General features: G+C 40.6%; 3 protein-coding genes and 1 long non-coding RNA gene across 9 annotated transcripts in view; 1 reads left to right on the plus strand and 3 right to left on the minus strand.

Moving 5' to 3' along the window:
- The window catches only part of LOC148098820 (uncharacterized), a 956-nt gene extending 638 nt beyond the window's left edge, over window positions 1–318 (plus strand). The window contains exon 2 of the long non-coding RNA XR_015720033.1: window positions 86–318. This is a non-coding gene — a long non-coding RNA (uncharacterized LOC148098820). The remainder of the gene's footprint in view (window positions 1–85) is intronic.
- Window positions 319–10,133: 9,815 nt separating this feature from the next.
- On the minus strand, window positions 10,134–32,318 carry LOC102785926 (von Willebrand factor A domain-containing protein 5A-like). Of its 6 annotated transcripts, XM_087850831.1 has the most exons (23): window positions 32,208–32,312; window positions 31,391–31,438; window positions 31,025–31,227; window positions 30,713–30,935; window positions 30,224–30,390; window positions 30,026–30,140; window positions 26,045–26,220; window positions 25,876–25,964; window positions 24,787–24,931; window positions 23,642–23,721; window positions 23,452–23,566; window positions 21,594–21,752; window positions 21,405–21,508; window positions 20,456–20,676; window positions 20,058–20,099; window positions 17,910–17,954; window positions 17,208–17,240; window positions 16,400–16,429; window positions 15,415–15,435; window positions 13,886–13,930; window positions 11,015–11,169; window positions 10,512–10,635; window positions 10,134–10,430 (listed from the first exon to the last, which is right to left on the minus strand). In XM_087850831.1, the coding sequence occupies exons 2-23, from the start codon at window positions 31,431–31,433 to the stop codon at window positions 10,351–10,353; spliced, it is 2,415 nt and encodes an 804-aa protein (XP_087706957.1). In that variant the 5' UTR covers window positions 31,434–31,438; window positions 32,208–32,312; the 3' UTR covers window positions 10,134–10,350. The 6 variants fall into 6 exon arrangements, with proteins under 6 accessions (XP_087706957.1, XP_087706958.1, XP_087706956.1 ...); XM_087850832.1 differs by lacking the exons at window positions 17,910–17,954; window positions 32,208–32,312 and adding an exon at window positions 31,602–31,726 and having other exon boundaries at window positions 16,400–16,438; XM_087850827.1 differs by lacking the exons at window positions 10,134–10,430; window positions 10,512–10,635; window positions 11,015–11,169; window positions 13,886–13,930; window positions 17,910–17,954 and adding an exon at window positions 31,602–31,788 and having other exon boundaries at window positions 15,312–15,435; window positions 32,208–32,318.
- A 4,122-nt stretch (window positions 32,319–36,440) lies between these two features.
- On the minus strand, window positions 36,441–39,852 carry LOC102786105 (uncharacterized). Its single transcript, XM_087850838.1, has 7 exons — window positions 39,650–39,852; window positions 38,247–38,901; window positions 38,075–38,135; window positions 37,901–37,981; window positions 36,752–37,817; window positions 36,584–36,640; window positions 36,441–36,473 (listed from the first exon to the last, which is right to left on the minus strand). The coding sequence occupies exons 1-2, from the start codon at window positions 39,723–39,725 to the stop codon at window positions 38,291–38,293; spliced, it is 687 nt and encodes a 228-aa protein (XP_087706964.1). The 5' UTR covers window positions 39,726–39,852; the 3' UTR covers window positions 36,441–36,473; window positions 36,584–36,640; window positions 36,752–37,817; window positions 37,901–37,981; window positions 38,075–38,135; window positions 38,247–38,290.
- Window positions 39,853–48,116: 8,264 nt separating this feature from the next.
- On the minus strand, window positions 48,117–59,301 carry LOC102793509 (von Willebrand factor A domain-containing protein 5A-like). The gene is made up of 21 exons (XM_087850843.1): window positions 59,128–59,301; window positions 58,485–58,532; window positions 58,159–58,361; window positions 57,847–58,069; window positions 56,466–56,632; window positions 56,268–56,382; window positions 55,960–56,135; window positions 55,767–55,855; window positions 54,957–55,101; window positions 54,496–54,575; window positions 54,306–54,420; window positions 54,038–54,196; window positions 53,836–53,939; window positions 53,494–53,702; window positions 53,320–53,388; window positions 51,830–51,874; window positions 51,534–51,590; window positions 51,116–51,178; window positions 48,838–49,001; window positions 48,544–48,667; window positions 48,117–48,430 (listed from the first exon to the last, which is right to left on the minus strand). Exons 2-21 carry the CDS (start codon window positions 58,522–58,524, stop codon window positions 48,351–48,353), a joined length of 2,427 nt encoding a protein of 808 aa, XP_087706969.1. The 5' UTR covers window positions 58,525–58,532; window positions 59,128–59,301; the 3' UTR covers window positions 48,117–48,350.
- Window positions 59,302–71,175: the final 11,874 nt, after the last annotated feature.

The following is a 71,175-nucleotide window of genomic DNA, read 5'->3' on the forward strand; positions in this document are numbered from 1 at the left end:
TTTTGCAATTTGTAATTTTGGAATTTCAATAATGTATTTTGTAACTGCAGTACACATAATACTCATTTTAAACAATTTTGTCCAGGTTCCTTGCCAGCAAACAACTCCTCCAGAGAGGCTGTCCTGGTGAGGGAGAAATTCATGGCTCACTTCTCGGTGGAGGGAGCTGTGTCTTGGCAACCAAAGGAGTAGCCTGTTTGAAGTCCGAGTGACTTCCCCACAACGGCTCTTTTAAGAGCCACCCACAAACCTCTAAAGAGTGTTCCTGTCTTTTTAAATTTTTCTTAATAAATGGAGCTCTACTCCAAAATAAACTAACCTCTTTTTACTCTCTTAAGTAACTTGTCTTCACTATGTTCCTATATACAGTGTGGTGCAAAAGTTTGGGCAACCTTATTAATAGTCATTATTTTCCTGTATGAATCACTGTTACAATGAAAAATGTCACTTACATATATCATATAGGAGACACACACATTGATATACACTAAATATTTATTTCATTTCTCTTTTTTTGTGTTGCCAATTTATGCACCTGCTTGATTTAAACAGTTATTGCACACTTTCTGTAAACTGCATTTCACTTCTCAAATATCACTGTGTGTGTCTCCTATATGATATATTTGACTATTTTTATTGTGACAACCAATGATTTGTACAAGAAAATAATTACTTTTCACAATGTTGCCCAAACTTTTGCATCCCACTGTATTAGTATGTTTTGTCATTAGTATAATATGAAATAAATTCTACTTGTGTCAAGTCGGGTGCCAATATTTGCTGTGTAGTAGAACAGAGACATTTTGTCATTATAAATGTTTATTTGAAAAAATATAAATTCATTAACAAAAACATTTATCATAAATATATGAAATTTAACTATTTACAGAGAGACAGGAATAAAAAGGACCCAGCTTGGAGTGGAAGAGCCTCAGGGAGAAGGAGGAGAAAAATACAGTGGGGCAAAAAAGTATTTAGTCAGCCACCGATTGTGCAAGTTCCCCCACTTAAAATGATGACAGAGGTCAGTAATTTGCACCAGAGGTACACTTCAACTGTGAGAGACAGAATGTGAAAAAAAAATCCATGAATTCACATGGTAGGATTTGTAAAGAATTTATTCATAAATCAGGGTGGAAAATAAGTATTTGGTCACCTCAAACAAGGAAAATCCCTGGCTCTCACAGACATGTAACGTCTTCTGTAAGAAGCTTTTCTGTCCCCCACTCGTTACCTGTATGAATGGCACCTGTTTGACCTCATCATCTGTATAAAAGACACCTGTCCACAGCCTCAACCAGTCAGACTCCAAACTCCGCCATGGCCAAGACCAAAGAGCTTTCGAAGGACACCAGGAAAAGAATTGTAGACCTGCACCAGACTGGGAAGAGTGAATCTACAATAGGCAAGCAGCTTGGTGTGAAAAAATCAACTGTGGGAGCAATCATCAGAAAATGGAAGACATACAAGACCACTGATAATCTCCCTCGATCTGGGGCTCCACGCAAGATCTCATCCCGTGGGGTCAAAATGATCATGAGAACGGTGAGCAAAGATCCCAGAACCACACGGGGGGACCTGGTGAATGACCTGCAGAGAGCTGGGACCAAAGTAACAAAGGTCACCATCAGTAACACACTACAACGGCAGGGAATCAAATCCCGCAGTGCCAGACGTGTTCCGCTGCTGAAGCCAGTGCATGTCCAGGCCCGTCTGAAGTTTGCCAGAGAGCACATGGATGATACAGCAGAGGATTGGGAGAATGTCATGTGGTCAGATGAAACCAAAGTAGATCTTTTTGGTATAAACTCAACTCGTCGTGTTTGGAGGAAGAAGAATACTGAGTTGCATCCCAAGAACACCATACCTACTGTGAAGCATGGGGGTGGAAACATCATGCTATGGGGCTGTTTTTCTGCCAAGGGGACAGGACGACTGATCCGTGTTAAGGACAGAATGAATGGGGCCAAGTATCGTGAGATTTTGAGCCAAAACCTCCTTCCATCAGTGAGAACTTTGAAGATGAAACGAGGCTGGGTCTTCCAACATGACAATGATCCAAAACACACCGCCCGGGCAACAAAGGAGTGGCTCCGTAAGAAGCATTTGAAAGTCCTGGAGTGGCCTAGCCAGTCTCCAGACCTCAACCCCATAGAAAATCTGTGGCGGGAGTTGAAAGTCCGTGTTGCTCGGCGACAGCCCCAAAACATCACTGCTCTTGAGAAGATCTGCATGGAGGAATGGGCCAAAATACCAGCTACTGTGTGTGCAAACCTGGTAAAGACCTATAGTAAACGTTTGACCTCTGTTATTGCCAACAAAGGTTATGTTACAAAGTATTGAGTTGTATTTTTGTTATTGACCAAATACTTATTTTCCACCCTGATTTACGAATAAATTCTTTACAAATCCTACCATGTGAATTCATGGATTTTTTTTTTCACATTCTGTCTCTCACAGTTGAAGTATACCTCTGGTGCAAATTACTGACCTCTGTCATCATTTTAAGTGGGGGAACTTGCACAATCGGTGGCTGACTAAATACTTTTTTGCCCCACTGTAAGAACATTGTTTCTGCCCTGGAGAGCTGCTGCCTCATCAGAAAACTACTGATCATTAGGGTCCAATGTTTCCAAATTTAACACAGCTGTGCTGTTTTCAAAAGCTAATTTATAAATTTGAAATTTCACGAATTCTCGTGTCTGAGGCGGCATGCTCTCCAGAACAGGAACAAGGCCGAGGAGGAAATGTTCAGTTGGAGACGGGCGTGGCCTCTTTAGGGACTCCAGGATGGCCAGCTCCACCGCCGATGGACCGTCCTGGGACCCGTCCCTCGCCCGCCTTCGAGCTGTCCTCCTCTGTGGGCCTGTAAAACACAGCACAAAACAACACAAAGTAATGAGAAGGCTGCTACTAGATTTTCATTTTCAAAATTGAAAAAAACAGGATATAAACAGATTGGTTGTAGATATTTAGTAAAGGTGATCACAAGGGAATCCAAGCAAGTAAAAAGCTGTCAGTGCTTGATGTTCATACCTGTGGGTGCAGCAGCAGGAGCTGTGGGACCAGGGACTGGGGAGCCAGGAGAAGAGACAGGGGAGGACTCTGCTGCATGATTACTTGACTCTATGAAGACAATATTAAATGTTAACAGGTTGAAGACAATAGTCATAGAGAATATTATATTATTATATACTTATATATACTTATATACTTATTATTATATACAGTGGTCTCTCATTTATTGCAGCACATGAACAGTAGTCACAGTTCTCACAAGTTGATTCTCAAAGTGAAAACCTTTGTCGATTTTAAAACGTAAAAGTATTATGCCGCGCTTTTTCTCCGTCTGCGGCGCCACTTTTGTGCGCCTTTTTTGCTCCCGGTGCAGGTGTGTATTTCCGAATGAGGGTCATAGTTATGAGTGTTTTTGTGCTGTTTTTTTCTATTGGACGTGATGGTTATCAAAACCAAACATGATAAGTTTGGCAAGCGCAGGAGACACGACACGGAGGAGATTTGTCATTTGGGCTGCAGAATGCAATGCGCATTGTTGAAAGCTGTACGGTGCAATAAAAAAAATCAGCGAAAAGGCGAGGCAGTGACGGATGAACAGCGGGACTACTGTATACTGTTTATTAATAAACAAAATATGTTCCTGTATGACAACACGCATAAATTAACTGCCTACATTAACTCAATGTAAACATACCTTCTGACTGACACTCCCCTGCTGCCTCTTCGGGCTGTCCCTGGTCCTCGGGGGAGAAGTTCTCCACGGTCCGCACCATATTACCGCTAGTCTCCCGCGGGGTGAGGAAGGGGTCCAGAAACCCCATGACCGCGAAGAACTTCCATTTTCTCCCCGATCCTGCTGCAGACCCACTCCCCTTCTCTGTCTTCTTCTCCTTATTATAAGTGTCCCTGAGGCTCTTCCACTTTCTCCTGCAGATGTCCTCTGAATAAACGCATTATCTTGTTAGCGGAAAGGTATTTGTACATCAGTGGGAAAATAGCGGGACAGTAGGCGGGCTTGCTAGCTTTTGCGCGGGTTCATCGGGTCAGTCTGAAAATTAAAAAGAAGAAGGAATGAACTTACCAGGTTGCCCGATCTCCTCACTTATGTGTCTCCAAGCTAGGTCCTTTTTATTCCTGTCTCGGTAGAAGTAGTAGCTAGCATCATATAGCTCCGGGTGATTAGCCACGGCTCTGATGAGCTTTTCCTCCATTCTGAATGAAGAATGAAGGGCTTTGGCTGGATCTGCCCCTTTGACCTAGGTCAGAGCCACGTCACCAGGCTCCTGATTGGTTGTCACGGCGCGATTTGACGCTGGAGTTCAGATTTTTCCAACTCGAGCGGTAGACGCGAAACGCGCGTATGCACAAAATGCAACACAAAAACTCACGCGCGTGGTTTTATTCGCGAGTCAAACGCGCCAGACGCGCTACACTGACGCGCGTTTTGGCGTTTTCGCGACGCAAATCTGCTTCCGAATTTTCGCGGGACCCACAATCGCGCGTCATCGCGCTTTTCCATTGACTTTACATGTAAACCTGACGCTCTATTCGCGTCCATCGCGTTCGGTGTGAACACACCGTTAGGGTTGAAAAGGGGATGCCGGAGAACCTCAGAGGGTGTTATGCGCTGGTTTGCATCCAAGGCCAACATTTGTTTAATTAAGCTTACAAACAAACATTGGCCATTTTCTGGTCCTCGTCTAAACATCATTACTTGTTCGAGGTCATCCAGACGCGTAAGTTTAATATATCTTGTCTCCAGGGACTCATATCCTGTCTCGTACTGAAATTGTTGGTCAGTCTTGAATGTCCAGCGCTGTTGGTTGTCGTTGTCTTCAATGAAATAGTCTTCAGTGTACACGCCAGAGTCTAGAACATGATCTGGTGGCTGACCCGGAGTCTCTATGATGAATTTCAAAACATCATAGTCTTCATTTCCAGGGTAGAGTGGCACCCCTGTAGCAAGCTCCACAGCTACCAGCCCCAGAGACCACATGTCAATTGCTTCGTTATAAGGAAGGCCAAGCATAACCTCAGGTGCACTATAACCAACCGTCCCCACACGGTCACCAGGCATCACTGCAGATGCAGGACATGCGAGGCCAAAGTCTATAAGTTTGACTGTGATGGGAGACTCATGGCGGTTTACAACCATGATGTTTCCAGGTTTGAGGTCAGCGTGCACTATTCCCACAGAACCCAGGTGGGACAGAGCATTTGTGAGTTGACCTAAAATTGGCCTGACTTCGCTTATGGGGAGACCCTGGTTTTTACGGTCCCGTATGTAGTCCCACAGGCATTGATCGAGGAGTTCGAACTTTAGGCAAACCTGCTCTCCGTCGTGGAAAAAGCCGTTCCATTGAACAATGTTTGCGGCATCTGGATCCAACCTTCTCAGCTGCTCCAGGATGAAAATTTCCAGTTTCGCCTGTTGCAGAATATCAGGGCGGCTCTTGTTTACTTTAATAGCCACAGCTCGGTTGGTCATGGTATCACGACATTTGGCTACAATACCAAAGCCCCCTTCTCCGAGGAAAGCCTCTACCTTGTAGTGGTTTCCCAAAATGCTCCCTTTAACTATTCCAAGCTCATTTGAGCGGAAGGATGGGTTAGCTGACATGGTGAAATGTGTCGGCTTGGTCAGTGAATTGCTAAGTAACGCAAAATTCTCTCAAAACTCTCCAAAAGGGTTTGCTTACTGTCAGGTCAAGGTCCATTGAGCAGCAAAGTTTAACAGAGCAAAGCTCCTACTTAAGGGTTTTTTCTCTCAGCAAGATGATGACATTACAAGGGATCAAAAGCATTCTATTTTTTCAGTTGAAACACTGAAAGAAAATAGTGTTTCAACAGGCCAGGCTGCATTTTCTGCTGCAACATCTCAACAGGAGATAATAAGATAAAGACAAGGAAGACTGGTGATCTATCCATATCAGTAACATCGGCAGGTTTCTAGTGCAGGAAGTAATAAATTCAGCCCTCGTGTTTGCACTACAGGTTGCTTTCATGAGTATTTCTGTTTTTGTGGTGGGGGAATTTTTCCTCGTTCCAACGATGTAAACATTGTGCTTTCCGCAATGACTAGTAATCTTTTTGTCCTACTGTTCATTTACAGAACAGGAAAGGTTTTGTTTGGTTATGATTGTTTTGCAAGAAATACTACAATCACAGTGGGGTAGTCTTGATTAAAATGTTATATTAGAACTGTGGCGCCATGTGTGACCTGATGTTGGCATGTAGTCGTCGCCAGACTGTCATCAAACGTGTGAAGTTTGGGACAGACTGGACAAAATACATTTTTAGAGATGAAAATCTTATGTCCAGTGGTCAAAATTCCACCACAAACATGGCTTTGACGAAGATGTCCCTTTCTGAAGTAACCCCAAAAAGTTCCTGAAGTAACCAAATGGAATTTCACCAGTGACCTCTCACTTTGCAGCGAATGTGTAAACCAGCAATGCCTGGAAAACACTAAAACTGTGCCAAAATGTCATTTTACATTCAAAATGACAGACTTCCAGACTTCCTCTTTGGATTGGGTTCACTGAATCTGTGTGTAATAAATGTCATACATGTATTTCAAGCTGTAAATAAGTTGTTAGAAGTTCATTAAAATTTCTTAAGTGGTGCTATAGATCCATTTCCGCAGTGCTAGTGACTTTTAAAAAAAAAAAAAGTACATTTTGACCTGCTGTGAAGAATGCAAAAAATTTCATTAGTTTGGAAGCATGTTTGGTATATGATATACTTGCCTGACTAATAATAATTTTTTTATTATTATTATTGTTGTTGTTGTTGTTGTTGTACAATGGGGCCTTTCCCCTGTGAATGTCCAGCTCCCAGCTAAAATGTGTATTTTGTGCCATTTATAAGGTCAGTGCTTTATCATACCTTAAACCAGTGGTTCCCAAACTTTTTTTGCTGGGCCCCCCTTGTTTTACAAGAAAAATGTTCGCGCCCCCCTCGCGCGCACGCACGCACGCACGAACACATCCTCCAACCACACACACCCATATTTTGCTCCATTGCGGTTTATTTCACACCTCAAACATTTAGTAAACAATTAAGCAAATACAAGTAATCTGCAATAAATTATAGGCAGTAAGAAAATAAACTACTAAGTCTTTTACGCTACGTCTGCACCTACACGGGTATTTTTGAAAACGCAGCTGTTTCGTCCACAACGGCGTTTCAAATCACCGAGAACGGAGATTTTTTTTAAAACTCCTTTTTTGCGTTTATGTGTGGACGAGGAATATAGAGTTCTTCACGCAACGTCAAAGGTATGTGCCTTTTTTCACGTCACGCTGTGTGCACGTTATTGTTTACATGAGATGAATTGCAGAATGGCAGATAGAGACGAAATACTGTTAATCTGACTATGCAGGTTTTACACGCAGTTACTGTCCCTCCATTTAGAAAGGCAGAGGCATCACGGTGTAATTATTTTACATGTAGTTGTTTTTTTTCCTGTGTAATAATATTCAACATTGCTATCAATACATTTTTCAAAAAATCCGTCTGCAAAATGGGTTCAAAAACATAAACAACTGTTGGATGCTGTTTGTCCGTGATTTGAACCGGGGGAACAAATCATGGCAGGATCAGCCTGATGTTATTTGTATCCCACTGTAACTTTACTGTATAAAGAGCTAACATCTCCAAAATGTCAGGACTAGTTAGTCATTACAACAAGTGTTTGTGAACTAAAAATCAAGAATGTGGGATACTGTTTGTCCGTGATTTAAACAGCCCAGCGCTGCTCCCAACAAGGGAAAACCAGTTCTGCAGGGAGACCTACCTCGGCACTTGTGCAGGTGAAACCAAAGGGAAGATTTGCTTCACCATATTTTCTAGTCTTTGGCTTAGAATGAAGTTGGTTTGGAAACATATTCAGCTATGCTTCATCTCCTGCTTTGCGTTTGTGTGGGCGCCCGTGCTAGCAGTGTCCAAGCGTTGGTTTTTTGTTTTTTTTTTCCCTTTTCATGGCCCCCCCCTTAGGGGGCGGGCCCCACACTTTGGGAACGTCTGCCTTAAACTGTGCAGAGTAAAGGCCTCAGTTGCTGGGAAAAGCACAGGTGTATTACAGTTTTTCTGAACTGTTAAAACACTAAACCCCATTGTAAAAACGAAACTGTCAACTATGAAAACTCTTTCATCAAATCAATCCTACAGTTGCCAAAATCTTAAACACTATTCATCTGGTTAGGACACCATTTGCAAAGCTCAGTCTCCCATTTACCAAAACTCTAAACACAAAACACACTTAGCAGTGTGGTGCACCAGTTGTTGTGTGAAGGCTGTGTGCAGTAGTGATGTCTCCTGTGTGTCGAAGCTTTGAAGCGTGTGTCGGTAATCTCGGGGTAGTTTTGTGAAGCGCGTATCGAGGCTTGCTTTGATTACGTATGCAGTGACGTTCGAGGCCTCGCGGGCAGTCCGTACCACGTGACTGATTCAGGAACTGGCTCGCCCTTTGCACCAGATTCTAAATAATTGGGCAGCAAAACACAGCTGATTCCCATCACATTGTGTTGTGGAACTGGATTATGTCCCAGTTACATCCTTACTTGGACATTTCTCCTTCGATGTAACCAGCAAGGAAGAGAAGATTTTCCCCTGTCTGGCAACATTTAGATCTCATCTCTCCTAATAAAGTATGCACACAGTAATAAATATCACAAATGATAAGTACCATGATATAAATCAACAACACCACAGATCTTATAATCTGATTTCTGTCTTTTAGTTTATTAAAAAGTGAAGCACCACACACTAGTTTGTGTCATTGTCCAGATGTACATAAGCATGATTACACAGTTACACAATCATACCAAAACTCTGTCCTGATAGTTTCCACTTTCTCTTTTATATCAGACATACTGAGACAATATTTGGTATAAGTAACCATGAAAACAATTTATTTATTAAGTTTACACATCACATCATTATAATCATTGAGCCTATTTGACTTTAATCGTCCACTTGATGGCGCAGTAGAGCCAATGAATCATCACAATGCTTCGAACCATGAGTCGACCAGTTGGATGGAAAGCTTCAGTTCATCACAAGGCTTCATCTCACCATCACTAATGAAAGCTCTTATAATTTGGCTGCTATTAGAGACCATCGATTTAGGCTCTCTTTGGTTACTACATGGATCTTTTTTCAGACAAATTAATGAAAAAAATATAATTAATGGAAAAACAGTACAAATGTGGACAGTTAACTGGATATTACAGCACGATTTCAGTGCATAAATACATAAATACAGGTCTGAGACGTAAGTGGTGCAATATTGATAGAGCTCACATGACTCCCTCCTGTTTGTATCCCAGAAATAAACCAGGATTTTAGTGCCTCATATACTGCACAGGTCATCGGCACACCTGTGAGATTCAGGACGACATGCTAAGCAGTGCTGTGTCACCGTCAATAATACACCATATTAATGCAAGGTACAATTACAGCTGGGCTCCGCCACGCTTTATTTTAACAGAGGAAATAAAATATGCAGAGCTAGCTGAGTTGGTTGAAATTCAGTTGTTACTTTAAGAGAATTTCTTAGAATAATTGAAGATGAAATAGGTTATTAAAGCTGTCATCATTGCTTCAGTGCCATATTCTAATGCTGTAACTCAGATTTGAAGAGGGGTTGTTTAGGTGGAGGCTAATCCACCACTTGGTTAGGACTCACAATGATAACATGATTGAAGATAGCGGTCTACAGAGGATTAAAATCAAAATCAAATGTGAAAACTTGCATCAGAGTTCAAATATGCCATTAACTCTGTTATCAAAGTTAGAGCTTTAACAATATAAATGATGCAGGTATAATAAACCTTAATTGATATTACTGACACACACCTGAACTAGATCATCCTCTCTTCAGCTGCACTCAGTTAATTCAACTCAAAAATTTCAAATTCCAGCCATTTCCACTTCCTACTCGTGTCCTCAGGGACCTCTACCATTTCTTATCTGGCTTCTTCCAATTGGTCATCTCTCCTACACATTTAATATCAATTTTCTCTGTTATGTTGATGACACCAAATTCTACTCGTCTTTAATGTGAAATGTTTATGTGGGAAATAAACAAGTCAGCGGAGGTTTATGATGGTTTTACCATTGTTGTTTTTAATGAACAGACACATGAAAACAGATAACTCTGCAGACACGTGTTTCAGTGTTTAATCCAATGTTAAATACCAATTTGGATTCAAGGAAAATAATGATTTTGATAACAAAGGGTCAGACTAAAGAAAGCAACACAGTATAGTGTAAGTCAGTATCATTCTGCTTAACAGTGCTGAAGGTGAGGTCACTTTAAGAAAACCCTCAGAGTCCCAGAGCTTCTTTCTTCACGCTGCAACCCAGCAGGACATTTCCAGCATCCACACACTCTGACACAAACGGTGCTAAAAACACAAAACACACAATGATTATAGAAATTGATATGGGGGACTATATCATTTTATTTTCATTGTGATGATTACTACCTTTGTGAGCTTGGAGCCATGAGGCAGCCTTCACAGCCAGAAGCTCCCACTCATCCTTTGCATCCATCTTGAAACCATGAAGCCAGATCAGAGCCAGGATGGTGGCCCACACTTCACTGCTGGCCTAATTCATCAAGTGAAAGACAGTCAGATAAAACAGGAAACATGAAAATTATCATCTTAATTTCTGCAAATAATATAAATGTAAAATAAGACAGTGATATACTTTAAGAACGTCTGATGATGAAAATGATTTCTGCTGCTTTGTGGTTACTGGACAATATCAGACTTTAGTGCAGCTCAGTGGTTGCTCATCAGTGTGAGTGTCTGATATACAGATGCTTATTTTCATGCAGCAAGAAGGCCTACAGTTAGTCTGACTTTATTTCCATTTGTTTTCTGTTGTGTTGTAATTCTAGTTTTCATTCAGATCATGCTATGGAATTTGTTATACAGTATCTTACATTTGTGTTACTATTTCAACAGCCAAAGCAACAGCCCACCTTTTCAGGCTTTGACTTTTCCACCTCGTCGTCGGTCTTTCCCAGTGCAGCAGCCAGAGCTGGATCAAGCAGCCAGCAGCCAGACGCCTCCTGCAGGGAGACTAACTGCAGCAAAGGGTCTCTGGGTGGTTGCTTGGGCACAGCAGCTGGAAAATCTAAGATGGAATAAAGACAAAACCTGATTATGGTGCTAGATGAGACAACATAAAGTGTATATGACTAACCAATCCACAAACCATTACACCCTAAACTGTTATATATAACGTCTTATTTGATTCATTTGAATATCTGTCAAAAATGTAACGTTAAATATAATTACCAAAGCAATTCAATGTGACAAATTGTGTATTTACAACAGCCTTAAAACTGACAACACCCCAGCATTAGACTTTATGAATTGAACAGGCGGAAGTTAGTCGGATTTTAATGAATAACTTTTGAAAGTAATCAACCTGATCAGATGAATACTGACGAAATGATGTTATTTAAGGTCTTGTTCTCATGCTTTATAATAAAAATATGTGGCCAATATGCTAAATCCAAGAGGTCAGAAGACACTAAAGCAAAGAAAACTTAATAACAGTAAATCCTCGCTTTTATCTATTTTATTGTTTTATTATTATTGTTTTATTATTAAGGGTCCTAAAAGAGTGTGCAGACCAGCTGGCTGGGGTCTTCACTAAGATCTTCAACACTTCACTGTCCCAGTCTGGCATCCCGCCGTGCCTAAAGTCAGCCACAATTGTCCCACTGCCAAAGCGTTCTAACATTAGCAGCCTCAACAACTACCGACCAGTTGCTCTAACACCTGTTATAATGAAGTGCTTTGAGAAACTGGTCCGACGTCACATCATGTCCTGCCTGTCTGCCACCCACACTCGACCCGCTCCAGTTCGCATACAGAGCTAACAGATCAACTGAAGATGCCATTGCTACAACGCTCCACACCACCGTCTCTCACCTGGAAGTGCAGGGCCGTTACGCCAGGCTGCTCTTTGTTGACTTTAGCTCTGCTTTCAATACGATACTCCCGGACAGACTAATAGTTAACAACCTGTGTGTAGATAACAACCTGGACCTCAATACCACCAAGACAAAAGTCTACTTCAGAAGGAGGAAGTCTGAGCTGCAGCCTGTCAGCATCAACGGGGAATGCGTGGAAAGGGTCTCCAGTTTCAAGTTTCTGGGTGTGCACGTCGACACAGACCTCCGATGGAGCTCTAACACCTCTGCGGTTTTAAAGAAGGCCCAACAGCATCTCCACTTTCTGAGAATCCTCAGAAAAATGGACCTGAAGAAGGAGCTGCTGACCGTCTTCTACCGCTGCTCCATTGAAAGTGTGCTGACATATTGCATCGGTGTGTGGTTCTCCAGCTGCACCACAGCACAGAGAAAGGCACTCCAGAGGGTCATTAATATGGCCCAAAAAAATCATTGGACATCCTCTTCCCTCCCTGAAGGACCTGTACAGCACTCGCTGTCTCAAGAGGGCACACAGCATCCTACGGGACTGTAAACACCGAGGTGTGTTTAAGCTGCTGCCGTCGGGCAGGAGGTTCAAGCTGCTGAGGTCCCAGACAAACAGACTCAAGGACAGCTTTTACAACAGGGCAATAGCCCTGATCAATGCAAATAGCTGACATGATTGGCTACCTCCCTGGACTTTTTTTGGGGGGGAGTTAACAACAGTAAAAACAATAACAATAATAATATTTATATTTATAACAAGGTGCAATAATAATTAATGTGCAATAATAACAGTGTGCAATACACATACACTTATTCTTCTTTTTTTATTACTAAGTTAATATACTGTGTTGTGTTGTTTGTGTTGCGTTGTGATGTGTTGTCTCGTGTCGTGTGTTGTGTTATATGTAGTGCCGACGTAGGACAGTTTTCCAATTTCATTGTACTACTGTACTATGACTGTGCAGTGACAATAAAGAGTTATCTCATCTTATTAGAATATTAGACTAATAAATTATTCAGCAGGAGAAAAGTGGACTTCTGTCAAAAAAGGCATAAAGTAGAATCAACTGCTACCAGCAGCAGCTTAACAGCTCAACATTGCTCATTTGCTGTTGTAGTTTACTGTATATGTCACGTATTCTCAAGATTGCTGTAACAATTTCTACATGCAGTAGCTAGAATATAGAATAATAATTTGCTCAATTTCAAAAATGTATTGATATATAGGGTGCCTTGTCCTTGATTTTTATATATTGTGACTGTCGTCTGTCTTAAACTACACTAATAAAGGCTTATTACTGAAATCGCATCCATCTTTTTGCACTTTAATAAATATAGTGAGGTATTTTTCCCCAGAGGCACTGTATAATCACTCTGTGATTAAATCTGTCTCAGTTAAGGTAAATAACTGCAGAGAAAGCGTGGGGTTATTTCTGTAGACTCAACATTCCTTTGTCCAAATGGACTCTGCCGTATGTGTCCATGCAAGATGACTGCAGCATGGAAATACAAAAGATGTTTTGCTCTGAAATTCTCAGTCTTACACGAGGCACTCCTGTGGCTGGTTATTTAGGGGTTAAAATGACCATAGCTTACCCTGGCATTCCTCACAATATCTTCAAGGTAAAATATGTTGACCAATATCAGTTAAGGTAAAGTATGCTGACCACGCCACAGTCGTGCATCTGGAGTGACAGTGGGCTGGAGAACAGCTAAAACCCATTCACTCAAAAATCAAAACGATTGTGATGTTCTCAGTGCAGTCATCCAGGCGTGAGTTGCAGCACTTTTTGGGGATGGAAGGTTAGTGCAGAGGTTTCTGTAAAAGTGTTTCCACTGTCGCTTACTGTATTTACACAAAACACACATCTTTGTTTCTTTTCTGTTTAGTGTTTCACTTACCTTGTGAAGCCATAGCACAGTGCTGGACTTTTGAGGAAAAACGTTCTAGATTTAAAAAAAGAGAAGAAATAAAGACATTACAACAAATCTTTATTATTTTGAACTTGTATGATAGGTTTGTAGCTTAAACCTATTCGCTGGGACGTTAAGGACAATTTAATTACACAGCAAAGCAAGACACGAGTAGGCAAAGTTCTTTATGTTTCTCGTGCACGGGAGAGAACCGGACAAACGCCGTTCCTTCGCTTGACCCCAGCGTCTCTCATCTGCTCCCTCGTAACACTGCTCTTTTATTGAGGTTACATGAATATGCATAGGTGCATTAACATACGACGTATACATACACACAAAGAGTATCTTGCCTGTGCGTTGTGTAAGTATGTGTGTGTGTGTGTGTGTGTATGTGTGTGTGTGTGTGTGTGTGTGTGTGTTCAGCCGTTCATCTAAACAAAAGGCACTTAGACTAAAACTGACATAGCTACGTTTATCCTACCATAAAACAATAAGAGAAGGTATGCCCTCTCCCATGCTCCCAGGATGTGGGTGTGAATGCCAGAACACTCTGGAATGCCCACGAAGCCTTTGCAGACTCCTAGGGATCGCACATCCTATCACTACACAATCGATTATACACCTCTAAGCATATATGGTTAAATATTTCTAAGCATAAATGACAATCAACAATATAAACCTAACATTGTTAAAATGTAAAGTTTTTAAAAATGCAACTTTTTACACTCTGACTTAGAGCACATTACAAGTGTTTAAAATGAGTGAGTCATTTAAAACTATAATTAAAATCACAAAAAGATGCAACTTTGAATATTAATGTTGGAACTGTATCCTCACCCAGAAATTAAAATTCATGGTTTCAAAAAAACCCCAAAAAAAAACACACATATATATATATGCATACTGTTTTTTTTTTATTTTCAGTCCACAAACCAACAGTCCACAAACCACATGTAGATTGGACCATGGCCTCAGATTTGGAGGTGCTAATCCTCATTCCCACCGCTTCACTCTTGGCTACGAACCGTTCCAGCGCGATCTGGAGGCCATCACCCAAGTGAAAGCCTTTCGCCACTTGGCTAAGCCTAGAAATTCTGTCCATAAAATTTACGAACAGAATCGGTGACAAAAGAAGTCCTGGTGGAGCCCATCACCCACCAGGAACGAGTCCAACTTATTACCGGCTATGAGGAGCAAGCTCTTGCAGCAGTTTCATATGGATCGAATGGCCCGTAATAATGGGCCAGACACCCCATACTCCCAAAGCACCCCCCACAGGCACACGACACTCAGAGGGACACGGTCGAATGCCTTCTCCAAGTCCACAAAACACATGCAGATTGGTTAGGCAAACTCCCATGCACACTCAAGTATCGTTGAGAGGATAAAGAGCACTGGTCCAGGACGAAAACCGCATTGTTCCATTGTTAAAACAGAAATGTGTTTGTTTGCGTCTGTGCTTTTGAAAATGCATGAAGATAAAGATATGTTGTTCTTCCATTTAATTTTTTACTTACTTTTATGCCGACGATCACCAACTGAAGTAAAAACAAAAAAGAAAGAAAGAAAAGGGAGTCAAGATATTTCATAAGAATTTGTTAAAGAGAACAATTAATGGACTGACTTTTTCTAATTTATTTGGATAAAATACAAATACTGCAAATAGTATTTAAAATGTCTGCTATCTTCCTCCATTCAGTCTGGTTGTTCTGTTTTCATGTCCTAACTCTTCAGTCATTATACAATTTGTTACTCTCACCTCCCTGACTTGTCTGCCAGTAGTTTCCTCACCACTCCTCGCCTGCATCCTGTTGTCTGATTGGTTGCTGAAGTATTTCTACCAGTTGCTCACCATCCTCGATTTGCACAATTGCCTATTTCCATTGTTTTCTAGTCTTAAGCTTTTTCCTCTTAGTTCTTTTCCAATTACTTGTCCATCCTGCGTCAAGCACTGTCTGCCACATGTTTGATTTAGCAGTTAAGACGAGATGATTTGAAAACAAAATATAAATGAAGCTACTGGATTCTGATTTTACTGCAGTACCTTACAGTTCATTATAAGTAGTCTTTCAAGTCTATGTGGTGTTCAATAATATTCTGAATATATCAAAATGTTGTAAAAGTTCAACCTTCTTCAGTCACCATGTGGTGTGAATGAGACAGGGCGGGTCCAGGGATCATAGGTTTGAGCCATTTTATTCAATATTTGTCACACCACAACACACACCAACCCCTGAGTCCCCGTGTTTTTAACTAGGCGGGTGTGATTAAGAATGCCGTGCAGGTGCGTCCGCCCTCCCTGCACGGCACCGCAGACCACGCCCCACCACACACCACTTTAAGATATTCTCTGTTAATATGTTAATAATGGCAAACAGAAATACCGAAGAAGCATTTTACTTTCAACATTTCAAATAAGTCCAAAGAGAAATGTGTTGGTTTGTTTACATTTATTTTTAAACATATGTGCTGTTCTGCCATCCAGCTTTCACTTATACTTACCCCACTGACTAAACTTCTGGAAGGTACCAACTGTGAAGTCAAGAGTTTAAAAAAAATAAATTAGGGTTAAAACATTTAACAAGAATTTGCTAAAATAACAACAAAAGTACAGATTGTTAATATTACTGTGGTGATATATAAATACAACACAAATATTACAAACAGTATTTTAGGTTTATCTTAGCAGTCTAGTTTTTACATCCTGCGAGGACCTGTCCCTCATTCAGAAATTATATTCCCAAATACATTAAGAAGGCAAGTGGAGATAATGTCCCCAACTAATAAAAGTAAAATAGTTTACATAAAATGTAAAACACAATTTCATTTATTTGGACTTTTGACATATCATAATCTTATTTGTGTTATTTTATAGCTCTGAAGTCCTGAATGTTGTAAATGTAGGAAGTAGTAAACACAGTCAAATCCTTCTATGAATAAGTGTAATCAAAGTTTTGACACATAAATTTTTCTTCTACTCCCACTTTTTGTTGCACACTCGTAGTATACAATAAATAATCTAAAATACTGGATTCTGATATTATGTGGTGCCTCAAAACTCATAACAAAAATGTAAAATGTAAATATGTTCAATTAAATTATAAATGTTGCAAAATGTTGTACGAACCTGATTTTCTTCATTTACTGATGTAGCATACATCCTGTCTACCAAGGTAAGTACTGCAGCTACACTACATACAATATTTAATATATAAAACTTCAAGTTAAAACAGAAATATTTTGTTTCTGTGCCTTCATTTGCATAGCTGTGTATGTGTGTGTGTTGATTTGTCATTCAAATTTTACTTACTTATGGGCAATGGAGCACTCTTCTTCATTACGCCTACAATGAAGTCAAGCCAAAAAAAAAGAAAGAGTCAGATTTTTCTGGTATTTGAAGTATAACAGCACTAAGTTGATGTTATTTTGGTGATATGACACAAAGGCAAATATTACAATTGGGTTTTAGAGCTTCCTCTTTTCAGTCTGGTTGTTCTGTTTTCATCTCCTAACTCTTGTGTCATTTCAAGACTTTTTTCCTTTTACAGTTCTCTCATTTCTAATTGGTCACTGCAGTATTTACACCACTTGCTCATTACACTTTTTGGGGGTCAGATTTGTCAGATTACCTAGTTCTATTGTTCAACAGTATTTAGTTTTTTTCCCCCTCAGTTTCTTTTGATTCCTTGAATCATGTGTTTAGTAGTAAATCTCACGTTTTGTTTAACTGCCGTCCCTTTTAAGGAGTCATACTTTAGGATCCACTGAGCTGACTCTAGTATATTCTGCTCTTCACTATATCAAAAAATTTATATGCAAAATAAAACAAAAACCTGCTGACTGTAATAGTATAACACAGTACACTTTTATGCTTTTTTGCTCTTAGCATTTTCATTGTGCTGATTTCACTCACACTCAGAAAGATGTTTAAATCTGTTAAATCTCAGGGACACAAGCACACCTCCATGCACACACACAGTTTCCATCACCTTTCACTCAGCTTTTTACTTACATGCTTTATATGTAACATAGGATTCTGAACAGCAATCTAATGAAACTGTTAGATGAAAAAAGGAGATAAAGTACGAGTTCAGGACAGGTTAGTATTTATAGAGCTGCCCTGGCAACAGACTTTTCCGGTGCAGCTCTGCACTATAGACATGCATAGATGTATCTTGTACTACCATTGATCTTTTTAACTTTCTAATGCTACTGACATGTGCATTAGAAATGTGCTTTGAACCATCTCTGATGTTGTCCTAATCATGATAATATTCCTTTTATTTATGATCAGCGATCTTTATCTTCAGAGCTGTGGGGGACACTTTTAGCGTTTGCTTTAAAAAAAAAACTTCACAGGGTGTTGGAAGATTTCTCTGCACAAGAGGTCCAAGAGGAGCATTGCTTTCAGCTTAATGAAGCTTTCATTTGCTGCATCGGTTCATTGTAGTTTGTTCAAATAAGCTCTCAAGTGGATCAACTACTCTTGCGCTGTTTGGCAAAAATTTGCTGAACCACGATCAAGGAAGGAGCAAAGTGCAGACATGTCCTTTGGTGCAGGAGCTTCAGAGATGGCAGTCAGGTGGACTGGGTGAGGACACAAGCCCTTCTTTGAAATGACGTCCCAGGAATGGAATATGCGTCTGCCCGAATGAACTTTTACTGGAATAGATCTGCGGATCAACATCCTTCAGAGGCCTGAGAAAAGCATGCAAACGTGCATTGTGTTCTTCTTTAATGCGTCCATTATTGCGCTTTTATTAAATTCCCCCAGATCCACGCAAAGTCTCAAGTCGCCCTTATGTTTTCTTGCCACCACTAGAGGACTCAGCCATTCAGATGTGTCCACTGGTACAATAATGCCTGCTTGGAGCAGGCTGACACCTCTTTGCATATGCTGAGTAGCAGATGCCTCAGTTTTACTTCATTGTTAACCTGAACTTTGTGGATGAACCCTTTAACACATCCAAAATGGTGGGCAGAAACAGAATGAATGTTGTTCACCATGCATGTCTGTTTATACTTTTCCATCTATAATATTAATTTTGAGTGCTTTATATGATCTTTAACTAGGTAGAATAATCCTGACACTTTTTTGTCAGCATTTGTCAGCACTCTCTTCTTCATCTGCCTAAATAAATACTGAGCCATATGCGATGGGTTATGGTACACATCCATTTTTAAAAGTCCCCCATTACTGATGGTGTGGCAGAGCTGTGGCCTGTGGCTCAGCTGCAGCTGCAGGGGAGGGGTGGGGCAGTGAGCTCAAGGGAGCGGTGCCAGGAAGGCTGGAGGGACAGGTGGTGATGATTGTCCTAACGAGGCTTTTCCTTTTTATAGTGAAGCCGGAGACCAGAGAAGCCAACTGGAAAGTTGGTGGACGGGCTGCCGAACTGTAAAAACGATATTTGTGCAACTTCAACAAACCCTCCTGAAAGTGGTCCCAGTAACAGTGTGTTGGGTCCCAGTCTTTACAGATGGAAATCTCAGTGTAAGGCTAGCTGCCCTAAGATTTGATTTTCAGCCAGGTGTCACCCACACACATATACCAATGGCCCAGTGGTGTTCCAGGGTAGAATGACAGACACTTCTTTTACACTTCCTCAAGATAAAAATGGGCTGCAGTGGGTGAAAGTGGGAACCCATGTTTCTTCCTGTAGTACTGACCCTTGTATGCGAATCCATAATGACATCTTTCACCTTAAACAAAATCCAAGGAGTTCTGGATGTGGTGTGGCTGTGGTGTTTAGGGCTGACTAACAATTTGTTGAAGACCAAAGCCAGAAACTATGAGGCTGAGTTGATCATACAGATAGTGGGTCTTAAAGGTACACCATGTTTATGTGTCTTTTTTGAACCCTACAGACTTTGTGTAGCTTCTACTGGGTATCACCTGCGGTATGAGGTCAATGAGCTTTCTGGGATTTCTTTATCTGGATGATTAAGCATGCATCAAAATTCAAAATAATAAAAACCTAATTTAAAAAAAAGATTGCTGAAAACACACTGCCCTTTTGTGTCTCTCTGCACTTTACATTACCATTGTGGTGATGTCATTCACACCTATATGTACAATATAAATCTATTAAATCTCAGAGACATAAGCATGCCTCCATGCAAAAAATAGTTTCCACTGCCATTCATTCAGGTTTGTACTTACGTTTTCTATATGCTGCTGATGATAACAAGCATTTCATTGCCCCTATATAGGATGAAAAAGACACGATATCATAGACCGGCAGATGTGTGTTGTACTTCCATTCAGCTTTTTACTTTCTAATGCTCTGTGGAGAACACAGTAGCCCGTAGGCACCTACTGCTTCATTAACTTGTTCACCAATAAGTTGCGCTTTGGTGTTCCTCGGACTAACTCTGATATTCTCCTCATAGCATCATAATAGTATTCCTTTCGTTGATGCTCAGCTATTTTTAGCTTCAGATGTTGGTGACAGTTTTAGTTTTGCTTTTTAAAAAATAAACTGGACGGGGTTTCTCATTGTTATTCTGATCCAGTAAAAGGACTAGCTGTTAAAATCCCTGACAATGAAAAAAACTCACGTGCTGTTGGAATATTTCTCTGCACAAGAGGTCCTTGGATCGCCTCTCCGTTGTCTATGTTGACAGCAATGAAGGCAGTGAAAGAACTGCTCACTCCTGATTGGACACTGAGCTGCACCACCTTCTCCTTCACTCCTCCACCTTGCTGTCCTCTGTGCTCTCTCTCCTCCATCTCCAGGGAACGAATCAGAGTGCGAGCACCCAACCTGTGGACTGTTAGTCTGCAGATAAGAAGGAAAACACACAGTGTTACTGTGTTATTATAGTATATTAGTTTACCAGTCATTTTACTGTTTTTAACACCACTGTGTCCTCTTCGGGGTCACACAGTGAGGAACATGTAAAAAGGCAGCATCTGATGCAGTCAAAGCAGTCCCTCAGTTGCAGTTTAGAGTCCAGACTGGAACAACTCAGTTTATCTTTCTTTATGGCTGATTAATAAGTGGGGACCAAGTGAATCGTACAGTGATCTGACAAAAAAAAAACCAACGATTAGCTCCTCTGATAGTGCCGTATGTTTACATTTGTTCTCATCTTGTTGGATACTGGAAGTTATTCACTCAGTCAAAGGACATTTACTAAAATCTCCCCCCAAGAACAGTGGTTCCATTGGAGCATATGCTAGAATATCTATAACCATAAAGATATCTTGAAAAAGTTCAGAGTAAATATTTCAAGCCCTTTTTGCTTTAGCTTTGATGATTTTAGCTCATGAAAATCAGAAAACCAGTAGTTTGTGACACCCTGAACTCTCGCCTTCAGCCATGCACCAACTACATGAGGAGAGAGGTTAATCAGCAGAGCTGTGCTGCTCTTCACAAGTGGCACAGCACCTGAAACCATTCTGCTCCACCTCTCCATCCTACCAACCACACACCCCTGCTGCATTTAGTTTCAATTCATGGTCATGACCCACAGAGCACTGTCCTCTGCATTAAACATGTTGTACCCAGTGTCCTCTGCAGGTCTGAGACTGAAGTGCAGCTGGTTCTCAGAGCGATGACCTGCCAGGCTGTACTTCAGCGTCACACAGCCCTCTGCTGCCTCTGAGCTCTGACACAGAATTACAGTGTTAGAAGTCACGTTAATTACTGTCATCAAATACCTAAACAACAACATGAGAGGCTGCTGCTCCTACCTGTCCAGTGAGCTGGGAATAAATCAGTGACCTCTGACCCTGGAAAAGTGTTGTGATCGGTGGAGAGAGGACAGTGACAGACACTTCCTTTGGTAAATCCCATGTGACTGAGATGTCGACCACAGCTGGCTGCAGAGCAAATCGCAGTGACTGCATCACCTGACAACAACAAGAATTAGAAAACAATTATGCATTTATGTTTATTTGAAATTATGTCTTCTGTCCAAATAATAACATCTAGAGATGGCATGATACCACTTTTTAATGTCCGATACCGATTCCAATATCATAAATTTGGATATCTGCCGATACCAATTTGAATCCGATATAGCGTATTTTGTAATCAATAAAACAGTTTTTTTTATAAATATCTTGCTGCATTTTGTATAAGTTCATACTCAAGTTTTAAAAAACAAGAGACTGAAGCTATTCTGTTATACCTGTGTGCAAAAAATACACTGCACCCTAAATATTTCATAGTTCAGCAACACTGATCAATCTAATAAACTTAAACCTACACCATCCTCCCTATTCTGGTATTTTAAAGAGTACTTACCTACCTAACTAATAGGGTTGCCAACTCCCAGCAAAAAATACTAGGGAACCACCCCCTGCCCTTAATCGATGTAATCAACTTTAATTTAATGCAAGTGTAAAACAACTGCACAGAAATCAATTATTTTTCTACAATAATTAAATAGATTCAACATCTTTCTTCAACAGAATTGCAGACTGCACAGATGGTACCTTCCCAAAGGAAAAGGTAGTATAGCTTACTAGGGTATATTAGACTTAATAGTTACTATATACAATAATGGATTTCTATACATTTAATCAGATGACCACTTTTGTTGTAAGATTCAGATAATTATTTATTCAAAGTTTTTAAATGACATAACAAAGAAAAATATTTCTTTGTGCCCCCCTTCCCTTCCCTTCAACTCATTCATGTCACCTAAAAGGTAAACCTGTTTCTCCATCACCTGTTCAGCTCTGATGATTCAGTAAGGACATCTCCTGGTTTCATCTTCATGTTTCCCTCTCACCAGATAACCAAACGGATATCATGACCAGCAGCTTTTACAGCTGTGGCTCAAGCAAACATCAGCTGATACTAGAAAGTAATATTAAAAAAATTTTAACAACAGCTTATTACGCTTAAACGTGCTGCTGTTGTTTATCCGCTGGTCTCCTCTTTCTAGCACAAAGTGGGCGATAAACAAACAAGAAAGACGGGACTTGCGGTAGAAAAGCCGATCAGCTGATCATTGATCAGTTTCATGTTTGAAGTAATAACAGGAGAGGAAGGGGGAGTGAATGAGAGAAGTAGATGCAACTGCGCAGCAAAGACAGAATAACTCCAGCTTTGTGTCTATTTTTTAATTCTAGCTGAAGTACGGGACAAATCGCTTCCTTTTCACCTCAATATGGAACCAGTCCAGCTGTGGCTCAATATATCAGTTGTTAAGTTTAACGTGAAAATACTATGCAAACATTCAGGGATGAACTTACACACTTGCTTTACTTCTCTGGGATAGTTTTCGCCGAGATGAACTGCTGCGATTAGGAAGCATAGCGAGGCTCCAACAGACCGCTGACAGGTCTCGCAGACAACAGCCGCTCTATCACGTGACACATACTGCTCCGATGCGCCGAGCTGGGTTACGCCAAGTAGCGCGTTTTGTGAGGTGATTTTGTGATACTTCGGATCAGATTACATTTTTTATTTCTCTCCGATATCCAATCCAGTAATTTAGGTCAGTATCGGACAGATACCGATACGTAATATCGGATCAATCCATCTCTAATAACATCATATTGCCTTTTTAATAATTGTTATTATGATTTATTGTCTTACTTTTGGTTGCATCCTGTCAGCCCCTGTGATGAACTGAGCGTGACCTCCTCCTTCCTTGGCCATCCCATTGATGAGAGCAGAGCTGGCCCCTTCCCCAATCCCAAAAGAGAAACACCTGCAACACAACAGCTGTTTTTAAGACACACAGGTTTGGTACGCAGCACATGTCATCATCATTTTGCTGTTTCACCTGTGAGAACCTGAGTTCTTCTTCACCAGATCAATCACTTCTTTGGTGTTCCCCACCTCTCCATCAGTAAAGACAAACAGCTAGAGGGCAGAAATTAAATGTAAGGTCAAATTACACAAGCTAAAAGTTGTCACGGCTGGGGCGGCAGTCGTGTGGAGGGGAGGAAGGAGGATCCAAAAGCAGACAGTGGCGGAGGTGCAAGTGGGTTTTATTTACAGTGCACAAATAACCAAGGTGTGGGCAGAACAGAACATAAACCTAAACTGGAAAAGCTAATACAAAAGGAGGACATGGAGCGAGGAGCAGAGAGACGCGGAGAAACACGGAATGACATTAAATACACGGCAGATACACAAATGAACACAGACGACGCGACGAGAAGCACAGGCAGACACCAACTATAAATACACACACCAGGTAATCAGGAAATGGCACACAGGAGGGCAACACAGCTGGGAGGAATCAGGGCTGACGGGACAGGGGAAATGTAAACTGAACATACTCACATCAGACAGAGACCTTCACAATAAAACAGGAAACTCAGACACGAGGAACCAAACAAGACAGAACTAAACAGACAGCTTCACAAACAGGCGGGGTGACACACGATAGACAAACAGAGACACAGACGCAGACTCAAAGGCAGACTGAATATAACACATAGAACTCAAACAATAATAATCAACATCATCATAATAAACTAGAAAATGATAATAAACTGAAAGCGCTGGGTCACCGACCCAGGACCATGACAAAAGTAACACATATACACCAGTCAGACATGACATTATGACCACCTGCCTAATATAGTGCTGGTCCCTCTTTTTTCTACCATTATAGCCCTGACCCATCAAGGCATTGAGTCCACTAGATCCATGAAGGTGACTTGTGAGATCTTTAAGATCCTTTAAGGAGGTCGCGCCTCTGTGGATCGGACTTGTTTGTCCCACAAATGCTCAATTGGATCGAGATCTGTCAAATTTGGAGACCATATTTCAACCATATTTGCTTTGTGGCAGACCAGGAACACCCAACAATGGCTGCAGATATCATGGTGAATACATAATCAGTGTTATTTAATTTACCTATGAGTTTATTAATATAAACTCACACACTGTGTGTGTGTGTGTGCGTGTGTGTGTTACCTGTCTGGGCTGATTTTGAATGCAGGGCTGGCTGTAAATATGTTTGAGGGGCTCCAGGATCTCCGTTCCTCCAAGATCAGCCTTCATCTCCTCAACTTTCTTCAGAGCCTCCTCCATGGTCTTCTGGCTGTACTCCACACTCTTACTGCCATGAGATACACATAAGTGTCACAGTACTGGCTCTCTGACCCAGTGTTTGTGTTTCAGCTCTTGGTTTAATATTCTTTGATTGTTATTCCTGGTTTTGGTTATCTTTCCTTTGTGCTTAGTGATCTTAGTTCTTCCTCACTTTGTATGTTTCTTGGTCTGTGTTTAGTCTCTGCCCCCATGTTTTCTCTGTGCCTGTCCTAGTCCCCAGTCGCATGTCTAATCACCCTTGTCTCCATGTTCCCTTTGTTACAGAGTCAGTCATGTCTCTGTGTGAAGCTCGTGTCTCTGAGTCTGTGTCTTTGCTTATGTGCCGTGTTTCCTTTTTCCTGCCGTGTTTAGTCCGTGTCCTATGTCAGTGTATCCTGCTTTGCTTCCTGTGTCTTGTTATGTCGGATTAGCCCCAGCTGTGCTTCCCTCCTGTTTTCCCGTTCCCTCGTTACTGCCCGGTGTATATAAGCCCTGTATTTTTCTCTGTTAGTTGTCATTTCCTCCGCATAAGCTGTGTGTCATGTTTGTTATGCACTCCCAGTTTAGGTCATTCTTCCTAGTTTGAGTTTTTGTTTTATTTCTAGTGCTCATATTTTGTGTTTCTCAGTTTGCTTTTGCCAGTGAATAAAAGCTGCTGCCTTCAAGTTAAATACTCCATCTTAGAGTCCTGCGTTTGGGTCCAACCACTACCTGCCACACAGCAAACCTTGACAATAAGTGATTGATGGCTGTTTAGCACTGCCAAATTCTACATTGTAATTTAATGAGTTTCACTCATGCATTTTCAAAACTGCCTGTGAGAACCATAACATAACAGCAGCTTACCTAAATGAGCTGTAAGTATTCTAGAAATGCATTATCTGGTGTAACTAGGGCAGATATCTTATTACACACTTTACACACAAGTGACATTATAGACTGAAGCACAGTTTTATGGACTGAATCACTCACGGGAAGATGTGTTCATAACTGGACCCAAAACTGTAAATGTTGAAATAGCAGCCCATTGGTAAGCTCTTCAACAGGAGGAGCAGAGTGTCCTTCAGGAAAGAGGGAGAAGATGGTAAGGCCACTGTGTGAGAGGAAAGGTTTTATAACTCTACCACCACATCATAAATACCCTGGCACTGCTGATCCGAGATTCCCGCTGCTCACTGTTATTGGTAGCACAGTCCATACTTCCAGATCGATCCACTAAGAACACAAACTCTCCACATGAAGCCTTTGAAGACATCACAGACTGGGGGAACTCAGGGTACAGACTCACCATCACCATTGGATCACCCATCAGAGAGTCTGAAACACATGAAAGGACAGAAAAATGTCAAGTTTACAATTTGTTATATATTCCAACTGTTGGGGTACCTAACAGTGTTTTCAGTATTGCACCTTTATTTTGTGTTCTCGTCTTGGTTTACGACTGTGAGGGTTTTGGTTTCTGTTTTACATTTCTATTCCTCCAGTTCATCTTGGTTTGTGATTTTGTAGTCTTAAGCTTTGGTTCCAGACTCCCTCTGTTCTGTGACCAGTCTGTGTCTGCCCACATCTATGTGTTCCCTCTGTTGCAGTGTCAGCTTGGTAGTCTGTAAGTTCAGTCAGGGTTTCCTGTTTTACTTTGAAGGTCCGTGTCTTATGTTAATGTGTCTGGTTTTGTCCCAGCTGTGTCTCTCCCTCCTGTCTTCCATTCCCTGATTGCCCCCTGTATTCAAGCCCTGTGTTTTCTCCATTATCCCATGCTGTGTGTTCCGTCCGTCTGCCTGCCAGTTTAGTTTCTGTATTCCCAGTTTAGCCAATTTTCTGTTTTTGTCATTTAGTAATAAATCTTTGTTTTTAAAGTCTGAACTTTTGGGTCCATCATTCCTCCTATCCTGCCTGCACACAGCCTTCACATGACACCACCATGTTTGTAGTTGTGGTTTATATTCACTTATCATGTAAATGATTGTCATTTGGCTTTTGACTTCTCTGGGGGGGGTTTGAGGGTAAAATGAGAATGCAGTCATCTTTGGTGACATTATTTTTGACTTTTTCTAATTCACACAGGGTCAAAATTATGCAAACAGGCTCAGATATGACCAGTTTAAGCATGATGTTCCCACCACAATGCTTGACAGCTGGTACATTGTTCTTATATTTGAAAGCCTCTCCTTCACTCCTGCAAATTTAAGTCAAATGTAAGGAGCTTTTTTTTTTTGTTCCAGAAATGTAAAGTTTATGTTACAATTGAGAATTAGTGATACTTGGGTTGTTCCTGCAGATCTCAACTAATTTCTTAAAATTAAGAGTTTGGGTCTTTCTTCGAACTTATTAAAGTGGTGACACATCCAAAAAAACTTTTACATACATGCAGTTGTTTGAACCTAGAATTTGCAGGTGTTTCGTTTATGCAAATCTAAAATTCTCCTCCTTAGATTTTCACTGACTTTCTTTGATTTTTTTCCCATTGTTATGATTATTGGTCAGGCCAATGAGTGGTGTCGCAACAAATAACTTGATGAGAAAGAGTAACTACAGACGTGAACAAAATTGTTGCTACCCTTTGGTCAATGAAAGAAAAACTCACAATGGTCACAGAAATAACTTATATCTGACAAAAGTAATAATAAATAAAAAATCTATAAATCCTAACCAATGAAAGTCAGACATTGCTTTTCAACCATGCATCAGCTGAATTATTTACAAAAATGATGGTACCCACAACTTAATATTTTGTTGAACAACCTTTTGAGGCAATCACTGCAATCAAACGATTCCTGTAACTGTCAGTGAGACTTCTGCACCTCTCAGCAGGTATTTTGGCCCACTCCTCAGCAAACGGCTCCAGTTGTTTCTGGTTTGAAGGGCGCCTTTTCCTGACGGCATGTTTCAGCTCCTTCCAAAGATGCTCAATAGGATTGAGGTCAGGGCTCGTAGAAGGCCACTTTAAAATAGTCCAATGTTTTCCTCTTAGCCATTCTTGGGTGTTTTTAGCTGTGTCTTTTGGGTCATTGTCCTGTTGTAAGACCCATGACCTGCGACTGAGACCAAGCTTTCTGACACTGGCCAGCACATTTCTCCCTAGAATCCATTGATAGTCACGAGATATCATTGTACCCTGCACAGATTCAGGACACCCTGTGCCAGATGCAGCAAAGCAGCCCCAGAACATAACCGAGCCTCCCCCATCTTTCACAGTTGGGACAGTGTTCTCTTCTTGATATGCTTCATTTTTCCGTCTGTGAACATAGAGCTGATGTGCCTTGGCAAAAAGTTCAATTTTTGTCTCATCTATCCACAGGAAATTCTCCCAGAAACTTTGTGGCTTGTCAACATGTAGTTTGGCATATTCCAGTCTGGCTTTTTTATGATTTGTTTTCAACAATGGTGTCCTCCTCAGTCGTATCCCATGTAGTCCACTTTGGCTCAAACAAAGACGGATGGTGCAGTCTGACACTGATGTTCCTTGAGCATGAAGTTCAGCTTGGATCTCTTTAGAAGTCTTTCTGGGCTCTTTTGTTACCATTCGGATTATCCGTCTCTTTGAGTTGTCATTAATTTTCCTCCTGTGGCCACATCCAGGGAGGCTGGCTACAGTCCCATGGATCCTAAATTTCTGAATGACATGTGCAACTATAGTCACAGGAGCATCTAGCTGCTTGGAGATGGTCTTATAGCCTTTACCTTTAAGATGCTTGTCTATGATTTTCTTTCTAATCTCCTGAGACAACTCTTTGCTTCCTCTGGTCCATGTTGAGTGTGGTACACACCATGTCACCAAACAACACAGTGACTACCTGGAGTCCTACATATAGGCCCACTCACTGATTACAAGATTGTAGACGTCTGTGATGCTGATTAGTGGACACACCTTGGATTAACATGTCCCTTTGGTCACGTTATTTTCATTCTTTTCTAGGGGTACTGTCATTTTTGTCCAGGCCTGTTTCATGAATTTATTTTTTAAATAATTCAGTTGAAGCATGGTTGAAAAGCAATGTCTTACTTTCATTGGTTAAGATTTATAGAATTTTTATTTATTATTACTTTTGTCAGATTAAAGTTATTTCTGTGACCATTGTGAGTTTTTTTCTTTCATTGACCAAAGGATCCCAAAAATTTTTTTTTCCATGTCTGTACCAGTTGTAGTCAATCATGATCACAAATGAGAAGTTAACAGGCCTTGGCTTTGTCAAGTTTAAAGAAATTGCAGAACCTTAAGCACCACTCAGTAAAAGATTTAAGTGATTGTATGTAATTAAGCTGTATGTACAGTGGTATGAAAGAGTGTTTGTCCCCTTCCTGAAATCATAGTTGTCTCATGTCTCAGTTAAGGTCAGAGTTCATGATTCAACAATAAAAAAATAAAAAACCCCACTGCTGACAAAAAACAAGACAAAGGCTCACTGTGGTAAATGGAACCATGAATTCTACTAAAACATCCTGAAGGAGAACGTCTGGATATGTGTTCGTGACCTCAAGCTGGACAATGATCCAAAACACAACAACAAGTCTACCTGTGAATGGCTTAAGGAAAAAAAAAGACTTTGGAGCGGCCTAGTCAAAGTCCTGACCTAAATCTGATTGAGATGCCGTGACATGACCTTAAAAAGTCAGTCAATCACTTTATCACACAAGGCGATGTAGGTTTGGGTTTTTTTCCCTTTCATATAAAACACGTTCATTTAGAAACTATATTTTTTGTTTACTTCTGTTGTCTTTGTCTAATATTTCAATTAATTTGATGACCTGAAAGTGTGACAATCTAAACAATCTAAAAAAAAAAAAAAAAAAAAAAAGGGAAATCAGGAAGAGGGCAAACACTTTTTTAGACCACTGTAAACTTTAAACTTGAATGAATGAATTAGAGAAAATCCAAAATACATTCAAACTTATGCAAGCTTAACAATTCTTATTTTTCAAATTCATTAAAGATCTATGCTGGACAATAAATCCACTCTGGAAAAAACCCCAGTTCAAAGATCATTAAAAGTCCGAAATTACCATGACAGTCACGCCCACAACCAGTGTATGTTTCTGATCACAAATATAACTCTTGAGCTGAAGAATATGGATAATGATATTTTTTTACTAAAAAGCTAATAACAACACTAATGTTACTCACCTGGCTCAGCAGAGGTCTGTCCTGCCTCCACCACAGCAGTGGGCTGGTGGGCGTCTTTGTAATAAATCAGCAGTTCAACATCTCTGTCAAACTTGTGTCCTGCAGCCAGCTTGACCTGCACACCACAAATACATTCATATTTATTCCTCGGTAATAAGTAACAACCACACACAGCAGACACATCAGCACTCTACCTACCGTGGCCTGGGTTTGATCAGTGTTGAGGTACTGCAGAGGGTCCAGGGAACAGTTGGACTCTACTTTAGAGACTGGACGAGGAGAGGACACTCGGGCAGAAAAAGACAGACTGTAGGGCACCAGAGAGGCTGGAACAGAAGTCACCTGGACACCTGCACCTTCACTACCTGCACACAGCATCAGGTAAAATATACTGTAATTAATGAGGCTGCTTACACTGAAATCCTTTAGGATACGTTACTAAGAACCTCAAAACAGTTACCTCAAAGTGTTTTATACTCTAAATGCTGCAATAATACAGAGAAACCCCAACATGACCCAATATGAGCAATAATTTGGCAACAGTGAGAATGAAAAACGGACTTTCAACAGAAAACCTCCAACAGAACCAGTTTCAGCCATCTGCCATGACTCGTTGGTGTTGTGGTTTTTCATTTTCAAAAGTGTCACTGAAGCATTTCTGGTCCAAGTATTCTGAAGTTGTCCTACCCTGAGGTTGGTATCGAGGGTTGAGCACAGCAGGCAGACAGAACCTCAGACCATCATCAGCCTGCACAGCCAGCTCAGTGACGTACTCCAACCTGATGGAGGCGCTCTCTCCTGGAGGCAGACTGCCCACACGTAGAGAGAATATATCTGGACTCTGATCACTCTCCTCCAATAGGAAGGCCTGCTTACCGGAGCTCAGAGCATCATCATACTCCTCACGAGCCTGAAGCACAGGTGACACATGTCAGTGACATTCACTGTGTTTACTTTGAAGCTCACTTATAATCAGGTTATATTTACTGTCCAGCTCACCTTCTGTTTCTCCTTCACCTCAGCTACAATCTGTGTCTGTCCAATCTGAGCGCTGAAATGACAGACAGCAGCATCTCCAGGCAGAGGGAAGACAAAAACAGCCTCTAATGGTTTGTCCTCCTTGTTCTCGTAGTTCAGAGTGGAGACCACTGTAGCCACATGGTCCCTCACCTCCAGCTCCACCTCAATGCTCTTCAGAGGAACTGACAGACAAACAGAATTGTGATACAAACACAGCTCATATATTCTAGTGAAAAATGTTACATTTTAGCCACATGAAACTGTTATAAGAAATAAGTATACATGAAGATTTTAATAATGAAGTGAGGTTCTGGTGAATACAGTCTCTTTATTTTCTATCAGTACCTGGTTCTTTCTCGAATGTTAGCAGACCACAACAGTTCATCATCGCACCTGTGAAACAAAAACATTTAAGGAAAAGGTGATGCAAACACTTTTATATCTGCTGTACAATCTTCCCCGTGAAACTCATCAGATAATGTAATCACATCAATGAATGTGGTTATCTTTACTATTCATATAATAATATTATTACTATTATTACTACTATCCTCACAGGAAGAATGTCCTAGGTTTGAATCCACCACCTGGCCAGGGCCCTTGTGATTGAGTTTGCATTCTCTCCTGTCTGTGTGGGTTCTCAACAGCTTCCTCCCACAAGAAGACAACCAGTTAGTGGGGTTAGGTTAGTCAGTGTCAGTGATTATCTGCAGCCCTGCGACAAACCTGCGAGGTGTCATAACCTGAATTGGATAAGCGGGAGAGAAGAGATGAACGAATCGATGGATTAGTCTCATTAGTAGTAATTCTGATTCAGTAAAAGGACTAGATGTTGTAGTCCCTGATAATGCTAGACTGCTAGATAGGTACTAGATTGGACATAGTGCTGGTGATGGTGGTGATAGTCATGATCACTTCTTATGGATACGGCTGACAGTGCGACCAGTGCCACGCCCCTCCAACCATGACTTTCACTTTCCTGTGGTCGGAGTTTAAAAACAGCACAAATGTCTCATCACCACATGGATCTATTTCATTTTATAACAGAAACACAGCTCGTAGAACTTCACTGTGACAGCACCCGGATTGTTGTCATACATGTTAAAGTTGTCATGTCAGTGAGCTGATGACCTGCTTAAACAAACGAACACTGGGAACTTACCTCTAAGAACAGACTGTAAGAGCTGTGTCGCTTCACTGGAGTCCTGTCTTGTAAATACGTGGAGAATATTCTGCAAACACGAAGCGCTTCGGCCCACACAGCGACTTCCCCGAAACAGGAAGACTTGTGGGTGTGCTCGATTCTTTAATAAGAGCGCACCGGGTGGGTGGAGCTTTACGCTGCGGTTTGAGATCGGTGGGATGTCTCTCTTTTTTTATATATGTCTCTGAAACGCTGGAAACTCTCGCACTTGTAAAATTATACTGTATTTGTATTTTGCTGTTCTCAAACAAATAAACAAAAAACGCTGCATCTACCAGAATGGAACAAGCAACACAGTTTTCATTCAAGTCACATCCAGTCTAATCACAGTCATTTCCTTTTGGTGATGAGTGTATTATGATGGGTAGATGTATTATGTATTATGTTAATGCTGAAGCTTTGGACAGTATCGCTTTCATCTGACACTAAAACTATCCCCATCAATACATATTTTTTCCTTCATAGTGCACCCGTCCTGGATCTGATAGAACAGGCAATATCAAGATATGAGGCTGTGTTTTTTTCTTTTTATTTTATGGTATGGTATAATTTTGTTGATGGCATAGGTTCCTGTCTTTCCTGTCTCCTTTCAGAAATATCTGTCCATATGAGGCATGAGTGCTTCAGATTATCGACTCGTGCAGAACAATGATCAAATTGAGCTATTCTTGGAAAGTGGATGGTTTATAGTTTGTTCAAGAGCGAGTCAACACAGCACTATTCCCTAAATGTTTTCTCTTAAAGATAAAAATGCAGTGAACCAAGTCTTGCTGTTTGAAAGCGTTAGAAAGCAGCTGAGACAGTAAACATAGTTCCATTTTTAGATTGTGTTTTACTTATTCTTTAGAAAATGAAGGATCGTGTGCTGTTGTGGGACCTTTAAGGAACGATCAGCAAACATTAGCAGAATACAAGCATTTTATTGATAAAACTGCCTAGAAGCTGGAATGAACCTGTTATATTAAGTGTTTGGTTCCTTTCACTGTCTCATGAGCCTCCTGAACTGAAGAAAGTGGAATGACTCCTGAAATTGGCTTTGGTTTGTGAAACAAGTCAAAAGTCACAAAGTATGAACATCATCACCATCTAGTGGCAGAGAAAAAGAATGGGCACGCACACACACACACACACACATACACACACGCACACAGTAGCTGTCCAATCTTTACTGTGTATTATGAGTATTCTACGGTGGCCCTGAGAGGCCAAACGGACTGCAACTTCAGAAAACACTTGCAAAAAGAAAAATGCTGCAAAAAGAAAAACGCTGCAAAAGCACAGAGGTTTATTCGGAGGTTTATTCCCCATTTCTCAACCTTGGCAGCCCCTCTTACAGATCTCACGAGAAAACACACTTCTAAAGTGATGTGGAATGATGACTGTGAACATGCCTTCCAATCTTTAAAGAGACAGATCTCTGAAGCCCCTGTTTTGCAAAGCCCTGATTTTTCCAAACCATTTGTTGTACATTAGATGCCTCTAATGTTGGACTTGGAGCAGTACTGGCTCAGGGAGAAGCTGGTGAAGAAAAACCGATGCTTTTCTTAAGTAAAAAGCTGTTTGACAGGGAGACAAAATATTCAACAGTAGAAAAAGGACTGGCAATCAAGTGGGCAATTGATTCGTTGAAATATTATTTCCTTGGAAGAGAATTTATTCTTCAGACAGATCACAGACCCCTGGTGTGGATGCACTCCAAGCAACATCAAAATGCGAGCATACTGCGCTGGTGCCTAGCCCTCCAGCCATACCAGTTCTGATGTTTCCCTCACGACACCTCTCTGCGTAACATTCTACAAAAGCAGCTGTACATGCCCACTCCATTTTTCATGTACCCTCCTATGATGATGAGCCTGTTCCAATACAGACTACAAAACAGAGAGAGGCATCTAAGCTTGAAAGGAGAGTGGATGATGTTGCAAAGCAAGTACACAAACTGAGCCAAAGGTCCAAGAATCCTCCTCCTGACAGTGAGCTTAGTGCAGCGTTAAAACTGAGACAAGAAGCAACTGTTAAACTTCAAAATAAGAAAAATGAGTTGCCTAAGCTACTGAGAGCTCGCTCAGAACTAAAAATGATAAAGAAAATAACAGTGATGGCAAATATTGCTTAATGGCAAGAAACAGCAGTGCCAGGAGACCTGTTAAGGTTCCCTCTATGCCAAAAGTGTGATTCTCCTTTAGATGTGGTGAAGAAGCCTATTGCTGCTCGATGTCCAAATGAACCTAACCAGAAAAATGTTGAGTTATAATTATATTATATATAATTAAAATTTTAATTAATTTAAAACCAACTCATTCATTTTTAGGAAAAATTAATTATTATTTTTTTCCATGTTTACTGTGATGCACTGCATGATGAATTTATTTAATCCGTCAACCTCACCCATCAGAGTTAGGGGGTGGGGCTAACAATGAAACAGTTAAAACGCTGCTTTAGTCCAGAGTCGATTCCTTTAGATGGCATCTCTCAGTACCAAGTAAAGAGATCGTACATGCATACTTGCTAGTTCTTATTTGGCACGTTCGCTCACGAGTCCAGACTTCTGAAGGACACAGCTGACAGGGAGACGGCAGCATCACCTGCCCTTCACTGTGTACTTAAACAACTACCACAGACCTTCCACAGAACAGGAAAGACTGAGTGGGCTGACAGTAACAAGTATTAACAACAAAGTTGGCCATCAGATTTCTTGCAGTGATGTAATAAATGATTTTCCCTCTAAAAAAGCTGGAAAACAAAAATGTTAAGAGGAGGATGGAGTATTGAGGAAAAACAAAAGTCAAATGTTTGGATTTCAATCATTCATCTTCCTGTTTTTACCAAAGAGTTTACACAGTTTTACAGTTTTCAGAACAAATTATTCTACTTAATTATTCGACTGATTTGCAAATCATGTTCCCTTATTGCACCTACCTCTATGAATTTACAGTACTGAAGCATTTCTCTGATATTTTTTATATTTTATTTAGTAGTTAGAACTTAAAACATATGAACTAGGTACTGTTTTATTTAAGGGATTTTTTCTTTGTTGTTGCACATTGTTCTTACAGTTTATTTAAAACTAGAAATAATAAAGCAGTTGACGTGTTTCAGGCTGTGACTTTTAGTATCTGTTGGTACTTCATCACTTTAAATAAGTGTAAGTCAACACCAGGCCGCACTTTCAGCACTTTCAGTCTTTCCATTAAACAAATGAACAACAATCCATTATTTTCACCATTAAACAATAAAATATGCTTCTTGACTCCTTGATGCAGGTGCCCACCTACGACCTGGTTTATTAATACTAAGCTAAATAGGAAAGCAACTCACTGTAGTTCTCACAGCTCAGGACAAGAAGACACCTGATGTTGAGTGACTGAATGGAACTAAAACAAGAATTCATAATTATGTTTGTCTGCCATGAACACGTGATGATAAAACTCTGCATATGCAGTCAGGAGACTGATGACCTGTGAAATGAGCTGTTAGAAATGTGCAGATATGTGTAAACATTGATCAGCAATTAACATCCAGGATGGAGCAAAACTTCTGACCTGCATGTATGAGAACCTTTAATCACATCATCTTTGTAGTGAAATAGCTGATGACTCATTAAACGTTTCCATGTAATTTATCCACAGTGAAAAATATTCACTTTGCTGGATCTGAAAATCACGTGTTCATTTCATTAGAAACTAGCAATACTATTAAACTGGACCTTATCATTATCATATAGCATTAAATGTGAAACTGAGTCATATCATAACAATCTATATATGTAATATGTGTTTGCCAGAATCTTCCAGCACAAACAGAAAGAGGAGCTGTTGTCTGAGTATCAACGCAAATACACACCAGAAATCGTTGAGTAAAGACAAATTTAATAAATGAAAGCTGGTGAGAGGGCCTATGATGTTTCTCTTTGGATCCTCCTTCCATTCATTTCTTCAGCTTATCCAATTCAAGATTGGAGCCATCCCAGCTGTTATGGGGCCAGAGGCAGGGGTACAACCTGGACAGGTCAGTCTAACACAGAGAAACAGACAACCACTCACACTCACATTCAACCTAACTGCATCTCTCTGGACTGTGGGATGAAGCTGGAGTACCTGGAGGGAACCACAAAGGCCCGAGTACTGTCTTGCTCTCAGGTGACGGCCGTTCACGCTGCTCTGAACACTCTCAGTTGTCTTTGGATCATCCTGTTGTTTGTCTCCCAGTGTCGTTACTGCTCCTCTCCTTTCAAAGACAAACACCAAATAACACCAAATGAGAGTGAATCACTTCAGAACAACGGGAACACTCCTGGTTATTGTGAGCAAACATCATAACAAGATGAATATATTTACCATTTTACTGAGGGAAAATCTTCTGTGTGGAGTTTCTTCTCATCTTGGCTCTTTTTCCTGACATTTAGAAACAAGAGGCAGAAAAGAAAGAATAAAAGTTAAAACCTCGACGATTTTTTAATATTTGGGATATTTTAGAAACAACCTTAAACACTATTTACTACTTACCACTTTGTTCATTCTTGCTGATGTTCACTCTCCTCATCTTCTCTCTAAAGGACAAATGACAGTAAAGAGGGAATCATTTTAGTAACTTTATCAACCAGGTAAGCAGAATTTTAGATCTTTATCAATATTATGATTAAAAGCAGAGTGAATACTTATCTTTTTACGAGAAAGGGTTCAATCCGTCCTGTCTTAAGTTTTAATGTCACCTTGTCTCCTCTCTGTTTTCTCTGAAAAACAAAAGAGAAATGGGAAGAAAAAAATTAGTAAATGATTTCAGCAACTAGAGGAAGTGTTCACTGAGGAGGAGCTGTCATAATAATATAAAATCAATATATACTTATCTTTTTTTTAATGAGAGTTTACAGAGCACGCTGGCTTCGCTCCTCCCTCCGCTCCTCTCTGAAAGTTAACTGGATAAAGGATAATAACAATTAATAACATCATCAAAACAGACAAAGCTGAAAGAATTGCTGATCAGAGTTGTGACAGAGTCGCAGGTTAGATGGATGTATACTTATCTTTCACAATGAGAGCGTTTGCATAGACGTCTCTTCAGGTCTTTTTATTGTTTTCTCTCTGCAGAGGAAAGTGATGAGACTGATGAGGAAATACCAAATACAAAGACTGACAAAGGGAACTGAAAAAGTCAAACCAAAACCTATACTGGGGAAAAACTATAGGAAACAGAACTACTGAGGCAATGAAACACGAGGGGACCGCGACTAACACTAGGGAGAGACAAAGGGAGACTGACACAATATTTACACACAGGAGGCTGATTATGGGAACTAAGGACACATAGAAACACAGCTGAACCGAATAACAAATGAACAACAAGTCGAAACAAACTCTAATGACAGTTCAACAAGTTTCTAAACACAACAAATAACTTTCAGGATGTTTCAACAATGTGTAAAATGAGTTCTTATCTTTTTTTGTGAGAGGGCCTTCAATGTTTCTCTTTGGATCCTCCTTCCATCCATTTCTTCTGCTTAACCAATTCAAAATTGGAGCCATCCCAGCTGTTATGGGGCCAGAGGCGGGGGTACAACCTGGACAGGTCAGTCTAACACAGAGAAACAGACAACCACTCACACTCACATTCAACCTAACTGCATCTCTGTGGACTGTGGGATGAAGCTGGAGTACCTGGAGGGAACCACAAAGGCGCGAGGACTGTCTTGCTCTCAGGTGACGCCCGTTCACGCTGCTCTGAAGACCCTCAGTTGTCTTTGGATCAAATAACACCAAATGAGAGTGAATCACTTCAGGAACACTCATGGTTATTGTGAGCAAACGTCATAACAAGAGGAATATATTTACCATTTCACTGAGGGAAAATCTTCTGTGTGATGTTTCTTCGCAGCGTGACTCTTTTTCCTGACTTTTAGAAACAAGAGGCAGAAAAGAAAGAATAAAAGTTAAAACCTCTACGATTTTCAAATATTTTAGGACATTATTTTAGAAACAACCTTAAGCACTATTTACTACTTACCACTTTGTTCAGGCTTGCTGACGTTCGACATGCTTCACTGTATATTATAATCTCAAGCGCTTCCTTGCTGGAGTCGGGCTCCGGATGCTGCTCTCTTCCTCCGGAGCCTTCCTCTTAGCACGCTTTGCCGACATATTTAGGAAACGGCAGAGCACCGAAGTGAGAACTGTGCCGTCCACGCTGTAGTCTGTTATTCTCCAGCGGTTCGTCATCTCAGTGTCCTCTGTTCGGTAAACAGTGGAGATGACTCTGGTGACGGGGAGGCCGTCGACAGTCAGGGTGCGGACACAGTTCCTCCGATCTGCCTTCAGCACAGCAAGATCCGCTTTCTCTGGAAGAACTGGAGTCAGGAAGCGTGGATGAGAGCTGGAGCCCGCAGGCGGCAGCATCATGCCAGCTGATGAGTCGTTAGGAGGAGAAGGAGTGGTGTTCTCTCTTTGGCTCTGCCTCACATGGACAAATGGTGTCGTCACCTGGTCCCGGTGGAACAATCCTTTAAAAGGTATGTAAGGAAAGTCCTTGGACCCAGTCACCAGGTTATGGTAAAGAGTGAGGACCAGGTGGGACATGGAGTCCAGTTGGCTGCTGCTCAGTTCACGGTTCCTCAAGTTAAGGACGACCATCTGAGGTGCAGTGATTGGACTCACCAGCTCAGCTACGAGAAAGCAAAGCGTGCGTCTACGTTAATCATGTGATCACACAAGTTAAAGCCTGAATTTAAATTGTCCAGACATGGCTTTACATCATCATAAGCTATTCCACACACAAACAGTAAGAAGCTCCCAGCAGAACTCATTGTTTATGAAAGCCTTCACATTTTTCACGTGGTAAAAGTTTTCATGTGGTGTAAGGCTGCATGGACTTTCACTGAGGTTTTAATACGCATTCACATTAAGGAGTAATATCGTCATATTAGTTGAGCATCGATATTTTGAGAATAAAGCAGCTACATTTAGGTGAGAAACCTCACACCTCCTTATTGCAGGCACACACTGTTTCAATCCCAAACTCAGCTAGCGACTCTGTGAACTTTTAAAACTCCATTCTCCAGCTTTACACATTCACAATCTATGAAACTTTCACGTATAACTCAGCGCCAGCAGCCCAAACATGTTAACTCAAACCCTCTACATGCAAAAACGGGCCCGCGCGCTGACGTCAGCGTCCTCCAATGGCGTTTCCAGGGCGCGTGCATTCAATTGTTTTTTTTTTCAGCAATTAAAAAAAAAAATGGCGCCATCTTTATAGTGTACTGGCACATGTTAAAATTGATGTTAGTCAAGTATGAAACATCTCATCCTAAATGTTAACACTCATGAAGTCCTACTTCCAAACAATAAAAGACAAAAATTTAAGTTGTATTTGTTTGCTAGCACTCTGACATATTAGCCTGCTGTACTCACCATAGCGTTGATCTATCACCTCCTCAATGAAAAGGGAGAGCAGGTGCATCTCGCGACTGAAGTTTGTAGAAGTCATTTTGCAAATCCTTCTTGAAGATTTTCAAACAGCTGTAGTTTGAAAAATCCGAGTTTTCACAGCACTAGTGGGAAAAAGCTCCTGTTTGCGCTTAAACGTGAAACCCGAATTCCAATTTTGCCTCCTGCTTTTATAACTGCACTCAAACACGTCATCATCACCATGACTCCCAGTGTCACCGAAAATCAATTTTATTTATTTAAAATAAAGTTCGTCTAATTATCATAGTTTTTAAATATATATATATATTTCTCATTTTATTTTACTGTTTTATTCATCCTTTTTTTAAAAAAATATATTGCCAAACTTTGTCGTTTTAATTCTTTAAAAAATCATTAATTCACCAGTTTACAAATATGAAGATCGATATCTGAAATTTAAATTAATAAATAAATAATTACAATTGATAATGGACTTTTAGCATTAAAGAATAGTTTTTCAATGCGCTTTAAATGTTATCAGAGCCGATGTTGTGCCAAAAAGTGATCGCAGTCCAAAAAGTGATTTACGGTATTTAAACGTTTGTTTGTGTCATGACATGTGTGAACGGTTGATGTTTAAGGTGCAGTTCATGTGGAAGCCAGAGAAGGGTGGTGTTGTGCGCATAATACAAAGTGATGGCGAAACCTAAAAGACGGTGTCATGTCTGCTCCCTGAAGCAATCTCATAACAGTTTCAATCTATTTCAAGCCAGTTAGCACATTTCTGTTATGAAGTGCAATAATTTTTTGGCAGTAAACTTTTAAATCCTTTTATTATGAATATCACATTCTCAGATTTTCAAGAGAGACCAGACCAATAGGGCAGCAGAAATCACAAAAATAAATAAATAAATAACAGTTTTATAAAGATTAAAATAGTAAAAAAAAAAAAAAAAAAAAAGACTGGATTGATTATGATGTATAACACAGAATATGTACAATAACAGAGTTATAAACACATCTAGAAAACAGGTGATACTTTTATTTCATCTATAACCTCTGTGCAAATTTTGTTGACTGCAAAGTGTTTATGAATATGTTTTTAAAAGCTGGTTATCTGACTGTCAGTTAATAGCAATTAAAAAGAAAGCTGATTTTTATTATTCCTAAATGGAAAAAGTCCATTATGAATTTTTGTTATGAATTTTATTTATCAATCCACCTCCTCACTGCTCTTTCCCAGTGCAGCAGCCAGAGCTGGATCAAGCAGCCAGATGGCTTCTGGAGGAAGACTAACTGCAACAAAGGGTCTCTGGGAGGCTGCTCAGGCACAGCAGCTGAAAAATCAAAGATGAAATAAAAACTGGACCTGATCATGGTGCTGGATGAGACAGAAAGTCAAGATGATAAACCAGTGTATGAATTAGTAACACTGATTATGATGATCATGTTTAGGTGGAAACTAGCGAGCTAACTTCCTGCTAACCTCTAACTCAGTTAATTTGAATAAACTCTGTTTTCATGGATGCCTGGATGTTAAACTTAATTGTTAAACCTGGTAAAGCAGCAATGCTGATCATTTTATTAAAGATGAAAGAAGTTAGACCGTTTTTAGCTCTCAGTGATCCCTCAGTGTTCGTTTGACTTTGGGACCTGAAATATGGCAGCTTTTCACTTACACATTTTTGAACCACTCATTCATAGAAATAGTTTCCAGTCAAAGATCTGGACAGATCCACCAAGTTCACAGTAGTTTTACAATTTTCTGCAGTGCAGAAAAAAAAAACTGAAAACATCACACCTCTGAAGTAACACATTGTGATTCATGTACAAACAACACACATTTATTGTAGCTTCTTCAAAGCCTCCTTATATTCAACACTTGGGTAGGTGGTGTTATACATGCCCTCACAGCACCGGCACATCAATCATCCTATTTTCACCTTGTCACCCTCATTAAGCTGCTCTCTTTCCTCTGATTAATCGTTAGTGCTGATTGGCTACAGAAGGCCCACCGCATGCATGGGGGATACCGTGGGCCAGGGCTGTGGCATCTAATGTCTGGTTGTCAGTGTCCTGTGGAAAAACAAGTGATTGTCCTAAAATCAGATGTCCCAGCAGATTGATCTAGTTTGCATGCTGGCAAAATTGTCCACTCTCAAAATCCCAATCACCCTGTTGCAAGTCTATTACAAGACCAATACACCAAGACAAACAGCCATTTATGCTTTTTACACAGGCAGCCAATTTAACCAGGGAACTTGGCACAGATATATATTTTTTCTATCCTCTGTTAAATACTCTGTTAAATAATTCTTGTAGAATTATTTAACTAGAAGAATTGTTGTACCACACATTAAAGTTTCAAATCAGTGAAAAAGCAATACTAATTTAGGGAGCACAGCAGTTGCAGCCATTTGAAGGTTTTTTGTTTTATTTTGTTTTCTCCGGCAAGGTCATCTGTCAGAGGGGCAAGAGGCAATGTTTTGGTAAGTACTGACACAGAGGTAAGTGACTCAAAGGTAAGAGGTAAGTGAAGCAAAGGTGAAGCACAGCAACTGATTTTCTTACTTGTTTAGCAGGACGGTGAAAGAGAGAACTGTGCTGAGAATGATCCAAGAGGCTGATTGTTTGTGACCTTTTGCAAGGTTTTTAAGATGAGCAGAGAGGCAGGAAGGGCAATGGGCTGGAAGGAGTGGGTTTGTTGTATTGGAAACATGAAACATCGGGTGGATGTGAAGGAATGAAGGTAGCTTGAGTTTTTACTAGAGAAGGGCAGATGTTGTATAGTCGATTTTATGAGGTCCAATGAGGCACGGTGCATGCCAAAGATTTTTAAGGGTATGTCCTTAGCTGAGAGCCATACCTTTTTTCCCAGGCTCGTAGTCCAGGACAGAGGACCTAATCCGCCAGCTCCGTTGTACGTGATGCTGAATGGATGGCATGGTGAGGTTGGCTTAGATGGATTGGAAGAGTGGTGGTTGGTGGCTGGTGCGATCGTGGCTCAAGAGTTGGCAGTTCGTCTTGTAATCGGAAGGTTGCTGGTTTGAGCCCCGGCTCAGATAGTCTTGGTCATTGTGTCCTTGAGCAAGACACTTCACCCATTGCCTACTGGTGGTGGTCAGAGGGCCCGGTGGCGACAGTGTCCGGCAGCCTCGCCTCTGTCAGTGTGTCCCAGGGCAGCTGTGGCTACAATGTAGCTTGCCATCACCAGTGTGTGAATGACTGAATGTAGTGTAAAGCGCTTTGGTGTCCTTAGGGACTAAGTAAAGCGCTATACAAGTACAGGCCATTTACCATTTTACCCTAGAAATCCTTCAAAGGGAGATAGGCCTGAAGTGGAGGAGGTGAGAGAGTTAAAGTTAGGTGCATAAATATTTGGACAGAGACAATTTTTTTTCTAATTTTGTTCTGTACGTTACCACAATGAATTTTAAATGAAACATCTCAGATGCAGCTGAAGTGCAGACTCACAGCTTTATTTTAGTTTAGTGAACTAAAAGATTGCATAAATATATGAGGAACCAATGACTTTTTAACACAAACACTTCATTTCAGGGGCTCAAAAGTATTTGGTCAAAATTAATAAAACAATGTTCTTTTCTAATACTTGGTTGAAATACCATTGCTGGCAACGACAGCCTGAAGTCTTGAACTTATAAATTTCACTAGATGCTGAGTTTCCTCCTTTTTTTAATGCTCTGCCAGGCCTTTAATGCAGCGGCTTTCAGTTGCTGTTTGTTTGAGGGCATTTCTGTCCAAAGTTTAGTCTTCAGCAAGTGAAACACATGCTCAATCAGGTTAAGATCAGGTGACTGACTTGGTAATTCAAGAATATTCCACTTCATTGCTTTAATAAACTGCCAGGTTGCTTTGCCTATATGTTTTGGGTCATTGTCCGTCTAAATTATGAAACCAATCACTTTGACTGCATTTAGCTAGATTTGAGCAGATAGTATGTCTCTGAACACCTCAGAATTAATTTAGCTGCTTCTGTCCTGTCCTGTGTCACATCATCATCAATAAACACTAAGTCTCAGGGCCACTGGCAGCCATGCCCACACTGCCTCTTAGTACCAAAGTGTAGAATTTGCCACTCCTAATATTGTAGCCATTTCTCTTTTTGTTTTTATCTGTTTTGGCATCTTAAGCATGGCTTGTTTCACATGCATGGAGAGCTCTTTTGACCCCATGTTGTCTATTCACAGCAAAACCTTCTAAATGCAAGCACCACACCTCAAATTGACTCTAGAAGGGGATCGCTGTACCTCCTGTGCACCTCGATCACTGCTGCAGGGTTTGGAGGCAGACGAAATCAGCCCTCCTTCACATTGCTCAACACAACCACCGCCTTGCTGACAAAACGGGGTCCTCAGCTCTGTTTCACAGTAGGTCAGAGGTTCCGGCTGTCCTCTACGGACGTTGCTTTGAAGTGCATGTCTAAGAAACTGGCTCCCTGATTCTCAGGTCCTTCTTAGATTGAAAACATCATCAGTCCTGTTGCTGTACGGTCAAAGTTGCCTGCTGCCGTGATCCATTCCACTTTCCATGTTTTTCAGTTTAAGCCAGTCTCTTCTAGTCCTCTGTCCTGTTTAATCTTTTCTTGTGTGTTGAAAATAAACATTTTAATATTCTTATTGCTTGTCTGGGTCTGCTTTCTGGGTCCAGCTTGAGCCTTGGTTATGATAAATACCATATGTCAAGGGAAAAGTTTGTACTCCTGGTGCTTCATGGAACCTGACATGACAGAAGGTTTATCCTGTGTGGGATAAAAGGTTCAGTTGAGTGATAGCTGTTGGATAGAAGCTGTTCTTTCATCTGGCAGTAGGTGAATTCAGTAACCTGTGCCGTTTGCCTAGAGAGGGGCAGAGGGAAGAGATCAGTGGATGTCCTCCAGAGGCGGCAGAGGCTGGCCAGTGATGTCCTGAGCAGTTTTTATCACCCTCTGGAGAGTTTCTCTGTCTGCTGCTGAGCTGTTCCCAAACCAGACAGTTATACAGTACAACAGGATGCTTTATATTGAGAGTAGAAATGCTCTAATAGATTTGCAGACAGGTGGGGCTTCTTCAGTATTCTGAGGAAATAAAGTCCCTGTTGTGCCTGTTTTATAATAGGAGCACCATTCGTTGTCCATTTAAGGACCTCATTGATGGCAACTCCCAGAAATATAAAGCAAGCACCCCCTCATCCTCCTCACCTCCAGATTCCAGTGGCCTGAGCGCCCCTCTCTGTCGCCTGAAATCAATGACTTCTTTTGGTTTTTTAATATTTAAGGAAAGGTTTTTATAAGAGCACCAATCAGATACTGACTTGATGTCAGATGTTTTATATTATTATTTTGTGGACATCAGATATCTGAAAGCAGCAGAGATGGGAAGTAAAAACCTAAAAACATTCAAGGTTAAGCAGTGATTCTTTTTTTCTGTTTAAAATCAAAACTTTGTGAGTTTATATTTCAAATATTAGCTGATGAGCTTCATCTCCATATTCTACCAGTTGGTGATGGTAATTCATCATCATTTGAATGTACTAATAACAGAGTTGCAGCAACTGAAGATACATAATTTAAACAATTATTCACCACACATTTATTTAACTCAGCTTTTTAACTAAGCATTACTCCATTACCAATTGATTAAATTGTATATTCTAACTGAGGAAACCTAACTTTTATACTTCTTTAATTGGCGATTCTGTTCGGAGACATGTGAAGTTAGAGACACCAGCAACCATGGTCAATTGTCTTCCAGGGGCCAGAGAAGGTGACATTGAGGAAAATTTAAAACTGCTGGCTAAGGGTAAACGTAAATTGTCATGTTTCGGCTGTGTACAGGCAGGAGAAGGACCCAAACGCAAAACTCACGACAACAAAATTAAACTCAAAAAGCTGCTTTATTGCAGAATGGCATGGAAAACTAAACTAAACTGGGCCACGGATAAACTGACACGCAAGGAAACACAGCCATGAGGGAGACTACGACACTGACAAAGAGAAACACAGGGCTTAAATACACTGAGGGATAACGAGGGAATGACAGACAGAAGGAGAGCACAGCTGGAAGTAATCAGGCTGGACGGAAAGGGAAGCAAAACTAGAAACACTGACATGAGACACGGACCTTCAAAGTAAAACAGGAAACACACTGACTGAACTCTAGACATGTAAACTTAACAGCAACTGGGGAGACAGAACATAGGAACCTGAAACATGGTACAAAAAGGTCACAGTAGACACAACATGGAACACACAAATTACAAAGACAAAGAACTAAACCTATGATAACCATAACTGAAACCTAAGGAAACAAGAAACAGTACAACAAAGGACTCAAATCATAAACCATAATATAAAAACACAAGATCTCTTCAAAATAAAATAGGGAACATAATGAAACGCAGACATGACTACATGAACTTGACAACATAACAGACATGAAACACATGAAGGGCAAGGGAGACTTAACAGGGGTTGGAAGACACAAGGGGAATCTAATAAAAAGAACTAGAAAAACTCATGAGCTTAATTATATAAACATCCAAATAAACTAAACTCAAAACACTGGGTCACAAGACCCAGGATCGTGACATAAATTCAGTAAAATTATAATTCACATCGGCACTAATGATACCCGGTTACGTCAATTGGAGGTCACCAAAATGAATATTGAATCGGTGTGCAACTTTGGAAACAATATTGGAGTCTGTAGTTTTCACCGGTCTCCTCCCCAGTGAGACCAGGAGTGACATATTTAGCCGCATGTTCTCCTTGCTGGCTGTCTGAGTGGTGTCCAAAAAACGATGTGGGCTTCATAGATAATTGGGAAACTTTCCAGAGGAAACCCGGTCTTGTTAGGAGAGACAACATTCCTTAGATGGAGCAGCTCTTATTTCTAGAAAATTATTTCTAGATAAAATTTATTAAACACATATTAAAAACATGACTATCCAGAGTTGGGACCAAGAAGCAGACTTGCAGTCTTACATGCCTCTCTTCTCTCCTCCCAGCAAAACACCGACTTAAATGAGTCAAAACCCCGGAGTCATACTAACTATCAGAATCCTTGAAGCACAGGCCGAGTGCTATGAGATTGACTCTAAGATCACAACCTGATTAAAAACAGAATCTAACATAAACATTCTTGAGATTACGGGATGGCAAAAAATTTACTTTAAAACAAGATCTTCTTGTTTCATCGGGACAGTAAAGTCCCATAAGAAAGAATAGGCGTATCTGTGTAAGAACAGGTATCACTGCTATGGAGTTCAATGTTTTACATGCAGACTCAGGGCTGCTAGTCTCCTCTCGGCATTTAAACATTGGTGATTTAGAAACTCACAGTTCAACAGCACAACACTGTGTTTCCTTTTTACAGCAAACATTTCTTTCAGCCATCTGTTTTTATCAGTGGATACATGACTAACTTTTATTCAGTAGCCACAAATTACACAAATCCAAGATTAAATATTTTATTTATCAAAGATATGTGATTACACATTCATACAAGGAGCTAAGTTTCTATAAAAAATAAACACAGTGTAAGAAAAACATTATAAAATAATAATAAATGTTTTATAAAAATCATATTCTTTGATGATCACATTACATGTGTCACATCTGTTTTTTGTTTTTTTCATTTTGGACTGAACATGGTAACGCCTGGACCTAAAATATCAGGGCTGATTTTTTTGTCCCTTCCAGGCCGGCAGCCCTCCGTTAAGAAACCATGTTCTGATCTCATTTCCACATTGATACAACCGTGATGAGTTCATTTTATTGCGCTTTCATTGAATCCGTTTGATCTTTATTTAAGGTCATTGGTTGGATACTTATCTGTAAAAAACAGAAACTCACTCGATCAAATTGTTAAGTGGTTGAGCAGGCTGATCCACAGCTGAGCCGAGCATCCCTGTACACCAGACAGTTACAGCAGTTTGCTGGTTTAATTTGTCTTGATGGCTCACACCTGTTGCATAGTGAGTTTCAGTTTCTACCTTCTGGGCAAAGGTTTCTGGTTTCAAAATGTAAAACATGGAGGTTTAAAAATAGCTTTTTTGTAGCAGCCATTACTCAGATGAACAAGTTATAGTTTGTTTGTGGTTGTATTAAGAGTATGTGATGGATGGCTCATGACTGCAGAACAAATCTAGCTATGCATTCCCTCGGCTGGCCTTGATTTCACTCGCTGTGAGACATGGCTGATGATGAGGTCTCATTTGTTAGTGGAAATTATGTCCAGCTGTTTACTTACATGACATGAATTAAAAAATGAAAGATATGCATTGGAATAGGGAAAAATTTGCTTTACTATGACTTTGAATTTAAGCTGCATATTTTCCTCAACCATGATTAAAAAAATGTGTTGAAAGAGAGAATTGGCCAGGTGTGTCGGTCTTTTTAAATATTTTAAAATTAAATTATTTCTTTTTTTCATGGTGACTCATTAGAAGGAATGACGGGTCCAAACTCGTGTGTGTTTTTATTTGTTTAATATTTGATGCTTTCAAGCAAACAGAAACATTAAAGTTAGAATACAAAAGCAATAATCTCCGGTCCTCCTACAAAGCTGACTTTGGACACATGCAGCATAAAATAAGGCACATTAGATAATAAAGTTGGACGATGCAAAGATTAATGTGGATGAAGTATGAAGTAAATCTGCTTCTGTGTATGAATCGTAAAGAAGTTGTTAGTTTAATAAAAACTTCAGAGGCCAAGAGCAGTTTTTTGCACACTGCAACCCAACAATATATTTCCAGCTTCCACACACTCTGTCACAGACGGTGCTGGAAAAAATAAGGAACACACAAAACAAAATAACCAATTAGCATTAATCTTAACGACTGTAGCAACTCAGTATAACCATCACAAACTGAATGCTTATTTTTGTGTTTACTACCTTTTTGCGCACTGAGCCATGATACAGCCTTTGCAGCCAGAAGCTCCCACTCGTCCTTTGCATCCATCTTGAAACCATGAAGCCAGATCAGAGCCAGAATGGTGGCCCACACTTCACTGCTGGCCTAGTGTATAGAATCAGCAGTCATGTAGTTAAATATTAAATTAAGTGAGGCAGCATGCAGATGTTCGTTAACATGAGTGTGTAATTTTGAAAATTCACTTTTGAAACCATTTTAATGAATATGTTACAAACACCCACTATTACTGTGTTATTATTTATTTAATAGCCCACCTTTTCAGGCTTTGACTTTTCCACCTCCTCGTTGGTCTTTCCCAGTGCAGCAGCCAGAGCTGGATCAAGCAGCCAGCAGCCAGACGCCTTCTGGAGGGAGACTAACAGCAGCAAAGGGTCTCTGGGTGGCTTCTTAACAGGTGGAAATTCTTCATCCGACAGTGCTAAAGGGGAAATTTAAATACAAGTACATTCATAAAGTTTTTTATGCTGATCACTCTCCTTCTATTTAGTTAATAAAATCATCTTAATTGGGGGGAATTAACAGAGCACTATTTTAGAAAAAGAGTTTAGTTAATTAAGAAAATAGTTCCATTGATTCGGTTAGCATCCACATGTTGTAATCTTTTTTTCCTCACACACAAGGTGTTGAATAATCGAGCTCCACCTTATCTTAAAGACTTTATAGTATCGTATCAGCCGCTCTCTGACTGAGCTGTACTTGTGTTTAACTCCTGTGGAACCAGCTCCCAGTTTGGATTTGGGTGACAGACACCGTCTGTACTTTTAAGACTATGTTAAAAACTAGGGGTGGGTTTTTATAAATTGATTTATCGATTAAAATCGATTCTAGCTTGGATAACGTGATATCGATTCATTAAAATCCTGAATCGATTTTTAAATATAAATTTATTTTGCCCGAAATGCCAGAATCTCTGGTGAAACCTCAAAATTTCAACAACCACCAAGCAGTTAAGACAGTAAATGAGAGCAGGAACACGGATTCTGCACAAAGACGTAAACACAAAGCTCGGACCTGCCGACGGACCAGAATCAGTGAGATGTCGCCTTTCTCACCCAACGGCACGGACACGGTCGGAGCTGAACGCCGACAGCTCACTGATTCTGATCTGTCGGCGGGTCTGCGCTTTGTGTTTACGCCATTTTTGTACTGATTCTAAAGCTGTTAGTTTTATCTCTCTCCAAACAATATTGACCGAACCAGCAGCAAAAGAAGATCCAAACTACGCTTCACAAAAACATCGTCATGAATTCACTCTTACTTTTGCTGTTTTGCTTCCACCACACTTCATGCACAGCTCTCTCTCTCTCTCTCTCTCTCTCTTCAAGAACAGTTTCCCATCTAAAAATCTGTTTTCTGCATTATTCGCTTGCTTGTTACGCACAAGTCTACCGTTGTTTACAGCGCTCTGGGTCGCTGTTTTTTCCCCCGTTTTACATACTTCCGAAAAGAAAACCTAATTTCTGCCGTTCAATACTGAACAAATTTAAACTTTCTAAAATTGTGCAAAATGCAAAACGCTTAGCTGTGTCTCTAATTAAACCACTGTAACTTCAGAGGTAACGTTTATATGTTGATTAATGGTTTTCTTTTGTTTTTGATGTACTGCAGAATATTTTTGTAAAATACAAGGCCAGGAAAATCGCCTTCATGTTTTTCTGTGTTTTATCTTCAGCTACTTTGACACAAAGGCATCTGCTGTGATGCTCACACCTTTGATAAAGTCTTGCGTGTGTCAGCTTCCTTTTTATAGATACAAAAATATGTAAATCTACTGATCTGAATTATAATATTTCTGACTGTCAAAATTTCCCAGATTCAAATCGAATCGGAATTGAATCGAATCGAATCGTGGATCGTATCGATTCGGGACCTTGTGAATCGGAATTGAATCGATTCTAGAAATCAGTGACGATACCCAGCCCTATTAAAAACGTCCCTTCTTGATAAAGCATATAGTTAGGGCTGGATCAGGTGACCCTAATTCCTTCCTTATTTATGCTGCATTATGTCTAGACTGCTGGGAGATTCCCATGATGCATTGAGTATTTCTTCTTCACTCCCTATGTGTTTATACACCTCTCTGCATTATTCTTCCTCTCTGGCTCTCTTCCACAGTGTGTCTTTGTCCTGTCTTCCTACCCTCATCCCAACCTGTCGCAGCCAGGAGGTGGTTTTTCCTTCCCACAGTCACCAAAGCGCTTGCTCATAGGGGGTCATATGATTGTTGGATTTCTCTCTTTTTTGTATTACTGTATACAAAAGGTATTTTATGAATTTCACCAGGTTCTGTACTAGGACCAATACTTCTTATGTTACACCTGCTTAGGCAGTATTATTAGAAAACACTGAACTCTTTTGCATTGCTTTGCAGATGTCTCTCAACTTTATATACCCATGAAACCAGATGACAGAAAACTAATTAAAACTAATTAAACTACAGGAATTTCTTAAAGATATTAAGGTCTAGATGACTTTTGATGTCCAACTAAAGATAAACGTGTTTATCTAAAACAAAGAAGTCAAAACAGATACCTCTGTAACTGCACATGCCTTGTAATTCTGGAGGGTTTCCATAATCCACCTCACAAACTGCTCCTTCAAAGGAAATTCAACACTGAGCACACACACTTGAAGTTGTAATCAAAATTAAAACATTTTCCTTCATTGCAGACTAAATGCAGTAGCATGCTTAACATTTAATTAAAACAAAATGTAAATGCTTCTTTATTAAAATTTTGAAAGTTAAAATTAATAGTAGAAAAATCGAAATTACACTTGGAAAAGAATCAGTACATATTCAAGTGTGTCCATTTAAAGCAAAGAAGTCACAACAAATACACAAACTAATTAAACTACAGGAATGACTTAAAGATATTAAGGTCTAGATGACTTTTGATGTCCAACTAAAGATAAACGTGTCTATCTAAAGCAAAGAAGTCAAAACAGATACCTCTGTAACAGCACATTTCTTCGAATTCTAGAGCGATTCCATAATCCACCTCACAATCTGCTTTTTCAAAGGAAATGCAACACTGAGCACACACACTTGAAGTTGTAATCAAAATTAATACATTTTTCCCCTCATTGCACACTGAATGTAGTAGCATGCTCAACACTTAACAAAATGTAAACCTCTGTTTATTAAAATTTTGAAAGTTAAAATTAATAGTAGAAAAATCGAAATTACACTTGGAAAAGAATCAGTACATATTCAAGTGTGTCCATTTAAAGCAAAGAAGTCAAAACAAATACCTTCAGAGTCATTCATTGCACAATAGTCCTGTACACCTGCTTTTTCAAAGGAAATGCAACAGTGAGCACACACACTTATAATTCTACTCCCAATGAAAACACAAGTAAACATTTTTCTTTCATTGCATGCAAAATTTAGTAGAAGCTTAACTGATGTGGGATCTCATTTTACTTTCTGACTGGAATTTGTCAGCATGAGCAAATCATCTGACGTTATATAACTCAGACTAACTCGGTCTGTGTCAGCAATCCCAAAACTAACTACCAGAAAACAAAAACCCACCCCAGACTGAAGAAGTCACTTGGATGAGTGATCAAACATTACTCCCACTGAAAAAGCTTCATCCAGTGAACTTTACCGTATTTTCCGCAATCTAACGCTAAAATCTTTTAATTTCTCTCAAAAATCGGCAGTGTGCCTTATGTATGAATTCTGGTTGTGCTTACCGACCTTGAACTGATTTTACACAGCTCAAAAATCAGTCAAAAATGTCTTCGTGCGACATTGGTAACCTACAAAGCCGCACTGCTTTATGGATTGTCGGAGCATTACGGCTACTGTAGTCAGGAGCCTCGCGGAGTAATCTGGGTCCAAAACTCTGTCCGCTTCAGGTCCCAAAGTCAAACGAAGACTGCAGCATCACTGAGAGCTAAAAACTGCCTGAACGCTTTCATTCTTAATAAAATGATCAGCGTTGCTGCTTTTCCAGGTGTAACAATTAAGTTTAACATCCAGGCATCCATGAAAACAGAATTCATGAAATTTCTGAAAAAATTAAAACGTACAGCTTTGCTATCAGTTCCAACATAAATGAAGACAGAAAACTAAACAGCAATAACTTTCGTAGGGTTACTGAAGTTGGGCTAGCTGGTATATAATGATGTGCTAAGTGATTGCTAGCGACACAGCTATGTTAGCATAACATAAACACAGTGAAGCTGGAGGATGAACACTAACTTTTGTCTGCTTGATAAAAGTTAAAGTGAGGGTTAGGGACAAATGCAGTCAAATGGCAGGACGCTGAAAACGGACCAAACTTCAGTGCTTAATGCATCTTATAATCCAGTTCGCCTAATGGTCTGAAAAATCCGTTACTTTCAAGCTCCCAGGCCTCTGGAAGAGGATGTGAGCTTGAAGGACAGACTGCCTGCAGTGGCAATAGGTGAATTTTTTATATAATTTGTGTGTGTGCGTGTGTGTGCGTGTGTGTGTACTTTTACTTTTAAAAGGGAGTTTTTCCTCCCAGTCACCAAAGCGCTTGCTCATAGGGGTCATATGATTGTCGAAGTTCTCTCATTTTGTTTGTATTATTGTATACAAAAGGTATTTAAAAAAGTGCATTGAAGTGATTTGAGTCATATGTATTTAATAGTCTCCAATTTGTTCTTATAACTAATTATTCTTTTTCACACACACAAACACACACCTGTGTTTGTAGAAGTACTCACACTGTGTTTGCAAAGGTAACAAACCTTGTACTCACCAGGTGAAAAACAGGAAATATCAGCTGTTAGACAGCAAGGGGTAGCAGCAAATCTCATTAGACCAGCCACTAATAAGATAAGATAAGATAAGATAAGATAAGATAAGATAAGATAAGATAAGATAAGATAAGATAAGATAAGATAAGATAAGATAAGATAAGATAAGATTATACTTGGAATATCTCGGTGCAGAAGAGGTCCTTGAATCTCCTTGTTGTTGTCTTTATTGACAGCAATGAAAGCAGTGAAAGAACTGCTCACTCCTGATTGGACACTCAGCTGCACCACCTTCTTTTTTACTTCTTCTTTTTCCTCATTGTTTTCTGCTTCCATCTCTAGCAAGCAAATAAGAGTCCGAGCAGCTAACCTGTGGACTATTAAGCTACAGACAAGAGAAAATATTGGTATGGTGACATGGTCACAATTACCAATATTTTTTAGATCATACAGACATAAAAAGTAAACTTTTGTAAAGTAAATATGTAATTGTACCAGTGGATTAACAGCTCATTTACCCAGAGTTCTCTGCAGGTCTGAGACTGAAGTGCAGCTGGTTCTCAGAGGGATGACCTGCCAGGCTGTACTTCACCGTCACACAGCCCTCTGCTGCCTCTGAGCTCTGACACAGAATTACAGTGTTAAACCAATTTCATTTTATTTCAAAACATGACAAGCATAAACACAGAGATCTACACTGTGAGAAGATGCTGTTCCTACCTGTCCAGTAAGCTGTGCATAAATCAGTGACCTTTTACCCTGGAAAATGGTTGTGATTGGTGGAGAGAGGACAGTGACAGTTGATCCCTTTGGTAAATCCCATGTAACAGAAACATCTTCCACAGCTGGCTGCAGAGCAAATCGCAGCGACTGCATCACCTGATGAGTATAAAAACCAAAATCATATCTTCCATCCAAATTAAAAATAAATAAAACAAACTAAAAACACAATTTTTTTTACTGTAATTGTTATGAGTCATTGTCTTACTTTTGGTTGCATCCTGTCAGTCCCTGTGATGAACTGAGCGTGACCTCCTCCTTCCTTGGCCATCCCATTGATGAGAGCAGAGCTGGCCCCTTCCCCAACCCCAAAAGAGAAACACCTGCAATACAACAGCTGTTTTTAAAACACACAGGCTTGGTACACAGCACATGTCATCATCTTTTTCTTGTTTTACCTGTGGGAGCCTGAATTCTTCTTCACCAGATCGATCACTTCTTTGGTGTTCTCCACCTCTCCATCAGTAAAGACAAACAGCTAGAGAGGAGAGTTTACACACAGTTTTTCAACTGCACAAGCTGAAACACAACTCTCTGATATGTAATCAAGTATGTGGTCAGTAAACTGTTTTAACCAGTAAAAAAAAAAGAAAAGAAGAAGCTTTAAGCAAGACTGAGAGGAACAGTAGGAGCCACTCAACAGATCAACTCATGTATAATTAGCAGATTATATGAGATATGTTACGACTGATACAGGGCTTGGTTCATGGTCAACTTACATGTTGGAGTAATGAATGAGAAAAAAGGAAGGACAAAAGGATGACATCAAGGTGTGTGTGTGTGTGTGTGTGTGTGTGTGTGTGTGTGTGTGTGTGTGTGTGTGTGTGTGTGTGTGTGTGTGTGTGTGTTTGTGTGTTACCTGTCTAGGCTGAGTGGGAATGCAGGGCTGGCTGTAAATATGTTTGAGTGACTCCAGGATTTCTGTTCCTCCAAGATCAGCCTCCATCTGCTCAACTTTCTTCAGAGCCTCCTCCATGGTCTTCTCACCATACTCTACACTCTTACTGCCATGACAAACACACAAGTGAGATCAAACATAACCTGGAGTTTTGCAGAATCATCCAAAGGCAACATGTTGACTAACAGCAGGGAAGATATCTTATCACACATTTTGTCATGGTCCCCATGTCTGCCCGGCCGGCTCTACAAGGCCACATGTGTTTTTGTGTACATTCTCCTCTCTCCTCCCCGTCAGGGTGGAGCTCACTGCAGGCTCCCGCCCTTGGCACACAAACCTGCTTCTCGTCAGGCTCTAATTATGGGTTGGACTCTTAAGGCCGGGACACAGACAGCCTCATCGCCGGATGATTGTGCTAGACACGTCAGTGAACCTCAGCCTTGTATCTTTAAGCTCTGTGAATTTGCTGTGATCTCTGCGTAACCCCACTCTCTCCTGTGCACAGTTTCCCCGGACCTGTGACCAACCCGTTGTTTGAACCTTTGTAAAGAAAAGGAGCTAGCGTGTATGTGATTCCCTTCCCGGACTTCCCTTTTGGACCCAGGACCCCCCTTTTTCACCTCACTGTATATATCTGCACCTGGTGACTTTGTAAATAAACGTTTCCACTGAACTCTGCTCTGCGCCTGAGTCCTACTACAACGCATGACACATTTACAGTAAAAAGTGACAGAAAAGTGATATCACTGAGATCATATGAATACAACTCACGGGAAGATGTGTTCATAACTAGACCCAAAACTGTAAATGTTGAAATAGCAGCCCATTGGTAAACTCTTCAACAGGAGCAACAGGGTATCCTGTAGGGAAGAGAGAAAAGATGGTGAGGCCACTGTGTGAGAGGAACAATTTTATGAAAGATTTGAGGAAATATTTAACAACTATAACACCACATCATAAATACCTTGGCACTGCTGATCCGAGTTTCCTGCTGCTCAGTGTTATTCATAGTACAGTCCATACTTCCAGATCGATCCACTAAGAACACAAACTCTCCACATGAAGCCTTTGAAGACATCACAGACTGGGGGAACTCAGGGTACAGACTCACCATCACCACTGGATCACCCATCAGAGAGCCTGAAACACATGAAAGGGACAGAAATATGTCAAGTTTACAGTTTATAATAGCTCCAACACAATTAGCTATTAGGTTGAAGAAGAACAATAATTTTTATTTGCAAACTAATGACTTCTCTCATTTGCTCTCACCCGGCTCAGCAGAGACCTGTCCTGCCTCCACCACAGCAGTGGGCTGGTGGGCGTCTTTGTAATAAATCAGCAGTTCAACATCTCTGTCAAACTTGTGTCCTGCAGCCAGCTTGACCTGCACACCACAAACACATTCATATTTATTCATCAGTAATAAGTAACAACCACACACAGCAGACACATCAGCACTCTACCTACCGTGGCCTGGGTTTGATCAGTGTTGAGGTACTGCAGAGGGTCCAGGGAACAGTTGGACTCTACTTTAGAGACTGGACGAGGAGAGGACACTCGGGCAGAAAAAGACAGACTGTAGGGCACCAGAGAGGCTGGAACAGAAGTCACCTGGACACCTGCACCTTCACTACCTGCACACAGCATCAGGTAAAATATGCTTTAATTAATGAGGTATAATACAATCAAATAATTTAGGCTGTAAAGACTCTCTGGTTCACATGATAGTACAGATAAAATGAGGAAAATCAAAACTACTTTACAGCTGTTTTAATTCAAAACAATGAAAAAGTGACAGAAAAAGAATAACTTGACTTTTATGACCTACGGATGGTATAATGAACCATATCGGTATGATGAGGAAAACACAAACATCATTTTTTGTCTATTCCTTCTTCAGAAAAAACAAAAAATCTGTTATATAAATGTATAAATGTGATATAAAATTTAATGTCAGCGAGAATTAAATAGCGTTAAGTATATAAACCTCTTTATTATCTAACTTTTGGCAAAATAAGGGAAACTCCATATAAACACACTTAGTTAAAACCATTTACTGATATAAAATCATGACGAGAGGGAGAGTCTGTGTTTGCACACTGCATCAACCTACTTCCAAAAAAAATTATAATCTGACAAATGCAGGTCTGTGAAAACTAAACACACCAGTCCCAACAAGGTTTTATGAGATGTTTGTGCTGATACGTTGGGGTTGGTTTTCTCTGACTGTGATGGTCAATCAGTCAAATATCTCCAGTTTTGGGTTTGTTTGTCAGAAGGGCATCTTTCAAGAAGTCTTGTGATTGGTTCAGGTGCAACTTTGAAAACAAAAGCCATGCTGCCAATTTCTTTTTAAGAAAATAAGTTTTCTCCCGCAACCCCTAAAAAATAAGCCACACTTGTCCAGTCTTATTCTAATACCTCGAAATCTAACATTTGATATGCTAGCTGAGGCCTGTAGAGTCTGAGATACAGCTTTTGGGCTTTTTGTAATTTCTCTGAGGATGCACTAAAGCTTTTCACTGAACTGAAACATTTCTTTTTCACAGCTTTTTATATTTAGTAATCACAATGTGATGAGAAGTGAATTCTTTTTCTTGCAGAAAATCAAGTTGAAACTTGACCCAATTATCTTCCAGATTTTTCTCACGGTATGTGTTTTCCTGTATGTGGCAACAGTTGCATATCTGGTTCTGTGTTCACACCTTACAGTAACTGGCAAAGTTGGAAGATGTTTTTTTTTTAACATTTTATGTTCTGCCAGTGGTGTGGAGGTTGGAAGGTGGTTCAACACTTTCACTGATTTAGTTGAAGCATTTCTGGTCCAAGTATTCTGAAGTTGTCCTACCCTGAGGTTGGTATCGAGGGTTGAGCACAGCAGGCAGACAGAACCTCAGACCATCATCAGCCTGCACAGCCAGCTCAGTGACGTACTCCAACCTGATGGAGGCGCTCTCTCCTGGAGGCAGACTGCCCACACGCAGAGAGAATATATCTGGACTCTGATCACTCTCCTCCAATAGGAAGGCCTGCTGACCGGAGCTCAGAGCATCATCATACTCCTCACGAGCCTGAAGCACAGGTGACACATGTCAGTGACATTCACTGTGTTTACTTTGAAGCTCACTTATAATCAGGTTATATTTACTGTCCAGCTCACCTTCTGTTTCTCCTTCACCTCAGCTACAATCTGTGTCTGTCCAATCTGAGCGCTGAAATGACAGACAGCAGCATCTCCAGGCAGAGGGAAGACAAAAACAGCCTCTAATGGTTTGTCCTCCTTGTTCTCATAGTTCAGAGTGGAGACCACTGTAGCCACATGGTCCCTCACCTCCAGCTCCACCTCAATGCTCTTCAAAGGAACTGATAGAAAAATAATATTAGAATAAACACAAACCATACATCAGGGTATTATTATGTGCCATTACAACAACAACAAAATCTACATTTGAAGTTGTTTTACTTTAACTTCTTTTCCATCAGTACCTGGTTCCTTCTGAAGAGTTAGCAGACCACAGCAATCCATTATCTTACCTGTAAAACAAGAACACTTAATACTGAAAATATACATTTTACACTTTACAAATACTGAACATTCAAAACATATAGTCCCCGTCAGAGATAACGGGTATGTCGACCATGGGAATAAACGTCCTCCGTTAACTACTTTCTTTTTTAGGCTCTGTGCCTTAAAAAAACATTCATCAAATAAAGGAATCACTGTAAACATTCGCTTCTGCTCGATTTTTAACCGAAACTCGTAACACAAATTGCTCCTGACAGATTTATATTTTGAGTACAAGTTACTTTGGTGATGTAAGCAGCTAAAAGGGGAGTCACTGTCGGGAACAGCTCGCTGACGCATTAATCAGGTTTTTTTGTAGAGGCCTCGGGTTTTGTTGCAGTCTTGTTTATTATTATAACCAGCCAAGCGTCCCTCTGACCGTGACTTTCACTTTCACAGTAAACATGCCGTCTGTTGTATAACCCTGTGGACTTTCTCTACTGCATGACAGTAGACACACATAAACAGTTAGTGCGGAACGTCTGTGTGACAGCACCCACATGACAGCGATAAGCTTTCAGGTTTTCCTGTCAGTCCAGCTGCTTAAATAACGGACAGACTTACCTCAAAGAATGTACTGATGTTTCCGGTACAGTTTTACTGCAGCCCCCTCCTCTAAATACGTGAAGAATGGTGTTAAAACACGTAATGTTTTCGCTAACAACACTGACCTAACTGAAACAAGACTGCTACCGGGTATGCTCGATTTTATTGTACGACAGCACCCAGTGGCGTAGTGACGTGTCGGTCGCGAACGAAACCGCTCTTAGAGCCGACTCTTAGCAGAGAGTCCCAGATTTAAACCCAGTGGGAGTGTCCCCCTTGGGGGGACACTCCCACTGGGTTTAAATCTGGGACTCTCCGCCATTTGACCTTAGAACTGAAGAAGCTTCTCGGATGAGAGGTGAGACGTCTTCAAGCAACTTAAAGAAGTTCAGACGCTTTTCTTTGCAAGCTCCTTTGACCACAGGAGAGAAAGAGAGCCAGGGACAACAACGTCACATTAGAAAAGTATAGTAATCATCCACAACTATTTTCAGTTGCGGATGATAAAGGATTCAGAAAGTTTATTCATGCAGGCCCATATGACAGAGAATGTGCATCTTCTTTTTGTTTTCATATTTTAATTTATATTTAATTGTGTTGTAGTTTTCAGTGTTTTGTGTTGTTTCATTTTAAATTAGTTTAAAAGGAAACAGCTGAAAATTTAAATAGTTAAAAGTTGAAATGTAAATAGTTGGTTTTTGTATTATATGATTTATTTATTACATTTTATGTGGAATAAATAAATAAATAAAAGTATATTTACGGTGGCCCCTACAGACAAAGCACGCACAAAATCCAAAACACATACGAACTCCAAAACTCATACAAACACTGAAGCACGTACAAACCCTGAAGCACCTACAAACCCCAAAGCACGTAAAAACTCCAAAACACGTAAAAGCTCTGAAGCACGTACAAACCCCAAAACACAACAGGATGTTAGGGGCAGTGTTGAGCTTTTGTTACCACGTAAATGGAGTTTTGGAGTTTGTACATGCTTTTTGGAGTTTTTACTTGCTTTGTCTCTAGGGGCCACCGTATATATTTATATATAAACGTATACAAATAAAACCACGTTGGTTTTTTTACATTAGTAATTCCTTTTGTGTATAATTTTATATTGTTGTTAATAATAAATTAATTAAAGCAACAAAACAATCTGAAGAGCCGGTTGGGAGCCGAAAGAGCCGCTTCACTAAAAAGAGCCGGAAATCCCATCACTACAGAGGCGGTTTTAGGTATGCGCAACATGGGCGGTTGTCCAGAGTAGGCGGCTTCATGGCATCCGCAAAAAAAAGTTGCTCGCACACTCGCGCCTGCTGCTTGCCACACAGGGAGGAGGGGGGCGGCGGCAAGGGATTCTCTGGCTGACTGGAGCGGCATCTAATAACCAGCTCCCAAAATAAAACAAAATAAAAACAACCCAACAAACTGGGGCTGGCAACTGGCACACAATGACTCAAAATCCCAAAATTGTCTCTGGCAACGGATTTTGGGCAGTTTGTCCAAAATTTGTCCATTCTGCGCTCCAGATGGGTTGATTGCGTTAAAAAAAAATTAATCGTGATGACGGCGTTAGCCTGTTAACGTTGACAGCCTACAACAAACACAAAAACTGAAGACATCATGATATAGACTTGTAATTTGCACCGATGTGTTTTCTAAATTCTATCACACACGTATACTCGAAAAGTGAGCGCGAGAGCCCTCAGTGCGCATGCTTGCTGCTGCTTCTGTGCTGAAGTCTCACACACAACCTGTGGAAAGGGGAGGGGGCGGGCTGCTTCCAAATAGTGAACATTTCATTCATAACATTGTCAATCCAAGCCCATTATGTATTAATTATTTTCCTGGGTTGTGTGAAAGAAAAAAAATATACAAGGTGTAGGTCTATTAGTCTGTTAGTCTATGTTGTGGGGTTCAGTGTTGATACTGGAGTGCAAAATTACTGATGGAAGATGGACAAGAAAAGGTCAAAGCCATCAGGTCCTCAGTTTAGAAAAAAGGCAGAGGGAGTGTTCCGATCAGTCTTTTTTTCCCCACGATGGGTATATTATTAGTATCTTATCATTAAAACCTAGAAAAAAATTAGGTTTGAATATTCTTCTTATTATTATAATCTGTTTATTTATTTAATTTTAGATAATGTAAGTGTTGTGATTGAGAGAAACATGTTACCAGAGGTGGGAATTAACAAAGTACAAATACTTCTTTACTTTGGAGGATGTGTCCTCTTGACAGTGTACTTGACATATTTGACTGCTGGTATCATCTATGAAGCAATTTGTTTATCAGCTAGGAGCTAGTTAGCGCAGCTGCATTTTAAATTTTGTTTAGTGAGTCAAAGGAGAAAGAAAAGATGCTCAAAAGAGGAAGATTGTCAATGTTTTGCTGAACAAAAGAGTGAGTGTTTTTTTTTTTTTTGTAAAGGAGCGAAACTTTGTTACCACTTGTATGTTGAAATCTTCACTCCTAGTGTGTGTGTGTGTGTGTGTGTGTGTGTGAGTGAGGAATTCCCTTGTTTTATATAATCACTCCCTTTCATTCTGCATCTAATGGGCTTCTCTCTTCTCTTTCATGCTTATCAACATTACAATTGTCTTTCTGTTATGTCACCAAGATGAAATCTGTTTAGGGCTCGTGGCATCCTAGTTGAACACGATGGTGTGAGTAAATGTGTCCATTCCCCTGACCTCTGACTGTGGTTGCTGTCCATGGTGCTGATCAAAAGCTGGAAAGATGCTACTGACAGTATTGATTATTGGTATGCATTATTTTACCAATACAGTTGAGGTGATAAAGACTGTGAGAAGCTGTATTTGCTCCAGGTGGAAATGGCCCAAAAATAATGTCCTGGGCCCAATCACAGTTGTTACACTTGTGAAAGGGGGTCTTTTTGAACTACCTTCATAAATTACCCCCCGACTCTGGGAGAATAGATAACATCAATATGTGTAACTGATGGAGTTTTTTTTTTAAATAACAAAAGAAACTGTAATATTTTGCACATTTCAACAGATAAGATAGGTACCTATTGGCTTGCTTTAAATTTTCTTTCTTGATAAATATCTGTCTATATGAGGTCAGGGAAGGTTATAAGAGTTTGTTCTGTTGGTTTGATTTGTTGGTTTGAAGGAGCACCACAGCGAATTACCTTTAGAGTTGTTCTCAGCTTCAGTGAACAGCAGAGGGAGAAAATGTTGCAGGAAAAAAAGTGCACCATAGTCAAAATATTTTAACAGCACTCTAGTTTTCATACAGTCATACTCATTCTGTACACTCACACTCCCCGATACACCCAACATAGCACTTTCAACACTGTGTGTGTGTGTGTGTGTGTTCATACACTCCTGTTTCACACATCCTGTCTACAGAAAGAGGGTGGCATGGAAATCAAATAGGGTGGCAAAATCAAAGCCATTTCTTCTATGCTGGTGTTACTGTGGGATCCCAGAGTGGGAATGGCCACATTAATATTATTCTGTGTAAAGCACGTGTTATGGGACATGTTTCATTAATATATGTATTTATTTTCAGTTTCTTTAAAAGAATAAAAATCCATATGAAAGGGGGTCATTTTATGTTGGAAAGCAGTGGGGGCAGAACGTTGGTGGTTCGATACTGTTGACCATAATATCCTATTCGAGCGATTAGAACATGCTGTAGGTCAGGGGTCACCAACACGGTGCCGCGGGCACCAGGTCGCCCGCAAGGACCACATGAGTCGCCCGCGGGCCTGTTCTAAAAATAGCTCACCATAACAACTTACCAGTTAGCTGCATCTATTTTTATTTTTTCTTGCTATTTTTTTAAAATTACAATTGCATTGGGGTCAATTTGTTAGAGATAATATATATATATATAAAATGTTTATTATTAAATATTAGATCAACGCTAGCTGGTCTCCACAGAAACAGTTGCCGTGAAGACCAGCAAAGGTGAAGAGATGAGGAAAACATGGCGGAAAAATGAAAGAAAATATATCATTTTCACAGTGAAAAAAGAGTTCTTTTTTACCACTGTGAAAGATTCATGCGTGTGTCTCATTTGACTGTGGCAACGGCAAAGCGGCATTTGCGCAACATCTCTAAAGTTAGAAATATCCTGTCTCAGAGTGACGCTGAAAAACTAGTTCATGCATTTATTACTTCCAGGCTGGACTACTGCAATTCATTATTATCAGGATGTCCAAAAAACTCGCTGAAAAGTCTTCAGTTAATCCAAAATGCTGCAGCAAGAGTCCTGACAGGGACTAGAAAGAGAGAGCATATTTTTCCTGTTTTGGCTTTCCTTCATTGGCTTCCTGTTAAATCCAGAATTAAATTCAAAATCCTGCTCCTCACATACAAGGTCTTAAATAATCAGGCCCCATCTTATCTTAATGACCTTGTAGTACCATATCACCCCATTAGAGCACTTCACTCTTGCACTGCAGGCCTACTTGTTGTTCCTAGAGTATTTAAAAGTAGAATGGGAGGGAGAGCCTTCAGTTTTCAGGCCCCTCTTCTGTGGAACCAGCTTCCAGTTTGGATTCGGGAGACAGACACTATCTCTACTTTCAAGATTAGGCTTAAAACTTTCCTTTTTGCTAAAGCATATAGTTAGGGCTGGACCAGGTGACCCTGAATCCTCCCTTAGTTATGCTGCAATAGACGTAGGCTGCCGGGGATTCCCATGATGCATTGAGTTTTTCCTTTTCAGTCACCTTTCTCACTCACTATGTGTTAATAGACCTCTCTGCATTGAATCATATCTGTTATTAATCTCTGTCTCCCACAGCATGTCTTTATCCTGTCTTCCTTCTCTCACCCCAACCGGTCGCAGCAGATAAATCCTGAATTGACTTTTAAATATAACTGTGTTTTGCCAGAAACGCAAGATTCTCAGATTAAAGCTCACAAAACTATTTCAACAGCCACCAAACAGCAAATGAGAGCAGGTACACGGATTCCACACAAAGACGTAAACATAGAGCGGACCCGACGCATCAGAATCAGCTTTGTCTTTCTCGGCTTTCTCACCCGACGGCCCGTAGACGGACACACTGTCGGAGCTCAGCGATTCTGATGCGTCGGGTCCGCGCAGTGTTTACGTCTTTTTGCGCTAGATTCTGAGCTGCAGATTTTGTCTCTCTCCAACCAAATTCACTGAGCCAGCAGCAAAAGAAGCAGCAAACTGCGCTTCACATTTGATCAATGTCGTCATGAATTGCCTCTGAGTTTTGCTGTTTTGCTTCCACCACGATAAAAATCACAGTTCATGCACAGCTCTCTCTCTCTCTCTGTACTTCAGGAACAGTTTCCCGTCTCAAATCTCTGTTTTCTGCATTATTCATTCGCTTATTACCCACCAGTCTACAGTTGTTTACAGCGCTGTCGGCCACTGTCTTTTTCTTTTCTTTTTTTCACTTAAATGACCTCGGACAAAAAAGCCAATTTTTTTCTGTTGTTCAATACTGAAGAAATTTAAACTTTTTAAAATTATGCAAAATTGCAGAATATTGCAGAATATTTTTAAGGTTATCTGCTATAAAAAGCCAGGCCAGAAAAATCTCCTTCATGTTTTTCTGTGTTTTATTCTCAGTTACTTTGACACAAAAGCATCTGCTGTGATGTTCACAATTCTGATGAAGTCTGACATGTATCCGTACTGATAAATGATCAGAATTATAATATTTATAACTGTCTGAGGCTAAATTGAATCGAATCAGGACTTTGAGAACTGGAATCGAATGGATTATAGAAATCAGTGATGATACCCAGCCCTAGTGAGCAGCCTAGGCCCGAGAGAAGTGGATGTAGCTGTAGGTAATAAGAAAAGATGAAAAGAACTATTGATAACTTTTTTGTTAAGTTAAAGCCTGATCCGTCTGAAATTCATAGCCAGTGCTCTGACACGGTGCCATCAATCTTTGAATGCTGAAAAAGCACAGTGTATCCAAAAAACACATTATATGCTGCAATAAATGCACTGCCCAAGTGTCCCCTCTCCCCACTGCCTTTCAGCAGCATGCAACAGCAAACAGGTCGTCAGAGGAGGCCGAGATGATGATTAAGTTTAACATTTTCTACAATATTGACAAAGCACTTTAAGCACAAGATCTGTATGGACTGCAATTCCCCCCCCCCCAAAAAGTGCACATGTAAAACTGCGGTGTTAAGCGATGCGGTTGAAAAATCTGAGTGCGCCTAACTTTTGTGCCGGTGCGCCTCGGTGGCCCATGGCAAAAAGTTAGTCTAGAGCCCTGTCTGGACAATCAGCAGTGGTGAGCAACAAAGACAAGAAAGTTTTTCTCATGCTCCTCCTGAACTCATGAACGTAACAAACAATAAATCCAACCCCTGTGAACTCCTGCTCTGAGGATTTAAGAACCTGTTTTTATTCTGTACAATCTGAACCCAGTGTTAAAATGACCAAGACTACTCTCCTTAAATCTGAGGGAAGAAATATTCAGACTGCTGTGAAATTTCCGGAGGCTGCAAGTTCTGTTTCCAAGTCAGCTGAAAGGGAGGTGGTTAATGTTTCTAAGCCAGCCTTTCAGCCATGTACCACCATGGGCCACCGAGGCGCACCGGCAGGGGCACAGGCAGTTGATAGGGACGGAGATTGCAGGCTGTAACTTAGGCTCTCTGAAGGAAGAGGCTGTCTGTTCCCTTTAAGGGACACTTAAAGACTCTAGTGTCCCCTTGCTACAATCTATTAAGATTGTGGCTCCTTCTAGGGACTGTTCTGTGTCCCAGTTGGATGTTTCTGAGGTTGCCCACTTTCCAAAGACTATATGCCCAGACCCAGTTGGCAATATTGTGCATTTTGAGACTGTTCCTGAGCTTCTCTCTCCTCCTGTTCCTGCTCCCAGGGCCGCTCGGGCCCAGCGTTCCACTCCACCCGTTTCAGTTCCTCGGGTGGGAGGGGCTGGTGTTCAGCTGGTGCCGGCACCCATTCCTGTGTCCGCTGGAGGCTCAGGTGAGCCCATCCAGCAGTTTTTCTCGTGTTCAGGAGGCTCAGGAGGATTAGCTCAGTCACCATCAAAACCACCATCACTACAACCTTTATTGCAGTCCTTAGCTCAGTCTTCACTTCCGCCACAATCAGCCCCGCTACCTGTAGTTCAGTCTTCAGCCCCGCTACCCGTAGCTCTGTCACTACCACAACCACATTTACTACAACCTTTGTTACAGTCCATAGGTCAGTCAGTAGCTCAGTCAGTAGCTCAGTTGGTAGCGCAATCATTAGCTTTGTCATCAGTTCAGGCTCCAGTGCTTTCACCCATCCAGTCAGCCACTCGTCTACACCCTCAGCCAGGGGTCTCAATTCCTTCTGGTCCTGAATCACGCCCTGCTGGAAGCTCGAGTGAGCCAATCCAGCACGTCGCGGCTCCCACGTCACTGTCAGTCTCCGCTGGCAGTTCTGGAGAACTGTTTCAGCCGTCCGTCTCTGCTGAAGGGTCTGAGGGGCCCGTTCAGTTGCCTGTCTCTGCTGGAGGGCCCAGGAGGCCCGTCCAGCGTTTTCTGTTTTAGCTGGGGGCTCAGGAGAACCCAGCCAGCATCAAGCTTTGTCAGCTGGGGGTCCTGGAAGACCCAGCCAGCACATCCTCATGTCTGCTGACATTCTGGGGAGCCTGTTCAGCCAGGTGGTGGAGCAGGCGGCTCCACCACCTGTAACTTCCACACCGTCGTCTGCAGCATCACCACCTGTAAATTCCACACTGTTCCCTGCAGTGCCTGGTCCCGCCTCGCCTGGTCCTGCCTTGCCTGGTTCCACGGTTGCTACACCGTCATCAGATCCAGCTCGGCTTGTACCACCTCGTCTTTGCCGGCCGCTTTCCAGGCCTCTAGTTGGGCATCATGGGCATCGAGGTCGGCCTCCTGAACAAGGTCATCGCTGCCGCTTGCCTCGCAGCCGGCCTCTGGACCTGCTCTGTCACGGCCGCTGGCTTCGCGGCCGGCCTCCAGACCTGCTTTGTTGCCGCAACTGCCTTCTGTGTGGCCGGCCTCCTGAACTGTTTTGGCTCTTGTTCCGTCGACCTCCAGGTCGACCCCCTGAACTTTTCATGGACATGTTAAGATCCGGTCTAGTTTTGTTTTGAATCGTTAATGTGTTTTGGACGTGTGCTCCTTGTGTTTTGTTTGTGAAATTTGAGGGTGGCATACACTCTTACACGCAACACTCTCTGTGTCTCACTCACACACACAAGAAGATTGTTATTTATGTATCTGTGCATTTTCTAGTATACACATATTGAATAATTCATAGGACTTTGTACAAAATATAAATGTCTTCCATGTGTTATATTGTGGTTTGATGTTTGCATATGTGGATGTTTTGTTTCTCATTGTTTTGCTTCCTCCAGACTTGGGCTATTCCAGATGCTCACCTGAATGGTAGAGAATAAAAAGAAGGCAGTTGCTGTTACAGGGGTTGGGTTCTTTGGTGTGTTTTGGTGGGTACACTCATGCTTTCATTAATAAAGATTACTAGATGATAAATATTTTTGCAGCCTCATGCCATTTTGTTTGAACCTATACGTGACTGCTGGCCAAACTGATATAAAGTCTAAGTGAAGTAAATAAACTGCCTGTGGCCTCTCAGGAAGTCCTGCATTTGGGTCCTGTTATTCACTCAAACCTGACAATAACACATCACCCTGTTTTACCCACATCTGTAAATTTTCAGGCAGGGACGGAGACATCCTGTTACATTTACTGAGATCAGCAACAGACTTTCTGAATTCAAACCTCAATAAAAATGTGAAAATGACTCAGCTTTTTCTTTTTTTGTTTTTACAGCATTATGGACTATAAGTTAAAGCAATTAATGATGCAGTGAATGATGGTCAAAGGATTGATCTTTACACAGAGCACGTCTGTCCCTTTTTATTAGCCCATTACAATTATTCCCCCATCACTTTAAAAAGGCAACAAAACATGCATGTAACATTTCTTCAGAGATGTAATTCCGTTTTAATTATATAGCGCCAAATCAACACAACAGTCACCTCAAGGTGCTTTATATTGTAAAATAAATACACTAAGTAATACAGAAAAAAACCCAACAATTGAATGATCCTCTTTGAGCAAGTACCTGGCAACAGTGGGAAATAAAAACTCCCTTTTAACAGGAAGAAACCTCTGGGAGATCAAGGCTCAGGAAGGGGCAGCCGTTTGCCACAACTGGTTAAGGGAGAGGGGAGCAGGACAAAAGAAACACACTGTGGAAGAGAGACAAGTTAGTGTCACAATCTAAATGTTGAAGTTGGTCGACATTTTCAGATCAGACTTATGGTCTTTAAGCCAAGTTTAAAATTTGTTTTGAATGTCCTTGGTGTAGTTATTGATGTCATTTCTTTTTATGACAATCTGTTCTTAAATTGTGTTTTATTTCTCACAAAAGTGAAAAGATTATGGAAGAAAGTCGAGCCAAAGAACAGAGTTGGCTCTTGGACTTCGAGTATAGGAGGCCCTCAGCAGAACTTTTAAAGAGAATAAGAAACACATAAAACCTTCCTTAGATAAGGAGGTGTGCTCTGATAGTGCAGCGCAGCACCCAGAAAGCTATTTGGCATTGGCAGAGAAGACTTGGGAAGTTATTCAGGAGCATAACTCTGGTACTCAACTTTGCTGCTCAAACCTCAAATATATTGTTCTTATATATTGTTTCTTTGTTGTAACAATGCCAAGAAACATTGTTACAACAAAGAAACAGACCAAACATACATTTCCTAACTTTTTATGCTAAGTATTATTTGGAAAGTCATTACAAAACAGTCAGTTTTTGGAAATTCACATTCAACTCGAACAACTATCATAAGTAAGCAAACACGAATGAAGACTATGTGCTGTCTTAACACGTTCAAGGATCAATCAGTGTCAGTTAGCAGAATGAAAGTGTTTTATGGATAAAATTGTAACTCCTGCGAGAGAAACAGAATGATGTTCTGTATGGTTTCATTTCAATTTCGCCATAAAAATATTACTTTCTAAAAAATAGAAGCTAAGATAGACTACTTTGTTTAGAAGATGGTGTAAACACTGTAAATAGTTATTTTAAATGTTTAGCTCTATTCACTCCAATTTACTGAGGACCATTTTGAAAATGTCCTGAACTGAAGCCATTTTCAGATCTATAACAGGAAGGGAAAAGACTCTTCTTAGATTGGTTTTGGTGTTTCTGTGTGAAATCAGTAAAAGTATGAACATAATCGCCATCTAGTGGCAGAGAAAAGGAATTAAAACACTTTGTGAATGAGCTGCCACAGCAGTGGTCCAATCTTCTACTGCGTTAGGAGTATTCAGATAATTGTGCACATAACTAAAATATGGTACAAATTTCAAGTACCAATTAAGAACAAAAATATATAGCAATTTTCATTTCATAACAAATAAACATGTAAAAGGGTTCAATGATATAAAACAGCTCTGTATCAAAGGCAGTGTGGAGTAAGCAGACCTGCTTCTGTTCACTCTGAAGATGAAGCTACTTTAAGAAAACCCTCAGAGTCCCAGAGCTTCTTTCTTCACGCTGCAACCCAGCAGGACATTTCCAGCATCCACACACTCTGACACACACGGTGCTAAAAACACAAAACAGATATTAAAGGAGATATTAATGTGTGTGCGGGGAGAGGGGCTGATTGTAGCATGAAAACATTTTTTAAAGCATTTTATCTGTTACAATCATTGCTAGTACCATTGTGAGCATGGAGCCACGAGGCAGCCTTCATAGTGTTACGACTGTTGTCGTAATTATAATATGTAAATTTGAGTGTGCAGGTGCTCCTCCATGATTGTGCATCCAGGGTGGATGGATCATGCCCATTGGCTAACGACCGGGAGGCAGCGCATAAGAAGACACCGCCAGAGACTGCCAGGTCATTCGTCCTCGGCCCAACCCAACCGGGAGACCGTGTGTTTCACTATGTTGCTTTAATGTAGGAGCTTGTAGGGGTGGGCTGCCTTTTTGTTTGATTAATTTTCTCCTGTTTTTGTTAGGTAGGGAGGAAAGTAATTGTCGTTTGGTTTAGTTCTTTTGACTAGGGAAGTTGTATTTACTCCTGAGATAGGCTACCTTTTGTTTGTTGTTTTGGCCTTGGGTTCACCCCGAAGTTATAATTCGCTCCTTTCCTTTGTTTAAATTCACTCATTGTAAATAAATCACTGTCACAAAGTATTAATTGTGTGAAGTGCTGCTTGGGGTTGGACGGGGATGGATCACCCTTTATGTTGTGGTCTGGCCGCGCCTAGACGGGCCATAACAATAGCCAGAAGCTCCCACTCGTCCTTTGCATCCATCTTGAAACCATAAAGCCAGATCAGAGCCAGAATGGTGGCCCACACTTTACCGTGTATAGAAATTTCTTTTATTTATGTATCATTCACATTATTTTATTGTATAATGCCTTGCTGCCACTGGATTTTAACATGTCTCACACTCATACAGTAAGACAAATGGTGGGGGTCTAGTAAGGAAGTTGGGGGAAGCAGACCACTCCACAGGAAGAATCTTTTGTCTCTTTGAGGACTCTGGGAGGTAGCAAGGGAGTGTGAACCTTAAATAAAGCCTGCAGACAAGCGGTGAGCAGTAGCTAACATTCTTTAATCCAAACACACAAAGACAACCGACAACCAAGCTTGATGGAGCCCCTGCATGTCCGCGGGACAGACGGTCAGCAGAGTTCTCACTGAGCCTAACATGACTCTCAGTTAAATACCTTCTCCAGGAACAAAAGGCAGTACACAGCTGTTTCACACCTTAAGGTTCACATTCCCTTGCTACCTCCCAGAGTCCTCGAAGAGACAAAAGACTCTTCGTGTGGGGGGTCCCAGTGTCTGCTCCCCCCAAATTCCTTAATTCACCACCACCATTTGTCTTACTGTATGGGTGTCAGACATGTTAAAATCCAGTGGCACCAAGGCATTATACAATAAAATAATGTGATTAATACATAAGTAAAAGAAATTCCTGTACAATCCCACCCTTTGATTCTTAAATCAAGAATCACATTAATACCAGAATTTCTTTCCTGACATTCTGTATATCACATCAACATTATTGTACACTTAAAGGAGT

Source organism: Neolamprologus brichardi, chromosome 14, assembly GCF_056152115.1.
Source record: "Neolamprologus brichardi isolate AB-2024 chromosome 14, ASM5615211v1, whole genome shotgun sequence".
Taxonomy (NCBI): Eukaryota; Metazoa; Chordata; class Actinopteri; order Cichliformes; family Cichlidae; genus Neolamprologus; species Neolamprologus brichardi.

Bases quoted from the DNA above. Each gene is read 5' to 3' on its own strand.
- LOC102785926 (XM_087850831.1), bottom strand. From the start codon at position 31,433: ATGATGAACTGTTGTGGTCTGCTAACATTCGAGAAAGAACCAG. The intron at 24,932-25,875 runs GTGAGTGATTCA...ATCTCATGGCAG, and splicing joins AGTTATGAACACATCTTCCC to TAAGAGTGTGGAGTACAGCC. The intron at 20,677-21,404 runs GTACAACATGTT...TCTTATCTGCAG, and splicing joins AGACCTGCAGAGGACACTGG to ACTAACAGTCCACAGGTTGG.
- LOC102793509 (XM_087850843.1), bottom strand. From the start codon at position 58,524: ATGGATTGCTGTGGTCTGCTAACTCTTCAGAAGGAACCAG. The intron at 53,940-54,037 runs GTAGGAACAGCA...ATTCTGTGTCAG, and splicing joins ATGCACAGCTTACTGGACAG to AGCTCAGAGGCAGCAGAGGG. The intron at 51,591-51,829 runs GTTTTGACTTCT...TTGAAAAAGCAG, and splicing joins GAATGACTCTGAAGGTATTT to ATTGTGAGGTGGATTATGGA.
- LOC102786105 (XM_087850838.1), bottom strand. From the start codon at position 39,725: ATGACTTCTACAAACTTCAGTCGCGAGATGCACCTGCTCTCCCTTTTC. The intron at 38,902-39,649 runs GTGAGTACAGCA...GCTTTCTCGTAG, and splicing joins GGTGATAGATCAACGCTATG to CTGAGCTGGTGAGTCCAATC.